At 51.1% G+C, this 67,899-nt stretch overlaps 5 protein-coding genes across 24 annotated transcripts in view; 2 read left to right on the top strand and 3 right to left on the bottom strand.

The window, feature by feature from the left end:
• Positions 1 to 1,539, bottom strand: part of ECE2 (endothelin converting enzyme 2) — a 28,397-nt gene extending 26,858 nt beyond the window's left edge. For 3 of the 10 annotated variants that reach the window (XR_009209312.1, XR_009209314.1, XR_009209313.1), the window contains exons 1-4: positions 1,081 to 1,539; positions 568 to 792; positions 246 to 381; positions 1 to 20 (exon numbers count right to left, since the gene is read on the bottom strand). The exon at positions 1 to 20 is cut by the window's left edge and continues 196 nt beyond it. Coding sequence is in view for 4 of the 10 variants with exons in the window: in XM_032171785.2 (XP_032027676.1) it covers positions 1 to 20; positions 246 to 381; positions 568 to 792; positions 1,081 to 1,119 (420 nt within the window). In the remaining 6 variants the exon portion in view is untranslated. The remainder of the gene's footprint in view (positions 21 to 245; positions 382 to 567; positions 793 to 1,080) is intronic. The other 7 variants (XR_009209315.1, XM_032171785.2, XR_009209316.1 and 4 more) reach the window with 5 other exon arrangements.
• A 12,762-nt stretch (positions 1,540 to 14,301) lies between these two features.
• CAMK2N2 (calcium/calmodulin dependent protein kinase II inhibitor 2) lies at positions 14,302 to 17,116 on the top strand. Its single transcript, XM_032171796.3, has 2 exons — positions 14,302 to 16,134; positions 17,027 to 17,116. Exons 1-2 carry the CDS (start codon positions 15,966 to 15,968, stop codon positions 17,095 to 17,097), a joined length of 240 nt encoding a protein of 79 aa, XP_032027687.1. The 5' UTR covers positions 14,302 to 15,965; the 3' UTR covers positions 17,098 to 17,116.
• Positions 17,117 to 18,496: 1,380 nt separating this feature from the next.
• On the bottom strand, positions 18,497 to 27,563 carry EEF1AKMT4 (EEF1A lysine methyltransferase 4). Its single transcript, XM_032171789.2, has 3 exons — positions 27,328 to 27,563; positions 19,492 to 19,775; positions 18,497 to 18,962 (listed from the first exon to the last, which is right to left on the bottom strand). Exons 1-3 carry the CDS (start codon positions 27,521 to 27,523, stop codon positions 18,675 to 18,677), a joined length of 768 nt encoding a protein of 255 aa, XP_032027680.1. The 5' UTR covers positions 27,524 to 27,563; the 3' UTR covers positions 18,497 to 18,674.
• Positions 27,564 to 28,267: 704 nt separating this feature from the next.
• Positions 28,268 to 34,981, top strand: ALG3 (ALG3 alpha-1,3- mannosyltransferase). 3 transcript variants are annotated; one of them, XM_058426706.1, is made up of 9 exons: positions 28,268 to 28,435; positions 31,618 to 31,717; positions 31,815 to 31,962; positions 32,060 to 32,220; positions 32,695 to 32,815; positions 33,419 to 33,624; positions 33,785 to 33,862; positions 34,458 to 34,601; positions 34,738 to 34,981. In XM_058426706.1, the coding sequence occupies exons 1-9, from the start codon at positions 28,345 to 28,347 to the stop codon at positions 34,898 to 34,900; spliced, it is 1,212 nt and encodes a 403-aa protein (XP_058282689.1). In that variant the 5' UTR covers positions 28,268 to 28,344; the 3' UTR covers positions 34,901 to 34,981. The 3 variants fall into 3 exon arrangements, with proteins under 3 accessions (XP_058282689.1, XP_058282687.1, XP_058282688.1); XM_058426704.1 differs by having other exon boundaries at positions 28,268 to 28,472; XM_058426705.1 differs by lacking the exon at positions 28,268 to 28,435 and adding an exon at positions 29,423 to 29,531.
• Positions 34,982 to 35,020: 39 nt separating this feature from the next.
• Positions 35,021 to 47,724, bottom strand: VWA5B2 (von Willebrand factor A domain containing 5B2). Of its 9 annotated transcripts, none has more exons than XM_058426696.1 (20): positions 47,596 to 47,724; positions 46,642 to 46,929; positions 46,392 to 46,562; positions 43,904 to 44,135; positions 43,584 to 43,741; positions 42,919 to 43,050; positions 42,561 to 42,685; positions 42,007 to 42,162; positions 41,140 to 41,250; positions 40,851 to 41,059; positions 40,653 to 40,764; positions 39,991 to 40,176; positions 38,924 to 39,095; positions 38,525 to 38,838; positions 37,812 to 38,001; positions 37,359 to 37,706; positions 36,474 to 36,611; positions 36,295 to 36,378; positions 35,998 to 36,215; positions 35,021 to 35,913 (listed from the first exon to the last, which is right to left on the bottom strand). In XM_058426696.1, exons 2-20 carry the CDS (start codon positions 46,778 to 46,780, stop codon positions 35,365 to 35,367), a joined length of 3,744 nt encoding a protein of 1,247 aa, XP_058282679.1. In that variant the 5' UTR covers positions 46,781 to 46,929; positions 47,596 to 47,724; the 3' UTR covers positions 35,021 to 35,364. The 9 variants fall into 9 exon arrangements, with proteins under 9 accessions (XP_058282679.1, XP_058282681.1, XP_058282683.1 ...); XM_058426698.1 differs by having other exon boundaries at positions 38,525 to 38,835; XM_058426700.1 differs by having other exon boundaries at positions 43,916 to 44,135.
• Positions 47,725 to 67,899: the final 20,175 nt, after the last annotated feature.

The raw sequence follows: 67,899 nt of genomic DNA, 5'->3' as shown, positions 1-67,899 counted from the left end.
GCAGGTGCTGTGGGATGGGTCTGTGGTAGGGAACATGGCCGGAGGGTAGGGGACTGTTAGTCTGTCTGTCTGGAAGGGGCAAACTCTTTGCAAGGGCCATAACAGCAGGAAGGTTGGGAAGAGAAAGCAAAGCGGGGGGCTTTTCTGCAGGGAAGTCTTGGTCCCCACAAGTGAAAATCTTAGAGGCCCTTAGGCCTCCAGAACCCCTAGTTATGAATACTGATGAAGAGTGTGGGCCCACCTACCTCTGTGGTACTGGACCCCTAGGGCCACAAGGCAGCCCAGAAGCAGTGCAGCCAGCAGTAGAGAGACACCTGCTAAGACCAGCTCCAGCTGCGTGCGTGAGCCTAACAGCTGTCTTGTCCCCTTCTGGAATCCCACCTGGGGAACATAGGGGGACAGAGAGTGACTGAGCTGCAGGGCAGGGGTCCAAGATCACCAGAGGGTGAAGCCACAGGCAGTTTTCAGAGCCACAGGGTTAACTTTGGGCCCGGGGGCAATGAGGCCAGCCGGTGAGTTGAGCCCTGAGTCTGTTTTGTGCAACATCATGGCTTAGCATCGCCTCACCATAGTCCTAGAGCAGAGGCCAGAGATGGAGCGGAGGTGGGGGCAGGTGACCCTCCAGAACAGCCCAGAGCTCCTGGGTGTGCCAGGCGTCATGCCAGGGCTGGGGCCTGGTGAGAAAGGGGAAGCCCCCTTGCCCACCTCCATGGCGTCCGGGGAGGCCCCGCCCTCTACGGGGGTCTCGGGTGCGTCTTCATCCCGAAGCGTGGCCCGTTTGTACTCCACCATCTGCCAGACAGTCGGGGTTGCCAACCGAGGTCAGGCAGAGAGGGCTATTTGCCCACGACCCTGCCCCAGTGCTCCCTGCCTCGCGGACCCCTCCCCCCTGCGAAGAGGGCCCTTCCCTTCCCACCTGCCCTGCTCTCCGGCCTGGGGTCTCTCAATCACCGCTCCACCAGGCCTGGGACGCAGCCCTACCTCCGCGAGCCGGGCACCGCTTGCCCCTCCGCGGCCGACCCCTCTGCCTCGTCCCCCTCCACCCGGTCCCCTCCCGTGGAGGCCAGGGCCCCCACTCACGTTGCTGCCAGCTCCCAGCTCCTGCAGCGCGACGTTCATGGTGGAGTCGGGCCAGGCGGTGATTCAGGGCTCCCGGCAGCTGGCCCTTTCCCGGGCCGCGGCCCCGGTCCCCTGCCGGGCCCCGCCGCCACCAGCCATCACGGCCGCCGCGCAGCACCCCCGCTCGGCCGCGGCCTCCGCTCGACCGCGGCCGCCCCCGCCCGCCCGAGTCCCCCGCCCCACGCGGCGCCCCGCCCGGGGTGGAGGGAGCGTGGGGGAGAGGGAGGAGCGCGCCGAGGCTCTCCGCAGGCTCCAGCTGCCCTCCAGCAACACCGGAGACCCCTCCACGCTTCATGATCCGCCCCCCATCTCAGCAGCACCCTCCTTCAAGCCACCCATAATTTACTTTCCTATGAAAAGTAATGAAATTCAACCAGGCCCAGACGTTGCTAATACTCCTTGGCCTACTTCCTCCAAATTTCAGGCTCTCTCCATCCCCTTTAAGCACTTTAGAGAAATTATGCCCTCCTGAGGAACGTCTTCCCCCAGTAGTCCACATAGCCCCTCTTCAGCCGGCAAATACAGAGCACACAGTCAGTTCACTCACATTCAGGGTGTGCACGTGGTACCTACCTATGGTACCTACCTATGTGCAGAGAGCACATAGACGCCAAGGACACGGGCAGGCACGACGCCCAGCATACAGTCCACACACGCACATGAGATGCCCACAGAATGTACACACACTGCATACTCACACACAGTGTACACAAGCACAACACACCCAGAGCCAACACACACGCACACTGTGTTTCTGTATGTACACACACCAAGTGCAGGGGGAGCATACACTCCACACACACACAGCCTACACTGACTCTACTCTTCCATGGCTCTTCAAGACCACACTTCTACTCTCCAAGATAACTGCTGTCATCAGATCGTCTCATAAAGGGAGGGTTACAGATGGTGACAAATTGGCAGGGAAAAAAACAGCCATGCACAGATATTTAAAGAAAAGACGTGCTAACACTTCTAACTTGGGGAAAGCAAACCGTTTTATCTGGGAGATTTACAAGGAGAAAAAAAACTAACACCAAGCAATATTTAACTGAAAAGCAATAGTGTGGCACCCATGCATCTGCCATCTGCCTTCCATATTGTCATTCCTTAATCAGGCCTGGTGTTATTGCAGGCTGCTGCACTGAAAAGTGCCTAGTGTTTTACAATTCAAAAAAAAAAAAAAGGAAAAGAGAGTGCGCTTCATCTTCCTCTCCCCATCCTCCACCCCCACTGAGAGAGTACAAGAATTTGACCTGAGAAGGCTTGAATGGGTAGCAAACACATAATCCATTTCTTTCTCTTTCTCTCTCTCTCTCTTTCCTTTCTTTCTTTTCTTTCTCTTTTTCTTTCTTTCTTTCTTTCTTTCTTTCTTTCTTTCTTTCTTTTTCTTTCTTTCTTTTTTCATCTTTCTCTCAAGAAGGGTGTCAGCCAGGTGCAGTGGCTCATGCCTGTAATTCCAGCACTTTGGGAGGCCGACGTGGGTGGATCATGAGGTCAGGAGTTCGAGACCAGCCTGGCCAACATGCTGAAACCCCGTCTCTACTCAAAATACAAAAATTAGCCAGGCATGGTGGCGGGCGCCTGTAATCCCAGATACTTGGGAGGCTGAGACGAGAATCGCTTGAACCCAGGCGGGTGGAGGTTGCAGTGAGCTGAGATCATGCCACTGCACTCCAGCCTGGGCAACAAAGACCGAAACTTGGTCTCAAAAAAAATAAATAAATAAGAGAAGGGTGTCTCACTTTGTTGCTCAGGCTAGAGTGCAGTGGCATGGTCATAACTCACTGCAGCCTCAAATTCCTAGGTTCAAGCAATCCTCCGACCTGAGCCGCCGTAGTAGCTGGGACTACAGACACGTGCTGCTGTGCCTGGCTAATTTTTTAAAATTTTTTATAGAAACGGGGTCTCACCATCTTGCCCAGGCTGGTCTTCAACTCCAGGCCTTAAGCAATCCTCCCACCCACCTCAGCATCCCAATGTGCTGGGATTACAGGCATGAGTCACCATGCCTGGCCCATAGTCCATTTATTGATGCTCACCTCAGTTCTCAGACAACTTGCTGCAGTGGATCTAATGCAGAATGTTCTTGCGGCTGAGAAAGAGTAGATGATGAATGAAGCAGGCTGAGAAGTGTTGCATTGCTTTTTTGGCATTTTTCACCCCAGAATGGCATGGTTCTCAAACAGGAGACAGTACAGTACAGTAAGGATAAAAGATTCTGGATCCAGATTCAGTTTCCTCATTTGTAAAATGGAAATGAGAATACCTACTTCAGGCCACACACCGTGGCTCACGCCTGTAATCCCAGCACTTTGGGAGGCCGAGACGGGTGGATCACCTGAGGTCAGGAGGTCAAGACCAGCCGGGCCAACATGATGAAACCCTGTCTCTACTAAAAATACAAAAAATTAGCTGGATGTGGTGGCACACACCTGTAATCCCAGCTACTCGGGAAGCTGAGACAGGAGAATCGCTTGAACCCAAGAGGTGGAGGTTACAGTGAGCCGAGATCGTGCCACTGCACTCCAGCCTGGTAACAAGAGCAAAACTCTGTCTCAAAAAAAAAAAAAAAAAGACTAATACCGACTTCAAAGGCTAGTTGTGAGAATTAAATGAAATAATACTTGTAAAGTATATGGGACAGTGCATGACACATAATGGGCAATGTGTTGTTTTTTTTGTTTTTGAGACGGAGTCTCCCTCTGTCGCCAAGCTGGAGTGCAGTGACGCGATCTCAGCTCACTGCAACCTCCGCCTCCTGGGTTCAAGCAATTCTCCTGCCTCAGCCTCCCGAGTAGCTGGGACTGCAGGCACACACCACCACACCCAGCTAATTTCTGTATTTTTAGTAGAGACGGGATTTCACCATGTTGGCCAGGCTGGTCTTGAATGCTTGACCTCAAGTGATCCACTTGCCTTGGCCTCCCAAAGTGCTGGGATTACAGATGTGAGCCACTGCGCCTGGCTTACAGCATTATAATCTTATGAAACAACTGTTATTATACATGCAGTCCATCATTGACATAAAGGTTGTTATGTAGTGCATGATTGCATAATGAAAGCTACTACGTATGGGCCACCTGGCAACAGGATCATTAGAAATATTCCCAGGGTCACTGCAACAGCATACTACAAATAGCAAGTTTAGACAGCACTTTACTATGTGGCAGCCACTGCTCTAAGTGGTTTACATCTTATGCACTCATGACACTTACGAAGCCATTCTACAGATGAGGAAACTGAGGCATAGAAACACTAAGAGTTATACAGCTTGTAAGTAGCAGAGCTGGGATTTAAACCCAGGGAGTATGGTTCCTTTCTGGAGAGCAGTTTAGCAATATGAATCAAAAGGTGGCTACACTTCCTCCTCGCATTAGTTGCTAGTGTTTTGCTACATCCCTTCTAGGAAGAATAAGTGGAAATACATAAATTTCCAAGACAGGCAGACTTGGGCTCAAATCTGGGCTCAATTCTTTATCAGCTGTATCATCTTTATCAAGTTACTTGAAAGCTCTGACTGTTAATTTTTCTCATCTATAAAATGGGAATAATCACCCCTGTCTCAGAGAGTTACTGTGAAAATTAAATGCAACCACATATGATAGAGCCTGTTACCTATTTTTTCATACCCAAATTATTTTAGACCCATAATATCCCCTCCCACCTCCCCTCCTCTTTTCTTCCTTTTTCTTCTTCTTCCTTTTTTCCTTCTTCCTTCCTTCCTTCCTTCTTCCTTCCTTCCAATTTTTAGAGACAGGGTCTGCTCTATCACCCAGGCTGGCATTATGAGCTCCCTGCAGCCTCAACCTCCTATGCTCAAGTGATCCTCCCACCTCAGCCTCCCAAGTAGCTGGGACTACAGGTGCATTCCATCACACCTGGCCTTTTTTTCTTCTTCTTTTTTTTTTTCATACAAATGAGGCCTCACTATGTTGCCCAGGTTGGTCTCAAACTCCTGAGCTCAAGTAATCCTCCTGCATTGGCCTCCCAAAGTGCTGTAGGCCTGAGCCACCACTTCCAGCCCCCCATAACTATTTCTGACTACATGTTAAATACCCTATGTATAAGAGTCTTGGAGTTTGCTCTATTTTATATTTCTATTTTCTTTCTCTGTATTTTTCATCTTTGACTCTGTTTCTCTCTTATTCTCCTATTTTCTCTCTCTCTTTTCTACTCTTCCTTCCCTACATGGATAATCTTTTTTTGATCTTTTTTCCTACAGAGATAATCTTTTTTTGGTCTTTTTTCCTACATGGATTATCTTTTTTTTTTTTTTTTTGGTCTACATTGATTGTGAATTGAGAGGGAATGGACAATGGCTTGTGTGTTAAATTTACAAACACAATGTAGTTATGAAGAGAACAAGAAACATCAATGAGGCCCAGTGTGGTGGCTCATGCCTGTAATCCCAGCACTTTGGGAGGCTAAGGTGAGCGGATCACCTGAGGTCAGGAGTTCGAGATGAGCCTGGCCAACATGGTGAAACCCAGTCTCTACTAAAAATACAAAAATTAGCCGGGCGTGGTGACAGGTGCCTGTAATCCCAGCTACGGCAGAGGCTAAGGCAGGAGAATTGCTTGAATCTGGGAGATGGAGGTTGCAGTGAGATAAGATGGCATCACTGCACTGCAGCCTGGGTGATAGAGCAAGACTCCATCTCAAATACAAAAGAAACATCAAAGCTCAGTATAGATAAAGATGGAAGGTATGAACACTCATACATTGCTGGTAGCTTCCAAGTTGATACAACCTTTTTGGCAATATGAATCAAAAGGTATAAAAGTGTGCACACTCTTTGACCCAGAAAATTTACTTCTAGGAAATTGTTCCAGGAAATAATCATTATCCACGGGATATTTTTATCAATTAGCTTTTGTTGTGTAACAAATCATCTCAAACTGGATTAAAATAACAAACATTGATTATTTCTCACGTTCTGTGATTCTTTGGGATTGGCCAGCTCAGCAGGAGCTGGATGGTTTAGCATGGTCTAGAATGGCTTCATTTACATTTCTGGGCTTCAGCTGGGATGCCTGAACAGTGTCTCTGTGTATTATCTCCTCTTCCAGTAGGCTTGCCCAGGCTTCTTCATATGGTGGCCTTAGGATTCTCAGCAACAAAGAAGGGGCAAGGCCCAGTACATAAACACTTTTTTTCCTTTTCCTTTTTTTTTGAGATGGAGTCTCGCTCTCTCGCCCAGGCTGGAGTGCAGTGGCGCGATCTTGGCTCACTGCAAGCTCCGCCTCCTGGGTTCACGCCATTCTCCTGCCTCAGCCTCCCGAGTAGCTAGGACTACAGGCACCCGCCACCACGCCAGGCTAATTTTTTGTATTTTTAGTAGAGATGGGGTTTCACCATGTTAGCCAGGATGGTCTTGATCTCCTGACCTCGTGATCCGCCTGCCTCGGCCTCCCAAAGTGCTGGGATTACAGGAGTGAGCCACTGCACCCGGCCATAAACATTTTTTTTTTTTTTTTTTGACACAGAGTTTCGCTCTTGTTGCCCAGGCTGGAGTGCAATGGTGCGATCTCGGCTCACCGCAACCTCTGCCTCCCGGGTTCAAGTGATTGTCCTGTGTCAGCCTCCCGAGTAGCTGGGATTACAGGCATGTGCTACCATGCCTAATTTTGTATTTTTAGTAGAGACGGGGTTTGTCCATGTTGGCCAGGCTGGTCTCGAACTCCTGACCTCAGGTGATCCACTCGCCTTGGCCTCCTAAAGTGCTGGGATTACAGGGGTGAGCCAACGTGCCTGGCTATAAACACTTTTTTCAAGGCTCTGCTTGCAACACGTTTACCAATGTCCAAATTGGGCAAAGCAAGTCACATGATCAAGCCCATTCAGGGTTGGAGAAATAAATGCTACTTCTTGATTGGAGGAGGTACAAAATAATGTGGCCATTTTTTTCCTACAACATTTGTTCATCACAGGACTATTTATAATAATAAACAAAAAATTAGGAGGGAATTCAATGTTCAAGAGTAGAGGGCTTGTTGAATCAAACATCCATACAATGAGAGGCTATGCAACATTTACAAATGATAGACAAGAAGAGTTTATGCTGTGGGAAAATGTCCCCCACATACAGTTAAGTGGAGGAGAAAAAGGCTTACAAAATCTCATTTTTGTTAAGCGGAAGGTATAAGAGCATAGGTTAAAAAAAAATTGGAATTGCCAGGCACAGTAGCTCATGCCTGTAATACCAGCACTTTGGGAGGCCAAGGCGGGAGGATTGCTTGAGCTCAGGAGCTCGAGACCTGGGCAACATAGTGAGACCTCATCTCTATTAAAAATAAAAAAAAAATTAGCCGGGCATGACTGGCATGCACCTGTAGTCCCAGCTACTCAGGGGGCTGAGGAGGGAGGATTGCTTTAGCCTGGAAAACCGAGGGTGCAGTGAGCTATGATTGTGCCACTGCACTCCAGAAGGGATGACAGAGTGAGACCCTATCTCAAAAATCGAACAAGGCCGGGCATGGTGGCTCATGCCTGTAATCTCAGCATTTGGGAAGCCGAGGTGGGTGGATCACGAGGTCAGGAGCTCGAGACCAGCCTCGCCCACATAGTGAAACCCCGTCTCTACTAAAAATACAAAAAATTAGCCAGGCGTGGTGGCAGGCACCTGTAATCCTAGCTACTCGGGAGGCTGAGGCAGGAGAATGGCGTGAACCCGGGAGGCAGAGGTTGCAGTGAGCCGAGATCACGCCACTGTACTTCAGCCTGGGCGACAGAGCGAGACTCCGTCTCAAAAAAGAAAACAAGAAAAACAAACAAAAAACAAACCAACCCAAACAAAAAAAACAACAAAGATTAGGAGTACATACAACAAAATATTAATAATAAATATATCTAGTGATGGCATTTTTTTCTTAATGTTTTTCTGTATAATAATAACATTTCTATAGTCCAACATTTACCTAAGCAGTTTATATATATGTTAACTTATTTAATCCTTGTGATAGCCCATAAGATAGGTTCTACCAATATCATTGTCCATATTTTAGAGACGAGGAACCTAAGACACAGAGAAGCTTAATAACTTGTCCATAGTTACAAGCAGGTAGAGGGCCGAGCCTGGATTTGAATCTAAGCTTCATGTTCTTAACTGCTACACTATTTTCCTTTTTTGTGTGTGAGACGGAGTTTCACTCTTTTCACCCAGGCTGGAGTGCAATGGCACAATCTTGGCTCACTACAACATCCGCCGCCTGGGCTCAAGCGATTCTTCTGCCTCAGCCTCTAGAGTAGCTGGGATTACAAGTGCCTGCCACCACACCTGGCTAATTTTTGTATTTTTAGTAGAGATGGGGTTTCGCCATGTTGGCCAGGCTGGTCTTGAACTCCTGACCTCAGGTGATCCACCAGCCTCGGCCTCCCAAAGTGCTGGGATTACAGGTGTGATCCACTGCACCTGGCCCACTATTTTCCTTTCAAAGGCAACTAATTTGTCTGGGGCTAGAGTATAATGTTTGATAAATGTGCTATATCACTGGTTTTAAGCCTTTAAAAAAATATATCAAGGCTGGGCTCAGTGGCTCATGCCTGTAATCCTAGCATTTTGGGAGGCCAAGACTGGAGGTTTGCTTGAGCCCAGGAGTTTAGGACCAGCCTGGGCAACATGGTGAAACCCTGTCTCTACTAAAAATACACAAAGATTAGCCAGGTGTGGTGGAGGATCACCTAAGCCATGGAAGTTGAGGCTGCGGTGAACCAAGATCATGCTACTGCACTCCAACTTGGGTGATGGAACGGAGACCCTGTCTCAAAAATAATAATAATAATAAAGAAAATTAAATAATAAAATGTAAAATATTTAAACCTTTTTATTGCAAATGTAATATACTCCAGAATTATATTGAATGAAAGATGAAATTCATTCTGTTGGGATCCTGGTACCATCCTCAGAGATAACTATCATTTGCAGTTTGGTATGTATCTTTCCAAATCTTTCTTTCTTTTCTTTTTTTTTTTTTTTTGAGACATGTTCTCACTCTGTCACCCATGCTAGAGTGCAGTGGCGCAATCTCAGCTCACTGCAACGTCTTCTACTTCCTGGGCTTAAGCAATCTTCCCGCCTCCTGAGTATCTGAAAATATATGTGCTCACCACCATGCCTGGCTAATTTTTGTATTTTTAATAAAGATGGGGTTTTGCCATGCTTCCCAGGCTGGTCTCAAACTCCTGAGCCCAAGCAATCTACCTGCCTCAGCCTCCCAAAGTGCTGGGATTAAAGGTGTGAGCTACTGAGCCTGCCCAGATCTTTCTTTTATGTGCATTTATGTTCCTACATATACTGTATGTATATATGTGAATGTAGGTGTGTATACATATGTGTGTGTATGTGTACTTTTCCCACATATGTAAAATTCTACTCTAAACTTGTTATTTGGTGACATTTTGGCAGGTCTTGAGGATTTTACCATGTCTGTTCACATAGATCTTTCTCATTCTTTTTTTGGTAATTGATATAGTTTGGCTGTGTCCCCACCCAAATCTCATCTTGAATTCCCATGTGTTGTGGGAGGGACCTGGTGGGAGGTGATTGAATCATGGGGGTAGGTCTTTCCTGTGCTGTTCTTGTGATAGTGGGTGGGTCTCATGACATCTGATGGTTTTATAAGAGAAAGTTTCCCTGCACAAGCTCTCTCGCTTTGCCTGCTGCCATCCGTGTAAGATATGACTTGCTCCTCCTTGCCCTCTGCCATGATTGTGAGGCCTCCCCAGTCACGTGGAACTGTAAGTCCATTAAACTCTTTTTCCTGTATAAATTACCCAGTCTCAGGTATGTATTTATCAGCAGTGTGAAAACAGACTGATATAGTAATTTATCAGTTTCTTTTAAATAGAATGGGCCCTGGAAATACCCTCATGGTGTGGGCTTCCATCAGGTGGATAGGGTAGGACCAAAGGGCCCAGAGAGAGTCTAAGGAAGGAGAAACATGATCATGAGAAATGATAGTAAAAATACTACCCCCCCCCAAAAAATATATACATACGTATTTTTTTTTGAGATGGAGTCTCACTCTGTCACCCAGGCTGGAGTGCAGTGGTGCAATCTCGGCTCACTGCAAGCTCTGCCTCCCAAGTCCGTGCCATTCTCCTGCCTCAGGCTCCTGAGTAGCTGGGACTACAGGAGCCTGCCACCATGCCCGGCTAATTTTTTGTATTTTTAGTAGAGACGGGATTTCACCGTGTTAGCCAGGATAGTCTCGATCTCCTGACCTCATGATCCGCTCACCTCGGCCTCCCAGAGTGCTGGGATTACAGGTGTAAGCCACCACGCCCGGCCTATATTTTTTGAGATGGAGTCTTGTTCTGCCACCCAGGCTGGAGTGCAGGGGCCGATCTCAGCTCACTGCTACCTCTGCCTCCCGGGTTCAAGCAATTCTCCTGCCTCAGCCTCCCCATAGCTGGGATTACAGGTGCCCACCACCATGCCCAGCTAATTTTTGTACTTTTAGTAGAGATAGGGTTTCGCCATGTTGGCCAGGCTGGTCTTGAACTCCTGACCTCAGGTGATCCACCCGCCTCGGCCTCCCAGAGTGCTGGGATTGCAGGTGTGAGCCACCACACCCGGCTTACCCCAAAATATTTCTAACAGCTTGTATTTGTTTCTTAGGGTTGCTGTAATAAAGTACTACAAACTGGGGACTTGAAACAACAGAAACTTACTCTCTCACAGTGCTGGAGGCCAGAAGCCCAAAATCAAGGTGTTGGTAGGGTCAAGCTCCTTTGGAAGAATTTTTCCTTGCCTCTTTCAGCTGCTGGTGGCTCCCAACAATTCTTGCTGTTCCTTACCTTGTAGTTCCTTCACTCCTATCTCTGCATCTTTCATGTGGCCTTTTTCCCTGTGTGTCTGTCCTCTTCTTATAAATACATGAGTGATTGGATTTAGGACCCACCATAATCCAGTATAACTCCATCTTAATTTATTTTTTATTTTTATTTTTTTCTTTCTATATAAGGCAGGGTCTCCCTATGTTGCCCAGGCTGGTCTCCAACTCCTGGGCTCATGGGATCTTCCTGCCTTGGCCTCCCAAAGTGCTAGGATTACAGGCATGAGCCACCACACCCGGCCTATATTTTATTTTATTTTATTTTATTTTATTTTATTTTATTTTATTTTATTTTATTTATTTTATTTTTTTGAGACAGGATCTCACTCTGTCACAGAGGCTGGAGTGCAGTGGCACAATCTGGGCTATTTTTAGTAGAGATGGGGTTTCTTCATCTTGTCCAGGCTGGTCTTGAACTCCTGACCTCAGGTGATCCACCCACCTGGGCCTCCCAAAGTGCTGGGATTACAGGCATGAGCCATCTAGCTTGACTGTACCTTATCTTAACTAATTGTATCTGCAAAAGCCCTATTTCCAAATAAGGTCACACTTTTTTTTTTTTTAGACAGGGTCTTGCTCTGTCACCCAGGCTAGAGTACAGCGTGGTACAATCATAGCTCACTGCCAACTAGCTCCTGTGCTCCAGTTATCCTCCTACCTCAGCCTCCCAAGTAGCTGGGACTACAGGCATGCACCACCATGCCTAACTACTTTTTTTTTTTTAGTAGAGATGGCGTCTCACTATATTGCCCAGGCTGGTTTTGAACTCCTAGGCTCAAGTCATTCTCCCGCCTTGGCCTCCCAAAGTGCTAGGATTACAGGCATGAGCCACTGCACCTGGCCCTGAGTCACACTTTGAGGTTACAGGTGAACATTGAATTGTTGTGGGAGTCCCTATTCAATCCACTACAGGGGTCTACAGTTTCCACTTGACTAAAAGTGTCACTAATACTCAATTGTCAAAAGGCATGTTATCTGTGTAGAGCACATGGAGCAAGTATACTAGGTTGGAGGGACTTCCAGTTGAGAGACTCAACGCACTGTCACGCACTCTATACAAGCTTTATTTCATTTTAGTGTGAAAATGTATTTTCCTCTCATGGGAAGGACGCAGAATATCAGAATTTTAAAGAGAGGAGCAGAATTGAAAGAAATCCCCACATTTTTACAACATAGCTGAAGCTTATATATTGTAATAGTCCACAGGTTTGTACTTGGGACTTTTGCTTTAACTATGATCCAGCAGGCACAGCAAGGATGGAATATAATTATTTAAGAAGGAGGTAACCAAGTGAATTCTGGATTAAACTGTCATTTCTCCAATCTCCCTCATTGTGCAGAGAGAAAGGAGAATTGTTTCAATTCCTCACACAATGCTCTTATCTCATCCTTGGCAAGAACCCTCATGCCTCTTCCTTGGCACTTTAGGTGAGGGGCAGCTCACTACCTCCTCAGACAACCCACTTTACCCCCGGGACAGTTTCATCTACAAAATTGTCCTTTTCTTTTTTGAGTCAGGGTCTTGCTCTGTCACCCAGGCCAGAGTGCAGCAGCACCATTATGGCTCACTGCAGCCTCAAACTCCTGTGCTCAAGTGATCCTTCTACCACAGCCTTGCAAGTAGCTGGGACCACAGGTGTGTACCACCATACCCGGCTTGCTTATTTATTTACTTATTTATTTAGAGATGGGGCCTAGTTATGTTGTCCAGCCTGGTCTCCAACTCCTGGCTTCAAGCGATCCTTCTGCTTCAGCCTTCTGAGTCGCGGAATTCACAGGTGTGAGCCATGAATGGTGCCCAGTAAAACTTTCCTTAATAAGTAGGTTTTATCATCCCCATGCTTCAGACTAGAACATGGGGCTTAGAGAGGTGTCATATCATGCAGAAACATGGTAAAAAGACTAGAAGGATATATATATATATATATATATATAGTTATAAGGCCGGGTATGGTGGCTCACGCCTATAATCCCAGCACTTTGGGAGGCCGAGGCGGGCAGATCACGAAGTCAGGAGTTTGAGACCAGCCTGGCCAACATAGTGAAACCCCATCTCTACTAAAAATACAAAGATTGGCAGGGCGCAGTGGCTCACTCCTGTAATCCCAACACTTTGGGAGGCCGAGCGGGCGGATCACAAGGTCAAGAGATTGAGACCATCCTGGCCAACATGGTGAAACCCTGTCTCTACTAAAAATACAAAAATTAGCTGGGAGTGGTGGCAAGCACCTGTAGTCCCAGCTACCCGGGAGGCTGAGGCAGGAGAATCGCTTGAACCCAGGGGGAGGAGGTTGCAGTGAGCTGAGGTGGTGCCACTGCACTCCAGCCTGGCGACAGAGTGAGACTCCGTCTCAAAAAAAAAAAAAAAAAAAGCTAAGCATGGTGGCATGTGCCTGTAGTCCCAGCTACTTGGGAGGCTGAGGCAGGAGAATCGCTTGAACCTGGGAGGTGGAGGTTATGGTAAGCCGAGATCGCGCCATTGCACTCCAGCCTGGGCAACAGAGAGAGACTCTATGTCAAAAAAAAAAAAAAAGATGTTACGTGATTTTCTTAATTTTCCTAAAATTTTTTTCCTTCCTTCCTTTCTCTCTCTCTCTTTCTCTCTTTTTCTTTCTTTCTTTTATTGAGACGGAGTCTCACCTCGCTCTGTCGCCCAGGCTGGAGTGCAACGGCCCAGTGTCTGCCAACTGCCACCTTTGCCACCCTAGGTCAAGCGGTTCTTGTGCCTCAGCCTCCCAAGTAGCTGGGACTGCAGGTGTGTGCCACACCTGGCTAATTTTTTTTGTATTTTTAGTAGAGACGGGATTTCGCCTTGTTGATCAGGCTGGTTTCGAACTCCTAACCTCAGGTGATCCACCCACCTCGGCCTCCCAAAGTGCTGGGATTGCAGGCGTGAGCCACTGCGCCCAGCCTCCTAAAATGTTTTAAGTACAAACGAATTAATTTTTTAAAACCATGATTATGGGTCCTTCAGTTCAAGGTCACTGAGAAAGTGGGAGTCAGGATTGGAACCCATTACTGGACAACCTCCAATGGATATGGAATTTTCTGGACTCTCTTCCAGTGACCCCAGTCTTCTGCCTTTATTGTCCTTCCAGTTTCAGGGCTCCTCTCACTCCAGGCTGGGGCTCCACCTCCAGCTGTGGCCCTCTGACTAGGACAGAGCAGAGGAGGGCTTCATAGTGATGGGCCCCCAGGCCTGGGCCCTTGAGTGAGGCTGGCATCAAGGCATCCTGTGGCATACCGCCCCGCCCCCCATCCAGTTCCCTGGGCAGCCACCACTGCGTTTGTCCCTGTGTCTCCGGTATTAACACCTGGCGAGGAAGTGTTGGAAGGAGACCCACTACAAGGCAGCCTCACCGGCTGTGTGATTTGGTGATTTGGCCAGATTAAGGAAGGAAAGCGCGTCCGCCTGGAGTGTGGAATGAACGTACAGGGTGATCATTACCCTTATCAGCACTGCCGTCACTGTCGCCGCATGTGAGACACCCCCTCCTCCCCAAGGCCAGTGATTGCGCCAGAGCTCCTGCGCGCTGGCAAGCAGGTGACGCCGCGGGTGACGGCCAGCCAGGGCGGGGGTTGTGGGGGCGGGAGGCAAGGGGAGAAGAGGGCATGTTCCCGTCGGTGAGGCGAGAACTCACCCGTGGTCCAAAGCAACGAGGGCGGGGGGCACCCTCCATCTCTACTGCACTCCCTCGGGGCACACACTGGCGCACTCCGCGTCCTCAGGTGCTCCGAGCTTCCCCGCGTCACCCGCAGCCAGGGCGCCCCCCGCGACGCCGCCATTCATTCCTCCTACACTGCGAGAGCACCACTCCAGACCTGGGGGAGCCGCAGGGAGCGACGGGCTCTTCCAGTCCGCATTTCGGCTCCAGCCACCGGACTAGGGCTGGGGGTGTCTGCCCTGGTGCGCGCGCGTCGGCCCAGTTACTATAGACCCCTCCCAGGAGAGACTGAAATAGCCAGATTCAGGAGACGGAGACACTGTGGCACATAGATACAGGAGTCAAGAATGGAGATAGATAGAGAAAGGCAAAGACACTTAAGGGGCAGGCATAGACAAAGGCCATAACACAGCGAAAGAGATACGGGGCACGGAGACAGAGAGATACAGACACTTAGAGATGGACTGACACATACAAAGGCGGAGACAGAGACACAGACGGGCAGTCAGAGACGCACGGACCCTGATGATCTACTTAAGACCAGCAGAGCAACTAGTACAAGAGCGCGTCAGCGGCGAGGGCACCATCCCACTGGCCCGAGCTCTTCCCGCGCTGTGGGTTCGTGCCTTCCCCAGTTACCCTGTACCCGAGTCTCCTCCCCGCGCATTTCCCGCTCCCCGCTTTCCATTGCCAGCCCTGCGGCCGCCTTCCCGCCCCAATGCGCCTGACCAGCTTTTGCCCCCCTGCTTCCAGTCCCCCTTGCACGCCTCTCCCAGCCTAGGGATCAGACCCTCCCCCAGGCTCCTCCAGTACCAGGCTCGATCCCACCCCCCCTTCGGTCCCGCCCCTCCCCGCGAGGTCCCGGCCGGGTTGGCTGGTACTATTCTCCAAGACCCACGTGCCGGCCATTCCCCGCCACAGTGCGGGAACCTCCCACTCCAGCTGCCTCGGTTCCCGGGGTAGCTGGGCGCGCTCCTGCCCCCGGCCCCGCCTCTTTCCCCTGGCCAGTACCCGCCCCGCCTCCACCGCGCCCCGCCCGCCGTGCTCTGCCGCAGTCGGGCGCTCATCGTCATTCCGCTCTTGCCGCCGCCGCCGCGGCCACCCCCGCCCCCCGCCCCCGCCCCCGCCCGGTCCCCGCCACCGCCGCCGCCGCCGCCTGCCCAGCGGCCCGGGAGGCGGAGGCGCGGGGGAGGAGGCCCCGCTTGGCTCCTCAGCCCCGGATGCTGCATGACTTCATCCTTCTGCCGGCTCCCCTGCTGAGGTAGGGCCGGTCCGGCAGCAAGCCCGCCGCCCGCGCCCCGCCGCAGTCCCGCTCCCGCCCCGCGCCCACCCCGCGCCCGCCATGTCCGAGATCCTGCCCTACAGCGAAGACAAGATGGGCCGCTTCGGCGCAGACCCCGAGGGCTCCGACCTCTCCTTCAGCTGCCGCCTGCAGGACACCAACTCCTTCTTCGCGGGCAACCAGGCCAAGCGACCCCCCAAGCTGGGCCAGATCGGCCGAGCCAAGCGAGGTACGCGGCCCGGGCCCGGAGTCGCCGCCTGACCCAGAAACCCTCCGCCGGGCGCCCCCCGGCTGCCGTTCCCCGCCGAGTGCCCGCAGCTTTTGCCGCAGACCAGCACACCAGCCGCTCTCCGGCCCGGGCTGGAGGGGGGGTCCCAGCTGCAGTGTGTGTCCCCCTCTTCCCTTCTCCCGGGAACACGGTGCCCCGGATTCGATGCTCGCCACCTCTGGAAGCAGAGCCCTGGCACCCGGGCGAGGGGGAGGGGCCGGTCGGGGCATTTGGGGCTGCACGGAAGTGGGAACACGGGTTAACGGGCTGATTCTTTGGGATCAAATACTGAGTCGGTGGACAATACGAATAACCTTCGGATCGAGAGGGGCGTCTAACAAGAGAGGGCAGGATGCCGGGGGTCCGCTTGTCTTGGTTGTTTGCATGGGGAGGGGAGCTCTGTTGGTGCCAGGATCGGAAGAGGGGTCCCAGCGGCGAGAGGGCTCAGGTGGAGGAGAGGGCTGGACCAGCTGGATACTCGGTTTGAGCCCCATTTGAGGAGGGGGATCTGTTGAAGTGCGGGTTGAAGAGGGGAATTCCGTGAGCAAAAGGTTTCTGATCAACTCGGAGGAAGGCTCAGGTGGCAGGAGGGCTCGCACTGGGAGGGAAAATAGCTGGAGCCTTTGAAGAGGGGCGTTCCGCCATCGGGAGGGGAGGGGGTCTGTGGGACCTAGGCTTGGCGGCGGGTTGGGTCTCCAGAAGAGTTCGGACGGGGAGGACACCGCGGCACAGGGTTCCGAGGGGCGTCGCTGGGCCACGGGCAGTAGCTGCGCGGGACGCTAGGACGCGGGGCTCATTCTCATCGCCGCCGCCCCCCGAGGCCGCGCGGCTGACGCGCTTTCTCCCTGCGCAGTGGTGATCGAGGATGACCGGATAGACGACGTGCTGAAGGGGATGGGGGAGAAGCCGCCGTCCGGAGTGTAGACGCGCCGGCTCAGGCGGCGGGCTCCGGGCCCAGCCTCGCAGCGGCCAGGAGCGCGGGCCGGAGATGCGGCTGCCGGCGCCCCCCGGCCCCGGCCCAGGCGCCCGCGGGCGGGGGCTGCAGGGCCGTGCCGCCGCCGCCGCCAGGCACTCCGGAGCTGTCCGCTTCAGCACCACGGCGGCCGCGGTAGCGGCGGCGCGGACCCGCCCGGAACCCGCCGCCGCGCTCATGCACTTTAAAACCTCGGGCCGCAGCCCCACCCCGCACACCGGAACGGACACGGAGACCCGCGGCCCCCAGCCCCCGGCCCGCCCCCTCCCGCACGGCTCCCCTGCCCCGCCCCCCTCCGGCCAGTCTGGTCTGCAGACCGGGCGGCCGCCGGTGTCGGACCGCGCGCGGCCAGGGATGTTTGGCTGCGTACTTGCATGAGCTTTCCACCCACCTGAGCCCAGTCCTCCGGGCCGTTCCTCACCCCCACCCCTGTCTGGCGTGACCCTAGCCTCAGCCTCTTTCTAAGGGACTTCCTCAGCACATTTGTATTTTTATATCCGACTCTTTGTTTACTGGCTCTGCTCATGGTTCCTGCCCTCCCCTCAGTCTCGGCCACGCTCTTCTGCGCCTGGCAGATAGGATGGGTGTTGAGGCTGGGGTGAGACAAGCCCCCGACACGGTTACCAACCACATGGCCAGTCTGCCCAGGCCTGACCCCAGGAGGCATTCTGGCAGACCCCTTCTCCCCAAGGTATCATCACCTTCCAAGGGCCCAGATCCGATTTTACCTTGGACCCCTGCGTCTTACCCCTGGGAACCCAAATGGGGACTGCTCTGCACCTTTGGATGACATCTGTGGCCCCGGAGATGTTCTCAACCCAGGGGTGCCCTTTGTAAATGTTCCTCCATCCTCACTGTACCAGGAGTGTGTGAATAAACACAGACCTCCCTGTGTGTGTGTGGCCGCTGCTTAGGTCTCAGGAGCCAGGCCAAAATGGGAGTGGGGGCAGGTACTTGGGAATCTCAGGTGCATGTTGCTGGTGAGGGATGGTTGCCAAGTAAGACAGACAGGCCAGCCTGGCCTGGGAACATCATTATGATGTGGCCTCCTCGGGTAGAGATACAACCCAGGCGTGACTGGTCACCAGTGTTGGGGATGGAGCTAGGGTGAGAAACATAAAGCGGTCTAGGTTCAAAGCCTGCAGTCTCCTGTGGATAAATCAAGGCTAGATGAGGATCAGTAACAGGCCCCAGGGACAACGGTCTCCAGGCTGGCTGGTGTGCAGAGGGGTTATGCTGAGCTTTGCCCCAGGGGATGCATCACTGGTGGTTTGGTGTGGTGGCAGAGGTTGGGGAATCCAGGAGAGAACTGAGGAACCCAAGAAAGAAGCAAGAAACCTGGAATCTGGATCTAGTTGGAGCTGGGCTGTATTGGTTCATGTGGGTTCGCTCCCACCCTCTATCTTAGGCATGAGGCCCCTGGGATGTAAGCACCTTGGACCCAACCCCAAGTCCTGAGTCAGGAATTCCAACTACCTGAGGAGCCCAGGGCAGAATGGCAGGAAGGGTGGAGAACCATGCTCTGGCCTCAGAGCTGAATGGCACTAAGGAAGTCCTCATGATCTGAGTCCTGAAGGAAGCAAGGTGAGGTGGGAGGTCTGGGGGGTGAGAGGATTTGGGCCCCCAGAGCCAGCTGGGCCACACTGAGCTCCCCACCCTTGTGCATGAGGTACAGATGGAAGTGGAAACCGCTGCCATAGGTAGCATGCCTCAGGGACCAGCCATAAGAGGCTTGGGCATAGTGTCTGGTCCGAAAGTGGGGGGCAGCAGAAGTCATTGAGATGAACCGGCCTCCAGGGACCAGCACGCGGCTCACCTGCAAGGCAGACAGAGAAGCCATTGGTGAGAAGTGGATCTTCAGGTTCTCAAAGGTCAGTACTGTTCTAGATGCCCTCCCAGTCAAACCTCAGGAACCATCCCATATCCGTAGCTCAGGCTTTCCATGGCAAAGAGTGAGCCACTTTCTCTGCCTCTGGCCATTCCTTGGGATTAGGGCTATATTCTATTCAGGGAGGGGTATAGACGTGATATCAGGTATAGGGGCACCACTTTCCTATAACTGCTCACCTTGGCAGTCTCTGTCACCTGTCAGGAACCTGGCTGCTACCTCATCCCTACGGCAACCCAGTAACCACACATCAGCCTTTGTGAGCCTGACTATTCCAGCCGCCTCTAAATCTCGACCCCGCTTAACCCTTCCCTTCCTTCAGAGAGCCACACTCCTGAGGGCGACCCACTACTTGCTCCAAAACATGCTTCTGGCTTCTGATTTCTTCCAGTCCCCTGAAACCTCAACGCTGCAGCCCCACCTATTGATCTGCCTTCCTCTCTTGTTGCTCTCTTACCTCACTCAACACTTGGTCCACAGTGTGGACACCTTCAGAGGACACGGTCCAGGGATCTCGTTCCCCAGCCAGCAGAGCATCCAGCGTGCCTTTCTCGAGCACCACATCAAAAGAAGCACTGGGGAAGTCCAGCTTCCGCACATCCATGGTCTCCCAGCGCAGCTGCGGCACATGGGCATAGCGAGCCTGCATGGCAGCCACCACGACTGACGAGTAGTCCACACTGGTCACATCAGGGAAGCCTCCGAGGAACAGCTCGTAGCTCAGGGCACTGTTCCCACAACCTGGGGTGGGAGGGGATGGGTGGCAAAAGAGCTACGTTAGCTTTGGTTCTCACCTCCCCCTGAATATCCATCCACTCTTGGCCCTGTTTTCTCTCAATCCAAACCCTCCAGTACTGAGAGGAGGTGGCAGAGTGCAGAAAAAGCACAAGCCTTGGAATCGCACAGGGCTGGGTGCAAACCCTGGCTCTATCACTCCTAGCTGTGTGGGCTGGGACAAGTTGTTTAAATACTAGAAACATAGAATTTTTTTTTTTTTTTTTTAGATGAAGTCTCACTCGGTCGCCCAGGCTGGAGTACAGTGGTGCAATCTCCGCTCACTGCAACCTCCGCCTCCCGGGTTCAAGCGATTCTCCTGCCTCAGCCTTCTGAGGAGCTGGGATTACAGGCACATGCCACCACGCCTGGCTAACACTTGGATTTCCTATTCAGAAAAATGAAGATAATAATACGTAGGCCATATACAGGATGTGATGCATTAAACTTAAGAACTAAGAGCTAGGGGCCGGGCGCGATGGTTCACGCCTGTAATCCCAGCACTTTGGGAGGCCGAGGAGGGTGGGTCACCTGAGGTCAGGAGTTCAAGACCAGCCTGACCAACATGGAGAAACCCCATCTCTACTAAAAATACAAAATTAGCCAGGCGTGGTGGCACATGCCTGTAATCCCAGCTACTGGGGAGGCTGAGGCAGGAGAATTGCTTGAACCCAGGAGGCGGAGGTTGCGGTGAGCCGAGATAGTGCCATTGCACTCTGGCCTGGGTGACAAGAGCGAAACTTCGTTTCAAAAAAAGAAAAGAAAAAGAACTAAGAACTGTAGAGTAGCTGAAGGAGCTCTAAAGTTAGGAGTTCAGAGATTTGGGTTCTGATATTCCTAGTCACACAGCCACGGCAAATCATTCAACTCTTTGAGCCTCAGTTTCCTCAAATTCAAAATGGGGATAATACTGGTATCATTAGGACCATAATATTATTAGTAGCATAATAATGATAAAAATTAGTATTATCCTAATCCCCAACCTCTTAGAAAACCTTAGAAGATATCAACCCTGGGAAGACCTCATGTTAGGGGTTATTCTACTTTGTTTTCCAAAACAGAATTAACAAGTGAACGGGAAACTAGGTGGGGACACACAGTGGAGCTGACTAATTCCTTGCAATTCTTTTTTTCTTTTCTTTCTTTTTCTTTTTTTTTTTTGAGATGGAGTTTCACTCCCGTTGCCCAGGCTGGAGTGCAGAGGCACGATCTTGGCTCACTGCAACCTCCGCCTCCCGGGTTCAAGTAATTCTCCTGCCTCAACCTCCTGAGTAGCTGGGACTACAGGCATGCACCACCACGCCCAGCTAATTTTGTATTTTAGTAGAGACGGGGTTTCACCATGTTGGTCAGGCTGGTCCTGACCTCAGGTGATCCACCTGCCTTGGCCTCCCAAAGTGCTAGAATTATAGGCATGAGCCACCACACCTGGCCGCAATTCTTAATATATGTATTGAGCACTACATATTAGGCTCTGCCCATGAATAAAAGTCCCTGCCCTCAAGGAGCTCATGCTCCAGTAGGAGGAAAAAATGTGTAATCAGACAGTTGTCGCAAAACATGATGAGTGTTTCGATAGAGACAGGCTGTGAGACCACACAGGAAGGTCTGGACCTCACCTCAGGTGAGTCAGCCAAGAGTTTCCGGAGAGCTGACAACCAAGCAAAGTCTTGAAAAACAGAGTCTTGACAACTTCCCAACACTCTGGTAGGAAGTGCCTGGAAAGAAGTCCCAAAGGGGGTAGGGTCAGGATGGAGAAGAGAGAGGAGTGGATGTGGATCTATAGTCCAATGGGCATGACTTCCTTAGAAGATCCAGTGGCCTCTTCCAGGCCCTCCTATGGCCAGTCCCAGCTTGAGAATGGGGCTGGGTGACAGCTCTTGACAGCCCCACTGGGGATCTTCAGCTCTTGGGATTAGATTTCCTTTAATCCCCACTTGCCTCCCTAAGAGGATCACGGGATCAGCAGTTGGGATAGCCCTAATCTATCAGGGTTTGGCACCTGGACAATGTACCCAGAGGCAGCTGGCTGCTTGCTCCCCAGCTGCCCCTTCCCATGTTTCTCTTCAAGCCCTAGGGCTCAAGGAAAACTATCTTGCCTAGGAAAACCCAACACGTGCTCCCCAAAGTTGAAGCCACAAAAAGCCACAATAGATACAGCACATGGGATGGGGGTAAGGATGGCAGAACCTGACTTAGTTCCAGGTTGAAATCCCACTGGGTTTGCTGACCCACAATCCCTTCATTACCCCCACACCTGACCTCATATACCTGTAGAGCTCTGCCAAACTGTGGACAAATCCAGATTTCCTTCCTTTGTTCTCCTTAGTACAAGATGGCATCTTCCAAGAGAACTTTACCAAAGGTGAAGGGGAAACAAAAGCTGGCCACTGGGGCAGTCATGCTTACAAGCAGTGACTTTTGATTCTGTTGACTCGGAGATTTGGGGCCAGCAACTAAGAAGGGGCTTGGGAAAGCCACTGCCTTCCAAAGTGGGGCCTGAGGGAAGTAGAGCCTTGGAGAATTGATCCATGTCCAAGAATACATCACATGAGGGCCTAGAGCTGAGTGGATCCTAACTCAACACCAAGATTGAAATATAAGCCAGAATGCTAATTTACTAATTTTTAACAAGAAAAATAGCCATCATGGGAACAGGAGTTGAATCCTCTGGTCAGTCCCTTTTCCCTTTATAGGAAATCTAAATTGGAAGTCAAATTGATTCCAAATTAATTTTTTTTTTTTTTTTGAGATAGAGTCTTGATCTTGGCTCACTGCAAGCTCCACCTCCCAGGTCCACGCCATTCTCCTGCCTCAGCCTCCCAAGTAGCTGGGACTACAGGCGCCCATCACCACGCCCGGCTAATTTCTTTTGTATTTTTTTTTTAGTAGAGACGGGGTTTCACCGTGTTAGCCAGGATGGTCTCAATCTCCTGACCTTGTGATCCGCCCGCCTTGGCCTCTCGAAGTGCTGGGATTACAGGCGTGAGCCACCGCGCCTGGCCACTTCCAGATTAATTTTTGATTATGATCAAAAGATTCCAAAGGAACACTTAAGCATAGGAGTTCAAGAGGCTGCAGTGGGCCAAGATCACACCACTGCACTCCAGCCTGGGGACAGAGCAACACCCTGTCTCTAAAAAAAACAAGAAGATTCCTACAGAGCATGAAGTCAAGCAAGCATAGCAAATTGGAGAAGCTCAATAACAGCAAAGTGGGGCCAGCCATCCATATACATTCATTTGCTTTGAGGATGTTTCAGCCATAGGGACCAGACACACGAGTCTTCCAACAGGGTACTCTGTTCTCTGAACAGTCCTGGATAAACTGCCTTTCTGATTCCCATTTTCAATAAAAATAATAATAGCTAATAGTTATTGAACACCAGGTACTATGTTACGCATTTATAAGAATTATTTCAGTTTACTTTCACAGTAGAGCCATATAAAGGATACTATTGGCTGGGCATGGTGGCTCATGCCTGTAATCCCAGCACTTCGGGAGGCCGAGACGGGCAGATCACTTGAGGTCAGAAGTTGGAGATCAGCCTGGCCAACATGGTGAAACCCCATTTCTACTAAAAATACAAAAATTAGCCAGGCGTGGTGGTGGGCGCCTGTAATCCCAGCTACTCGGGAGGCTGAGACAGGAGAATCGCTTGAACCCAGGAGGTGGAGTTTGCAGTGAGCTGAGATTGCACCACTGCACTCCAGCCTGGGCAACAGAACGAGACTCCATCTAAAAAAAAAAAAAAAGATACTATTATTACCATTCCTATTTTCTATATGGGAAAATTGAGGAAAGTGGTAAGAAACTTTCTCAAGGTCACATAGTCAGTGGAAGAGCCAGAATTTGGACCCAGGCCTCTATCGCTCCAGAGCCAGAGCTCTTAAACCACTGTGTTCAACTGCCTCCCAGTTTTCAAGAGGCCCACTCACCTTCAGTGGTGACATTCCATTGTTAGCTATATCAATATGGCCATTAGGCTATAATTCACAATGTAATCATTTTACCAGTTTTAAGAGTTCCAGATGCCTCCCTACTCCCATCTGTGTGGTGTCACAAAGCACCCTTACTTCACCACTTCCTTGCTGCATGACAGTAGTGGACACTGTCAGTGTTCTGACCAGATGCCCTGGGAGTCTTTTTACCGATTTTTAGTTTTATATCCCTGGGTTTTGGTGTGTGTTTGTTCTAATGGTGTACATCTGTGACTCTTCAGGCTGAAACTACCTTCAGGGAAACTTTGCTTCTTCCCTTTCTCTGTTCCCTCTAGCTCTTACCAATTCTCCTGGGAGCACATTCCTAACAAATAACTTGGACATGAATCCTCATCTCAGGATTTGCTTCTGGGGAACTCAATCTAAGACAATGAGTGGCAGGGGTTGCCAAATGCAGCTTGCCACCTGTTTTGGTAGATAAAGTTATATTGAAACATGGCTATTCTCATTCACTTTTTTTTTTTTTTTGAGATGGGCGTTTCACCCTGTCACCCAGGCTGGAGTGCAGTGGCGCAATCTCGGCTCACTGCAACCTCCGCCTCCCTGGTTCAAGCAATTAATTCTCTTGCCTCAGCCTCTGCAGTAGCTGGGATTACAGGTGCCTGTCACCATACCCGGCTGATTTTTATATTTTTAGTAGAGATGGGGTTTCACCATGCTGGCCAGGCTGCTCTCGAACTCCTGACCCCAGGTGACCTGCCCGCCTCGGCCTCCCAAAGTGGTGGGATTACAGGCATGAGCCACCCCGCCCAGCCTTCAGTCACTTTTGTATTGTCTGTAGCTGCTTTTCCACTACAATAGCAGAAGTGAGTCATTGTAAAAGAGACTATGTAGCCTGCAAAGCCTAAAATATTTACTTGTTTGGCCATTTTCAAAAAAAGTTTACAGACCCCTAACCTGGAGTAAGTCTCTTAATACTTTTGACTTGCCTTTAGGGGTTGTCATAAGGATTAAGTAAGTTAGAAAGGGCCCAGGACATTCTCTGGCTCTTATCAGGCACTCAAGTCTGTTGAGGTGGAATGTAACGTAGAGTATTCCCCAAGTTGTGGGTCTTGGTCTTACATCTTGGGGATTCTAGAAATTCCCCTTTTGATTTTTAGACTTCTTGCCCCTCCTATCCAGAAAAGGATAGTTCCCAGTCAAGCAGATTTTTTTTAAAGCATCAGTTTGGTGAAAAAACAGTCAAATAGATTTTAAGGCAGTGTTACTCTGCCAATCACCAGCATAAGAATCTGCTGTGAAGCTTGTTGAACATACAGATTCCTGAGACCCACATTAGACCATCCCTGGAATTAGAATCTCACAGTGCAGTCTAGCTCTCCAGGTAATTTTGATACACACTAAAGCTTGAGAAAACATAGATCTAAGGTAAATCTATAAATAAGTGCAATGGTTTAAAATCACAGATTCAAGAAAGTGTTTACTTGTGGGAAGAAGGGGTTTTAGGAGGACCACACAGAGAACCTTGAATATACTTTTCATTTTGCCAGGCATTGTTCTAGGTATCTTTCATGCTCATTTAATCATCTTAAAGCCCAATTAATAAATATGCTTATGTTTTTAAGGTTGAGAAAATGGAAGCACAGAAATTCAAGTATTTTGTCCAGGATTACACAGCCAGTATAAGCCGAGCCAAGATTCCAACATAATTCACTGCCTCTAGAGTCCAAGGTGGTTTTTTGTTTGTTTTTTGTTTTGCTTTGTTTTGAGACAGGGTCTCATTCTGTCGCCTAGGCTGGAGCCCAGTGGAGCCATCACAGCTCACTGCAGCCTGGATCTCCTGGCTCAAATGATCCTCCTGCCTCAGCCTCTTGAGTAGGTCGGACTATGGGCACAGGCCACCATGCCCAGCTAAGTTTTAATTTTTTTTTTTTTTTTCTGAGACAGGGTCTCACTCTGTCACCCAGGCTGGAGTGGAGTGGTACAATCTCGGCTCACCGCACCCTCCACCTCCCGGGCCCAAGTGATTCTCCTGCCTCAGCCTCCCAAGTACCTGGGATTACAGGCACGTGCCACCACACCTGGATGGTTTTTGTATTTTTAGTAGAGACAGGGTTTCACCATGTTGGCCAGGCTTGTCTTGAACTCCTGACCTCAAATGCTCCACCTGCCTTGGTCTCCCGAAGTGTTGTGATTACAAGCATAAGCCACTGCTCTGGCCTAAATTTTTTGTAGAAATGGGATCTCACTATATTGCCCAGGCTGGTCTTGAGCTCCTGCGATCAAGTGATCCTTCCACCTTGACCTCCCAAAGTGCTGGGATTATGAGCGTGAATCATGAGCCCAGCCGAGTCCAAGTTCTTTCTTTTTTTTTTTTTTTTTTGAGACAGAGTTTTGCTCTTCTTGCACAGGCTGGAGTGCAATGGCATGATCTTGGCTCACCGAAACTTCCGCCTCCCGGGTTCAAACGATTTTCCTGCCTCAGCCTCCCAAGTAGTTGGGATTATAGGCATGCGCCACCACACCCGACTAATTTTTTGTATTTTTAGTAGAGATGGGGTTTCTCCATGTTGGTCAGGCTGATCTCGAACTCCCGACCTCAGGTGATCCGCCCGCCTTGGCCTCCCAAAGTGCTGGGATTAATGGCGTGAGCCACCGCGCCCAGCCAAGTTATTAACCACTAAATTATACTTTTTTTCTATCCCTAGTAATGTTCTATTTCTCAAACTGAGGGGAATAGACACACACATTAGATTTGTCATTTATACCTTACATATATGTTACATATACCTTTTTTATTTATTAAAGACTTCACTTAAACATACAAAGGCTTTTACAAAGAGCAAAGTAAAAAAGACAATTGGAAGAAAACCTGTTGCTCATTCAAACTTTACTAGCGCCTCCAAGGTTGACAGTAGGAGAGAACCTCAAGAGGTCAGCCTAACACCCCAGAGACCTACCTTTCCTCCAGCACGTCTTCCCTTTGGGGAATCTCATCACCCTGGGCGGCAATCTCCCCTCCACCCTTAGAGGGTGCTGTTCTCACTCTCTAAGGCATAGGACCAAGTTTCAGATAGGACTCTCTCTAGGTGACTCTGGCTCCCAGTGCCCAGGGGCAAAAAGAAAACCGCTGGGCATTATTCTCGAGGTGCCTGCGCGTGCCGCCTCCGATGTGAACTCGCAGTCCCATTTCTAGAACTGAATCTAAAGCTCAGAACGAGTTCATGACTTGTCCTAAGTTATACAAGTCAATTAGCGCTAGAACTTGAACTAGGTCCTCTGAGCAATCCGGTCCCCAAGGCTGCCTGCCTCCCGAGGGTCCGGACAGGGTCTTGGGTACTCCCCACGCTCAAACCCTGAGGGACTGTCTTTCTCCAGAGGGCCCCGGGACCTACAATCTCTTACTCCTGTTTGCCTTGACTAAATACAGCCGGGACTCTGAAGGAGCTGGATCTCGCGTCCCAACTCAGGCGTCCTCCAAGACGGGTAGACAGGCGGGAGGAAAGCGGACCGGGCCAAGCCCACGCGGCGCCGGTCCTGCCAGCTCTACCTGGCGGGGCCGCGCGGGGATTACCCACCTAGCACAAGGATACGGTCCTCGGGCCGCAGCTCCGGCTCTAGGAGGGCATGGAAGGAGGAGAAGTCCCCGAACCAATCGTAGGGGGCAGAATCGGCTGCGCCTTGGTAGCGCTGATCCCAGTACTCGACTTCGCGGTACCCGCAGTTCCGCTCCGGTAACTCCGGCGGCGCCCTACCGGCCCCTGGAGAGGCCATGCTCTCAACCGCGGGGCCGCCAGAGCCGCCGGCCCTTCAGCCAATACGGAAGGCAGGATGCAGAAGGCGGGGTCCTGGTCTCTCCGCCCACCATCTGCAGTTGCTCAACACAAACACGTGGAACTTCCGTCCTTTACTAAGCGCTCTTCGAAGAATCCTCCGGCTGGGAAAACCATCGCCCAGACCCTGAATCCTCCGGCTGTACTGCCAGCTCATTTCCTAGGGCCGCACTCATGGTGTCAGACTCACGTGGGCTCATCACTGCGTCCTCTCATATTTTCAGTGTGAATGACTTTTATTAGGAAATCTGAAAATTAGTGAAAGGTTCATTTTTCTCAGCATCTGGAAGGCTCTAAGGGCAGGCAGGAGGGGCGCGAACAAGGGCTTTGCCCTCCTGGAGAGACAGCATGAACACAGATGTTCCCAGCGCAGGCGAAGTAGAATGCTGGCTTCAGGGGTTGTGGGGAGGTAGGCAGGAATGTTGCTTTTCTGGACATTCGTTCTGAATTAGCGCCTGTGTACCCAGGGCTGGGTATAAACTGAGGAGTAAGACATTGTCCCTGCTCCTATGGAGCGTGGAGTGCATCAGAGGAGACAAATGTAGAAAAATTACATTTTAGTGGAATAAATGAAGACTGGCTACTCGGATCGGCGCTTAGCCCGGTGGGACGCCAGGCGCGGGAAGCGGAACCTAAGTGTCGAAGGTTCGGGTTTCCGGGGGTGGTGGGCCCTCACAAGCGGCGCACCGTTAAGATGGCGGCTGGGCTGCGGAAACGCGGCCGGTCCGGTTCCGTGGCCCAGGCAGCGGGACTCTGCAAGCAATGGCTGCAGCGCGCCTGGCAAGAGCGGCGCCTGCTGCTGCGGGAGCCGCGCTACACGCTGCTGGTGGCCGCCTGCCTCTGCCTGGCGGAGGTGGGCATCACCTTCTGGGTCATTCACAGGGTGGCATGTGAGTGCGCCGAGGGGGAGGGGAGGGGAGGGAGGGAGACCTGAACCCGCGACCCAAACTGGATCTCAGACCTGGAACTCCAAACCAGACTCTGTATCCACTCACTCATCAATTGCGAACCCATCCATATGTCTTATCTGAGCGCCAAGCCTGCTCTACAGAAAACCGTATCTTAATCTGCCCGCATGGCAGAGGTGGATACCCTAGAGATTGGCCTTCTGCACTGAACTTACAGCCTGCAAACCAGCTTAGAAGTCAGATTTGAGCCAAAATTGTTGTACTGCTGCTGCTGCTGCTTTTCTCTGTGGCTTTGGATACCTCAGGTCTCTTTCTGGGTCACAGCTTTTTCCATGTGTTCAGTTCTGTGATCTTTGAACGCCCCTTCTCAATGATGGCATTTTGTGACCACTTGAGTCCATTAGGCATTATTGGCTACTCCTTTCCAGGCTGAAACTATACTCTAGGCTTAAGGCACTTGGCTTTTTTGCTAAAGACTCTTAATTCAACAAATATTTATTTAGTGCTTATTATATGCCTAGCATTATGCTGGTTACCAGAAAGAGGTACAGTGGTGAATAAGAGATGCATTTCTGCTGAGCGCGGTGGCTCACGCCTGTAATCCCAGCACTTTGGGAGGCCAAGGCGGGCGGATCACGAGGTCAGGAGATCGAGAACATCCTGGCTAAAAAGGTGAAACCCCGTCTCTACTAAAAAAAAAAAATACAAAAGAAATTAGCCGGGCGTGGTGGCGGGCACCTGTAGTCCCAGCTACTCGGGAGGCTGAGGCAGGAGAATGGCGTGAACCCGGGAGGCAGAGCTTGCAGTGAGCCGAGATCGCGCCACTGCACTCTAGCCTGGGCGACAGAGCGAGACTCCATCTCAAAAAAAAAAAAAGGGGGGGGATGCATTTCTAACTCGGGCCTGGACAGTAAGTTAGCAGGCAATTATAATGCATCACAATCATGGTAGTAGTAAGACAGGATGCCATAAAGGGCATAGGAAGTCACTTAAACCAAGTTGGAGGAGTCAGCAAAGGCTTCATAGAGCCACCCTCGGAAGGTAGGAACTAGCTACTTAAGGAAAGAAGAAAAAGGTGAGGGGATGGAGTGCTCTGGACAGAGGATCCTCTATTAAAAATCTCCAGCTAGGCCGGGCGCGGCGGCACACACCTGTAATCCCAGCACTTTGGTAGGCCTAGGCGGGTGGATATCTTGAGGTCAGGAGTTTGAGACTAGCCTGGCCAACATGGTGAAACTCCATCTGTACTAAAAATACAAAAATTAGCCTGGCGTGGTGGCACATGCCTGTAATCCCAGCTACTCGGGAGGCTGAGACAGGAGAATTGCTTGAACCCGGGAGGTGGAGGTTGCAGTGAGCCAAGATTGCGCCACTGTACTCCAGCCTGGGTGACAGAGCAAGACTCCATGTAAAAAAGAAAAAAAAAAATCTTCAGTTAGACTGGGCACGGTGGCTCATGCCTGTAATCCCAGCACTTTGGGAGGCTGAGGTGGGTGGATCACTTGGGGCCAGGAGTTAAAGACCAGCCTGGCTGGGCACGGTGGCTTACACCTGTAATCCTAGCACTTTGGGAGCCTGAGGCGGGCGGATCACCTGAGGTCAGGAGTTCAAGACCAGCCTGGCCAACATGTTGACACCCTGTCTCTACTAAAATAGAAAAATTAGCTGGGCATGATAGCAAGTGCCTCTAATCCCAGCTACTTGGGAAGCTGAGACAGGAGAATCGCTTGAACCGGGGAGACGGTGGTTGCAGTGAGCTGAGATCGCACCACTGCACTCCAGCCTGGGTGGCTGAGCAAGACCCTGTCTCAAAAGAAAAACAAACCCAGCCTGGCCAACATGGTGAAACCCCATCTCTACTAAAAATACAAAACTTAAAAATTAGCCAAGCATGGTGGCACACACCTGTAGTCCCAGCTACTCAGGAGACTGAGGCAGGAGAATCACTTGAACCCGGGAGGCGGAGGTTGCAGTGAGCTGAGATCGTGCCACTGCACTCCAGTCTGGGTGACAGAGTGAGACTCTGTCTCAAAAAAAAAAAAAAAAGCCTGGTTCCTTTGAGGAACTGAAATAATTTTTTTAGAGCTAGAGTGTAGAAATCAAGTGAAGGGAGTAGTAAGAGATGGGAATGCAGAAATTGAGGCCAGATCATGAAGGAATTTGAAAGTTTTGTTAAGAAGATAGCATGATAATTAAGAACTTGGGACCCTGCAAGCTTCAATCCCAACTCTACCATCCTAGCTCAATTATCTTAAGCCAGTCACTTAACCTAATTAATTCTTAGGCTCCCCTTCTAAAAATGGGAATAATACAGAGTTTTCTTTATCTTAAGGGTCTTGGGGAATCATTGAGAGGTTTTAAGCAGAGGCCTGTTACGATTTGTATTTTAGGAAGAGCTCTTTGGTGTATGAGGTGGAAAATATATTGTAGTAGGGTGAAAGTAGAAGTCAGGAGCCTAGGCTAACACAGTGAAACCCCGTCTCTACTAAAAAATACAAAAAATTAGCCGGGCGAGATGGCGGGCGCCTGTAGTCCCAGCTACTCGGGAGGCTGAGGCAGGAGAATGGCGTGAACCCGGGGGGCGGAGCCTGCAGTGAGCCGAGATCGCGCCACTGCACTCCAGCCTGGACGACAGCGAGACTCTGTCTCAAAAAAAAAAAAAAAAGAAGTCAGGAGCCTAATTAGCAGGCTATTGTATAATCATTGGGGCTAGAGATTATTTTAGGCTCAAATTTGAGTATGTAGTAGCAGAGAAGGATGAGAGAGATATTTACGGTGAGGAACAGGCAGAACTTGTTGACGAAGGGTTGCAAATGAGAGAGGAGGGAGTATCAGAGATGTTACTCAGGTTCGTGACCTGGTAGCTAAGAGGTCAGTGGTGCCATTTGTGGAACCCAGGAAAGGGAGTAGATTGGAATGGGAAGAAAGATCACAAGTTCACTTATAGAAATGTTGAGTTTGAGATGCCTGGGCTCACCCAGAGAATGTCAGATAAAGAGTTAGATTAAGAGGTAGTGAAGCCCTGGGAATTGGCTGAAGGTCTGTGTTTTGATGGTCTGGAGGCGTGGGGAGGGTGGCAGACAAGTTCTAGACTCAGAAGTAACCAGATCATCTTGTCTTCTTCCAGACACAGAGATTGACTGGAAGGCCTACATGGCCCAGGTAGAAGGCGTCATCAATGGTACCTATGACTATACCCAACTGCGGGGTGACACCGGACCACTTGTGTGAGTGGGGCCAGGAAGTTCAGGGAGGATGTGAGGGGCTGGTTAGGTACTAGTCTGTGTGACCTGACCCAGGCTTACATTTTCTCTCATCTTCCAGGTACCCAGCTGGTTTCGTGTACATCTTTATGGGGTTGTACTATGCCACCAGCCGAGGCACTGACATCCGCATGGCCCAGAACATCTTTGCTGTGCTCTACCTGGCTACCTTGCTGCTTGTCTTCTTGATCTATCACCAGACCTGCAAGGTGAGTGCAGAGAGGGCCCCAGCCTGGGAGGGCTGGGTGGTGGGGATGGCTCAGGCTTGCTGAGCTGACCTTGTACCTTACTGTGTTCTCCCTTTAGGTACCTCCTTTCGTCTTTTTCTTCATGTGCTGCGCCTCTTACCGTGTCCACTCCATCTTTGTGCTGCGGCTCTTCAATGACCCAGTGGCTATGGTGCTGCTCTTCCTCAGTATCAACCTCCTGCTGGCCCAGCGCTGGGGCTGGGGCTGCTGCTTTTTCAGGTCAACACCTCTTCTTTCTGGCCCCCTCTCGTTTTCTGCATTTCTATCTCTTCCCAATTTCCTGCAGCAGAGGGAGTAAAGGAGTAGCCAAGACAGCATGGGTCACTCAGGGCTCCACAAAGGGAGTCCAGGATCTATACAAAGTTTCTGCCCTGCCATCCCCCAACATACACACATGCCCTCTTTCCACCCTGTCTTCCTCCCAGACAGTATTCATTGTTGGAATTAGTCCTTCACATTCTAAATACTCAGTATATGCTCATTCGAATATAGTAGGCATAGAGACTATGTATCTGCCTCCTGCCTACTCCAGGCTCTTCCCTCCAATAGTTGTGAGTGTAGGTCCCATCCTGGAGTTTGCTGGCATGGCGGCAGGGGGAGGTTGCTGTGGTGATGGTGGGAGGTATGTCTTTGGGTGTTGTGTGCACGGCCCTGGAGCTGATCTCCACCCTTCCTGTCCCCTGCTCACCCCAGCCTGGCAGTCTCTGTGAAGATGAATGTGCTGCTCTTCGCCCCTGGGTTACTGTTTCTTCTCCTCACACAGTTTGGCTTCCGTGGGGCCCTTCCCAAGCTGGGCATCTGTGCTGGCCTTCAGGTACCCCCACCTCACCCTTCCTTTTTCTAATCAAGGAGAAGCCACTTGTCTTGATTGAGGGGCTCTATCCCTGAGACTCCCTCAAAGCCAAGAGACAGGGTTTTGGAGTTGATTCTGAGCTAGGAAGCCGCTATCTCTAGGCTGTAGTTTCCATAGCTGTAAAATAGGGTATTAAATTTGATGGTCTCTGAGAGCCTTTTTATTTTTTTTTAATTTTAAGTTTTGAGATGGGCTTTTGCTGGGTTGCCCAGGCTGGTCTCAAACTCCTGGGCTCAAGCAATCCTCCTGCCTTGGCCTCCCAAAGTGCTAGGATTTCGGGCATGAGCCACGCTGCTTGGCTTCTGAGAACCTTCCTTGCTCTGCCCATTTATGACTTGGTGAATCCACACCTTAAAGCATTGTTGTGACCTGCCTCCTGAGCTTCTTTGGCTCCAGGCACTGGCCTGGGGTGGGGGTGGGGGCGTGGTTTTCCTGCTATTTCTAGTGGGAATTGGGGAACCTCTGAGGCCTACATCCCAGTCCCACACCCCTCAATGAGTAGCATGAAGGCTGGTCATTGGGAATGAGCCTTGGCAGCTCTGCTGACATCACACCAATCCTCAGGTGGTGCTGGGGCTGCCCTTCCTGCTGGAGAACCCCATTGGCTACCTGTCCCGCTCCTTTGACCTTGGCCGCCAGTTTCTATTCCGCTGGACAGTGAACTGGCGCTTCCTCCCAGAGGCTCTCTTCCTGCATCGAGCCTTCCACCTGGCCCTGTTGACTGCCCACCTCACCCTGCTCCTGCTGTTTGCCCTCTGCAGGTGGCACAGGTGAGAAAAGGTGGTAGTGCTATGGGCAGAGTTGGGGGAAGGAGTGAAGGGCCTAAGCCTTAGGGGCTGCTTGGGGGAAGTGTCAGTTAAGCTCATGGGGTGGTTCTAGAGTTTGACTCACAAAAGGGGCTTGATAACTGTCTGAATGGCTTTTCCCCAGGACAGGGGAAAGTATCTTGTCGCTGCTGAGGGATCCCTCCAAAAGGAAGGTTCCACCCCAGCCCCTTACACCCAACCATATCCTTTAAATTGTGGGAAGGTAAGTCTTGCCCTCTCTAGGTGCTGACAGAGTCCTGGTCAGGTATCCCCTGACAGCTGGTGACTTGGGCGAGGAAAGGGGACCCCAATCATACAAGTCCTATTCTGCACCACTGTGCTGAGCACTTCACATATTGAAGTTTATTTGATTCTTAATTCTAAATATGAGCTACTCTTATGAGTACCTCTCCCTGGTACTATCATAAGAGATTTACATATGTTCTAATATTGAAAGCTTACAAGAAACCCCGAGACAGGTAGGTACACTTACATTTACTATTCTCATTTTACAGATGGAAAAATTAAGACTTCATGAGGTTAAGTAACTTACCAAGGTCACACAGCCAGTAAGTTAGGGGTTCAAACCCACAAGGCCTTATGGCCCTAGGTATTACTCTTTCCATATTCCATATTCGATTGAGGAGCAGGTCCAGAGAGGTTAATAAACTTGCCCAAAGGCATGCATCAAGGAATGGCCGAGCCAGGGGGTTATGTGACCTAAAAACTATTGCCCTTCTGTTTTGGGATAGCCCCCCCACACACACTCCTGCCCTTGGCCTTGACCACCACATACAGATCGTTTCTACCCTCTTCACCTCCAACTTCATTGGCATCTGCTTCAGCCGCTCCCTCCACTACCAGTTCTACGTGTGGTATTTCCACACACTGCCCTACCTCCTGTGGGCCACGCCTGCACGCTGGCTCACACACCTGCTCAGGTACCAGCCGGGACAACCTGGGGGAGTGGGAAGGGATAGGGAGTTCCTGTTGGGGGCTTATGTCTAGGGCATGAGGAGCTGCAGGTCTGCAGGCCTTGAAACTGGATGAAACGTGGAACCTGTTTCTCATCTCCAGGTTGTTGGTGCTGGGGCTCATCGAGCTCTCCTGGAACACATACCCTTCCACATCCTGCAGCTCTGCTGCCCTGCACATATGCCATGCCATCATCCTGCTGCAGCTCTGGCTGGGCCCGCAGCTTTTCCCCAAGAGCACCCAACACAGCAAGAAAGCCCACTGAAGTCCCTTTCCCTCCAGTCCACCCTCAGGACCTGGGGTGGGATGGACTCTGTGCCCTTCCAAATAAACCTTGCTAAGTCCACCTCTGTGCAACCTACATGGAGGTGGGGGCAGCCGATGCCTGGTCCAGGCTGTGAGGGACACGTATGGAGCAGATAAAGAATCCACTCAAGCAGTCCTAAGAGGCACTTTATTGCATAGGATTTGGGGACTGTGGCTCTCTACCCTTCCACTGTGCTGCAGGGAGCTCAGAGGATGGAGGGGAGTGTGAGTGGGGTGGGAGGAGCGGGAGAGAGCACAGGCAGGCACTTTTTGTGGGGGCAAGAGGGCTCTAGGGAGGGAGTAAGAAGCAGTGGGGGACAGGCTGGCACCAGCCTACACTTTCCCAGCACCAAGAGGCCAGCCTTGGGCGGCAGTGATGAGTGTGTTGGGTGGGGCGTCGGCCCAAGCAGCAGCGGGCAGCCTTCACACGTTCGCTGGGCTGTAGCACAGCAGGTGTAGCTGCAGGTTTTGGTCCCAGTGGCGCAGTAGCAGGAAGAGCCCCCGGGCTGCCGCCTTGAGGGCGGCCAGGTCAAGGCCGTCAGGCAAGTGCTGGGCCCGCAGCCAGCAATCAGCCTTGGCCGCTGTCAGTTCCCACTCGCCGAAGGCAGCGGCGCATCGGTGCTCCAGCCAGGCGAGTGCCACGGCAGTGGCCCAGGTCCGGCCCCGCAGGTCGGTGCCGCCCAGCCCTTCCGCCCCCTCGGAAGCCTCGGTGTCTGAGCCCCGCCCACTGTCCACCTGGCCTGGCCCCTCGGAGCCCGAGCTGGGGGATGGGCTGCAGGAGGCCGTAGCACTGTCACCCTGGCCAACACCAGGGCCCAGAAGTGCCCAGGGCAATGAGGCCGAGGTGGGGCTGAGGCTGGCGCGGTGCACGGCAAAGGGCGAGGCGCGGCAGAGGCGTTCCTGCGAGATGCGCACAGCGGCACAGAAGGGCGCGTCCAGGCGGAAGGAGCCTGGTGCCTCCTGCAGCCGCACCTGAGGAGAGAGGAGGTGGGGGGAGAAGCGAGCTGAGACAGCGCCCGCCCCGGCGGCGCCACCCTCCACCTCCCGAGTCCTCACCAAGGGCAGGTAGTCATGGTCGCTGCCTTCACTGTTGTTGGCCTGGCCCGGGTCAGGGCTACAGAGTTTGTGACGGCGGCCCATGCTGAGCCGACAGGGAGGACGGGGAGGTGAGCGGCGAGGACCTTCCGTGGGAGTGGCAGGGTCCCCCAAAGCACACTTGGAGTTGTCATTTTGGTCTGAGTCCCAGGCGCCTGCTGGAGAGCCTCTCTGAAGTCCTGCAGTGGGGATCATCAGTGCCAGGGGGCGGTCTCTAAGCCCAGGTGCCCCTACCCTTTCTCTACCTTTGGGTGTTACCTTTAGAGTAGACAACAGTGGGCAGAGGAGCTGCATCTAGATAGCTGTGAGAGGCAGGAGGGGTTCCTGGGGGCTCAGCGGGCTCTGCAGGAGCACAGGGGACAGGAGTCAGGTTTGTCCAGGAGAGTGGCCAGTGAGGTGAGAGCTGTACCTGAGAGGTCACCAGAAGAGGCCCCTACCTGAGCTGCACACCTGCAGGGCCCCAGGCAGGACCTCCCTAGTAGTAGCATCCACAGCTACAGGGCAAGTGAAGCAGGAGGGGGCAGAGCTGACCTTACTTGTCTGAAGGGCTCGAAGCCAGCACCTCCGGGCATGGCCTGTGGAACCAAGGAGCGGTCTGTGGAGGCCCCGCCACCCACACTCTACAGAGGGCTCATAGAAAAAATGGCAGTATTCTCCCCAGCTTCTCCCTCTATCGACTTTAACAGAGTAGATTGCCTTGCTAGGCCCAGAACCAGCTCAGACTCCCCAACTTTGACAAGAAGTGATCAGGCTGAATCTTCAACCCATAGCAGAGCAAGGGCCCCCTGGCTGCCCAGAAATTCAGCACTCTGGGCACCACCCAGAGGAAGCATTAACTGGCACATTTTCCTCCACCTATTTCTGCACTAATAAAACTTGGAAATGTTCTCGCTCTTCATGATCCAATGTGGTAGCCACATGTGACTACTGAGTACTTCAGCTGTGGCTAGTGCAACTGAGGAAATGAACTTTAAGTATTTTCCTAAATGACAAAGATTTGTTTTCTGTTGTGGGTGCTGTGAATCATTACAGGATCACATTGCCCTCTGTGCTGGCTGCTAGGAATCTTGTCAGTTCTGGATCTGATCCTTGCAAGAGTATATAACCTCACAGCATGCACCTTTAATATAACCTCATTCTCAGTTTCCTTTTATTTTTACTTTTTCCCATTGTCCCGCTTAATTTTTTATCTTGTCTGTGATGAGCCTCAAATCCTTTGTTATCAAAGCGAGGTATAGAGAGTGATCAAACACACAGACCTCTACCTTTGCTGTTTTTAAGCCCATGCCTTTGGGCCCTGACTGGACCCATGAGCAACTCACCCCGGTCAGCTGTGGTCTCTGCCCCTCCTCGGAGGGCCAGCTGCTCATTGTCCCGGACTACAGAGGCTGCTGTCAATCGATGGAGTGCTTGGTCCCAAGCAGCTTCTCTTACAGGAGGTGAGGGAGGCTGTGAGCCATCTCCAGGTCCCCACAGTGTCTCCAGCCCAACACCCACCTCCCAGCACATAGGCTGCTCCCCACACAGGCCCCGGATCACCACATGGCAGCGTGGAGCCTGGGGAGGCACTGCCGGAGGGGCCGACTCCCCACTAGGAGGCACAGCCATGAATAAGAAGGGTGGTTCCATCAGCATGTCCCAGTCCATGGGGGCTGGGGAGAGCAGGTTTCCTGGGGAGGCAAGACAGCAGGTGCATGGGCAGAGTGGTCCTCTGGGCTTTACCTCCCCAAGGCTGCCTTGGTGTCAGGGAAACCAGCTCCCCATCCAACACTTACCTGAGTCATCCAGGCCTTGTCCCAATTGTTGGCCTGGCTCAGGACTTGGGCCATCCAGTATTGCACCCAGAGAGGGTTTCCGGGGTCGGCCGGGGACTTGGTTTGCCCGGCCTGGAGGGGATGAGAGGCTTCGGCCAGCCAGAGCAGCTCTGTGCTGACGACCCAGCACCTCAGTACTCAAGGCCCCCACCTGCATGTGAGATATGGGGGCCACTGGTCAAGGAATGCAGAACCCCTGACCATCATACATGGGTGCACAGCTGGCCCATGCCCCTTGTCTGAAACCCTGGGTGGCCGCTCACCAGCTTGAGGAGGAAGGCCAAGTTCCTTTTGGCCTACAATGACCTCTGGCCTTGGCCCCTTCCCAGCATCATCCCACTCCACTCCCTATTTCCCACTTGTGGTTGTTGCTTGTCTCTGTGTTTTCATTTATGTCTTTTCCCTCTCTGCATGGCTAACTCGTGCTTATTCTTCCAGATATGGCTCTGACTTTCCTGACTCCGTCAGGCAGAATTAGTCACCCTGACTTTAAGCCCCCATAATACATGTCCTTGTGCTCATCACTGGTTGTTACATGGTGTTATCGTTGGGGATTTCTTCACCTTTCTCTCTAGCTAGACTTAATAGTAAACTCTACATAATGTCTGGCACACAGCAGGTGGTAAATTAATATTTGCTGGATACAAGGCGAATGAACGTGGGTTGGATCTCACCTTGAATGGAGCTGGTGTGGGTGCAGGCAGGGGACAGGAGCGGGAGCCTGCAGGTTCTCCCCAGGCCAGACTGCGGCAGCCCTGCTGAGAAGGGGGCTCCAGGGGAGCACTACCTTCGGGGGAGCCAGGGCCCTGGGACCCTGGGGACTCACTGCTGCCTGTGGAGCCTGGGCCTGGCTCGGGGCTGGCAGAGCAGTGGGTGAGCACATACTGCTCCCGAATGTACGAGGACTGGAAGATGCGGCGCCATATGGCTGTGTCAGAGGGGTTGGGTCCAGGATCCGTGACTGGGTCTGTCAGAGCATCAGTACCTGCTGGGAGGCAGTAGAATGGACCCCAGCCCTGACCCCTCCCAGTGCCCACTCCAGTCCAGCCACACACATACACCTGGGCACTCACTCCGCTCCGAGTCCTTGGCAGCCCATGGGCTGGACAGTTCTGCTGATACAGTGCCTGTTCCCAGTGGCTCTGAGGTGCCAGTGGGCTCAGTGCCAGGGCTGGCAGCAGATCGGGCCTCTTCTGGGGATGGAAACACGGACCCACCCAAGCTCTGCCAGCCAGGCTCTTGGCCCTAGATAGAATATTATTGGGAAAAAAATTAACTGCAGTTATGTGCTACCTCTTTCCAAACATTTTTAGATGGCTCACAGCAAGAGGCAACAAAGCCAATAAACCAGAAACAAAAGACAAGTACTAAAGAAGGAGGACGCAAACATGTTCACCGTAAGGGTTAATAGAGCTGCTGGGAAGCTGAGCTTTAAGTTTGGCCCTGAGTTCCCTGGCAGCCAGGCAAAAAAAAAAAAAGTCTGTTATACAGCTCTCATGATCAAAAGGGAGGAAGCATGCGTAGTTCTTCTAAAGAGATAAGGCTTTTCATTAAAGAATAACTACCATGTCCCCAGCTCCTACTGTGTCAAGTATTCTGCCAAGAGTACTCACTTTATGACCCCTGATGACAACCACCTGTGAAAAACATCATTTCCATATGAGGAAATGGGTCAGTGAGGTGAAGTGACTTGCTCAAATCAAATGGCTGGTAAGTGACAGAGCTGGGATTAGAGATTGTGCCTAGATTATGCTCGTCCATCACTGTGCATCGCAGAAAATATGTTGGCTGGTGCTTTCTATAGGGAACTATGTGAAGCCATGAGCAAGCCTTGACAGAAACGTCATAGCAAATGCGGGTGCTGTTTTCTGTGGCTGTGTGCTTTAGTGACCTTGGGTAAAAACTCAGGGGTAACACTTTGCAGGACAACTCAGTGGAAGACTCCATGAAGGGGGCAGTGTGTGGTCACCTTGGGGGGCCCAGTGTGATCTCTGTGGAGCCCTGGGGGATAGTAGAGGAGCTTGGTAGAGAGAGGCACAGAGAATGGAGAAAGGGTTTGGAAGAGATGCGGGGATTTCAGCCATCCCAGGCCCCCCTGCCTCACCCTAGCCTCCCCTGCCACACCCCAGCCCAGGCCTACCCCTGGTGGGCGGGGCCGGAAGCCATCCACCCTGAAGAGTGAGCAGTAACCGAGCAGCTGGTCCCCAGGGTAGAGTGCTGGGATCTCCCGGGGGGTCAGCAGTGCCTCCACGGTGTCGGGCACAAACCAGTCCACAGAGATGTCACTCAAAGCAGGCTCCAGTGCCTTCCGCAGAGCCTGCACCAGCTGTGGGGAGTGGCCACAGGGAAGACATGGGAGGGAAAGAGGTGTCATACGGCCAGACAGAGCAGGAAGGCTGCCCTTCCCCTGATGCCATCTGCCTAACCCCTGAGCTGATGGGGCACAGGGCCAGGCTGGGGTCAGGAGAAGGAATGAGCATAGGAGCAAGCAGGGGGCTGAGTGCTCAGCCCTCAGGATTTGGTCTGTCTCCTGGCCTGAGCTTTGCCACGTGGATGGGGCAAGACTGTGAGGATGAGGCTCCCTTCCAGGACTAAATGAGATTCAGAGGGTGGTCAGAGACAGTGTCCCGACACCTTTGGCCTTCACAGCACCAACAGCTCTTCCCCTGGTTGGAGTGGGGAGAAGGCCTGGTAAGGGCGCCAGGAGCCCCCATGGCCTGCCTGAGTTCTGTTTCAGACTTGATGTGTAACTTGGGAGAAAAACTTCCAGGTGTAGGGAACAGGGCCCAGGCTCAAGCTCACCATGGGCTGCAGCCTCTGCCCAGGCCTCAGGAAGTAGGCCTGGCCTCTGCTGAGGGCAGATAAACCCTGGAGCAGCTGGTGGCAGGTGGGCCCCAGCCCAAAGGAGAAGCATCTGATGAAGGAAAGGAAGCAGCTGTGATCATCAGGAGCCCCTTGTGGGGGCTCACTCTTAGGCATCTGGCTCTGCCCATCCCATACCTGGCTGTCCCCCTGTGCCACCTCATGAGCTCCAGGGTTCGGTGGGTAGTGGCGGCCATGGGTGAGGCAGCAGTGAGCAGGAACAGCTGCCGAGGGTAGGCCCTGTGCTGGGGCTGCCCCATGGCCCAGTCCAGAGCAGCCAGCACGTCTGGGGGCCCACTCGGAACCTGCAGGGTCTCAATGCTCTCGCAGATCAGCTGCACAGCATCCTGGAGCGAGAAGGCACAGGCTGGGATGCACTGGGCTGAAACCTCTCTGTAAGGCCCCCAAATCCCTGGACCACACTCACATCACTGCAAGGCCGGCTCTCTGGGAAGAGTGGCTGCACCAATGTCCCAAACACGGCCAGGTTGATAAGCGTCTGGGGCGGGAGGGACTTCACAGCCAAAACAATGGCATCCTGTGGAGGGCCAGGGAGGGTGGTGTGAGGCCGGCCCCATGGGCCCTGATAGAGAGCAAGGGAAGCCAGATCGCTGCCTTATCCAGGCTGTGATTCAAGTGAAAGGCTGTGGTAACCTGGGAGAGGCCCTAGGTGTGAGAGAAAGACTGTGCCAGTGAGCCCCCAAGTGTGTGTGAGAGACTGTGTGGGACTCTGGAGGTATACATGACTGTGTGTGGGACTCTGGAGGTATACATGACTATGTGTGGGACTCTGGAGGTATACGTGACTATGTGGGACTCTGGAGGTATACGTGACTGTGTGTGGGACTCTGGAGTTATACGTGACTGTGTGTGGGACTCTGGAGGTATACATGACTGTGTGGGACTCTGGACGTATACATGACTGTGTGGGACTCTGGAGGTATACGTGACTGTGTGGGACTCTGGACGTATACATGAAACTTGAGTCTCCCTGTGATTGGAGTGACTCCCTGTGACTGAGTGCGAGTCTATGTGTGAGAGGCTCTTGGAATCCTGGAGAGACATGTGTGTGCGTGAATATGAGCAAGAGAGCATGACAGTGTGTGTTTGGCGGTTGGAGCAGGGCTGCTGTCTAAGGGAATCCCTTGAGGAGTTGCCATCTGCTTCCTCTTTGGAAGATGATGGTGTTTGAAGCAACAAGGTAACTCCTGGCTTCAAGAGGCTGCCCCCAGCCCACCTCAGACCCACTGCCCCACCCAATCCCCAGGCCTGCCCACACCACACCCCCACGGGCCTTGTGTGCCACGCTGCTGCCATCCAAAAGGAAGAGTAGCTCCCGTGTAGCTGTCCCCAGGTGTCCGGGCTTGGAGCTCAGGTCCGGGCAGAAGCTCAGCACCAGCACGGGGTTCAGCAGTATGTCCTTGTGGAAGCGTCGCTGCAGGAACCACACCTGAGCAGGGGAGTCCCAAGTCAGCCTGGGCAAGGCTTAGTGCTACTTTGTTGAGGGTGGGCAGTGGGACTGGCTCTGGGGCCTTTTTCTATCTGATTCACCCAGAGGGGACATCTTTTGGTAGTAATTCGAACAAAGGCAGGGGCAAAGGCAGGTGGCTGTCTTCTGTTTATATCAGACCTAGCCTCCATCCTCTGAGACACACCCCAGAGAGATTCACATCGGCCCTCCAATGACAATACTCATCTGTCCTCTGTGATGGTTGGTGGCAGCTGTGGAAAGATCTTGCTGAGAAAAGATCCCTCCCCGCTCCCAATCCCGATGCAAGCCTGCTTGCCTGCTCCTTGTGCACAAATGCAGCCAAGGCCGGGGGCCAGGCCAGGCTCCTATGGCAGTACCTGCCGGTCCCCATCACTGTCCCTTCGCTGTAGCCTCTGGAAATCTCGGCGGGCCCTTACCCGGGCCTCATATTCTGCTGAGCTCAGGCTGCCGCCCTCCAGCATCAGGTGTGGCTGATGGGGCTCTGAGAGGAGAGGACAGAATTCTGTCAAGGAAGTCCCTGCCTCTGGACCCCAAGTGCCCAGTTTCACTGTCCAGGAGGAGCCTGCGGGTCCAGCCTTCCTGCACCACAGGCTCTGCCCTCACAGATGACTCAGTCCATCTGGCTGGGGCCCAGAAACCTGCACTTAAGAAATGCTTCCCCCATTCATACAGAAGCAGGTCAGAGCCGGCCCACGGTGTGTCCCAGTCTCTCACCACTGGGGTGCAGCAGGATCTCCAAGGCCCGGTCACAGTGGTGGCCCTCTGCCAGTGTGACACAGATGGTGGCTGCAGAGCTGGCATGAGGGGGGGCATCTGCCCGCAGAGCATGAGAGGGGCTCTCCAGGCCTGAGGGACACAGAGACAGGAAGGGGAGATGCAGCCATCACACCTTCCCAGGGACAGCAACTGTTGGCAGGGGTCATGGCTGATTCAGTCAGCTCTCAGAGTCTGATCTATAGGGGGTCAGATGGGAGAGGAAGGATGTGCCTGCTTTCCTGGAGTGGGAAGTAGATTCCAGCGGGGTTTCTGGCTGGTCGAAGAGTCATGCATCAGCCAGGTGCTGATTTAGCATCCACCCCCAACCTTCTGCGTAAGGAAAACCTACTTCATCACAGGTACTGGTCCCATTGTAAGTATCTCTCTTCCCACTGGTGGGTGGGATGAGATATAAATAAATTACCTTGATAAAATTAGGGGTGTGTGTGTTGGGTAGAGGTGACCAGGGGATGCTCCCACCGCTAACCCGGATGTTCCAGAGGCTTGGGTCCCTGTCTTTTTGTCCTGTGTCCCTCCTATGCCCGAGCCTTATTTCCCTTCCAGTCACTACACTGGGAGGAGTGGGAATCTGAAAAGAGGGCAGGCCAGCCAGATGCACCCACCTGCAAGCAGGCATGGCCCAGTCACCAGCATCTCGAAGGAGAAGGTATATGGGGCAGGGCAGCGGGCAGGGCCTGAGAACACGTCCCGAGGGGCAGCCGGCTCCTCCCAGGCCAGCCCTTCCTCCTGAGGGCTGCCCACCCCGAAGCAGCTGGTGGGGCTGGAAGGGAGCATGAGGAGGGTCACTGGGCCACTGTGAAGGCCCCTAACCCCTCCGGCTGACTGGCCCCAGCCCTTCCTCACCCTTCCTCTGGGTACCCTGCCAGTGCCCCCTCACCCGCACTAGACCCAGAGAAGCCGAGGGAGGGACGAAGAGAATCACCATAGGCCCAACCTGTCGTCACAGAGCCCCGGAGGCCTAGGGGGCCCCGGCGGGCCTGGCGGGGCCAGCGGGGTGAGCACAGTGGGCAGGGCCACATGCAGCACCCCGTCAGGCCTTGAGGGCAGCTCCCGGCTGCTGTGCAGGGTCACCGTCATGGTGCCAGCCGCGGCGATAAGGCCTGTGGGCAGCACCAACGTGGACCGGGCCTGGGCCAGATCCAAGACAAGATGACCTACGATGGGTGAGAAATGGAGTCAGAGCACGCTGGAAGCAGAGGAGAGGGAGGAAGCTAGAGGTGGGAGCAGGCATTGGGTCAGGGAGCCTGGGCAAGGGGGACTTTGCGTGTTGGCACTAGGCTAATGCATTGGTGACGCAGGATGGAGGCATGAGATGAATGATGGCAGGAGAGGCAGACTAACTGTGAACAGATCTGGCTGTCATCAGGCAAGAGCACAGTGACATCCTTGCTAATGGAAGGCTGAGGAGAAGGGGCCATGTCCACTCTCAAGGCCCTGGGAATACCCACACCCTCCGCCCCTCTCCCCCTGCCTGCCTCTTTCCATTCAACCCTTGGCCACCATCCCTTGTGGATAGACATCTCCCTGTGGCCTGGGACCCCACTCTGCTCATAAATTTCCTGCTCCTGAACCATCAGGAGCTCCCCCATTGCCCACTAAGGTGGCTCCAGAATTCTGTACTCCTCCCGGGCAGGAGGAATAGAGAAGCAGGAAGCAGGCTAGATGACATAAAGCTTCATTCGCACACTGCACACACTGTTTTATTTAGCTCCTAGGTTTGTCTGGGGACTGGTGGGGCTGCTAAAGGAATAATGACCAGCCATGTACAGTGGCAGCTGTGTACACCACCGATGTGGTCTGGCCCCAGCCCACCTTCACAGCCCTACCGTACCTCACTTCCTCACAATGACCAATTGTTCATCCTTTCTATAAATACTTGCTGAATAACTGAAGGGAAGAGAAAGATGGAAGGAAAGAAAGAAAGGGGCTTCCATCCCAGCCAACTGACACAGTGGAGACAGCACAGCATCAAGTTTTAAATATCAGCTCTGTGACCTCTAATTGAGTCCTTTGGCAGCTCTCTTGTTCTGAGGAGCCTGTTTCCTCATCCATAAAGTGGAGATCATAGTAACTCTGTGATTGTGGTGAGGAACAAATAAGGCAATGTATGCAATGCACCCAACATATAAGTCAGTGACCCCTGCTATGACTTTCATCCCCCATAACAGGAGGAAGGGGGATTATCCCCCTTCCATCCCCCATAACAGGAAGAAGCCTGCATTACCCACTACTTGGGATTCAAATGAGGTGATACTAGCGATTGTAAACTGTAAATCACTATAAACACGAGGCATTTTATTGTCATTACCCACTATAACCTACTTATAAGCATTTGCTTATACTGTTGCCCCTACCTTCCACTTAACTGAGTCCTACCCTTTCTTGCAGTCAAATGCTGGCTCTACCTCCTTCTGGAACATTCCTGGGGCCTCAGCCCAGAGCTCACTCTAGCCTCTAACCATAAGCCTCTAACCCGCTGGGCTTATGCCAGCTCTCAACACCACTGGCTTCTGTTCGTCTTCTTCTTACCTGGATTGTAAATCCCCTGGGCAGGAATCAAAGGCATGTATGAATGAATCAATGAAAGAACCAGGTGCAAGCACAGCACACAGCACAGGGCTGGGCTTCTGTCCCTTCCCCAGGCACTTGCTGGACCTCATAGTGCCAGGTTCTGTGTGAGGTGCTGGGATTTGGAGATGCTCCAGCGGGGAGACAGACAGGCAGATCTGTGACAATGACTCCCCCTGTAAGTGCCATAACGAGGGGGCATAAAAGGCTGGGGAGCCGGGAAACAGTGCAGCTATTTGTGGGGGAGTCAGGGAGGGTTTCCCTAGGAGTGACGTTTAGTGGATCTTAAAGGACAAGTATGAATTTGCTCAATAGAAGATGGGAAGACAGAGCAGAGAGGTGGGAAAGGACCTGTCAGTCAGTGTGGCCAGTGGCAATGGTACCTGGTGTGTGGGGTCGCGGGGAGAGGGATGGAATGGGGTGAGAGCGAGGGCCTTGGCTGCTAGGCACAGGAGTCTACACTTGATTCACTGGCCCACGGGGGGCCCGGGCTGAGGTGTGCAGCCTAAAAAAGTAAGGGGCCGGAGGGGACCACCTGGGGAGAAGGCTGCCTTTGCAGCCCCTTAGACAGGTCTCCTGGGCTGTAAGGGCTGCTGGCGCCCCCGCAAGCCCTGTGCTGCCTGCTGTGTCTGTCTCCTAGGCTGTGAACCTCCGGGCCATGTTCTCCCAGCACCTGGCGCAGGTCAGGTGCCCAGCCCACGACTGTTGAATACCAGGATGAGCCAATGAATGCACAAGGCAGTGCCCGGAGGAAGGCGGGGGACGGGCGGAGGCCGAGCGGGTGCGGGAGCCTGAGCTGCGCCCGGCCTTCAGGAGTGCGGGTGCGGGTGCGCTGGACTCACCCTGCGCGCAGCGGCGGGGCGTCGGGGTCCCCAACCCGGGGCCCAGAGCGCGGCAGCAGGCGGCCTGCGAGCGGCGCCGGCTCTGCAGCTGGAAGGAGACGCGCCGTCCGGCGGCCTCGGCCTCGAAGCCGGACACCACCTCGGCCTCGGCCAGAGGGTACACGAACACGCCTGGGGAGGGCGGCGGGAGGCGGCGTCGGACCCTGCCCGGCTCACCCCCCGCCCCGCCCGCGCCCCACCCGGGCCTCACCGTCCACCGGCTGCGGCTGCGGGTTGCGGTAGGTAAGCCGGGCCCGCACGCTGAGGCAGGGGCCGTTGGCGCAGGCCCGGACCCAGGAGTCCGTGAGCGGCAGCGGCGTCCAGCTGGAGGGGCAGTACAGGCCGGGCATGGCGCCCGGAGGCCGGCCCTGCGGGAACCGGCCGGGGAAGCTGGGTGCAGGGTGACGGGGCGCCCACCCCGCGCTCCAGAGGCCAGCGCGAGAGTCTCACTCCAGCACCCGGACGGGGCCTGCCGGGGCGCGAGGCCGAGCGGGAGCTCCTGAGGGTGACAGGTGGCGGGGGAGATAAGGGGGCGGCAGGCGTGGTGGCGAGGAGGGCATCCTCACGCGTTACCTGGGCAGCCGGGCCGCGGAGGGTTAATGATTAACGCGCGCTTCGGCGCCCAGCAGTCCCGCCGCGGCTCCCCCGGGGCTGGGGGCGGTCACAGCTGTTCCACCGCCCACTCCCAACCTCGCAGCCACCCCCGTACCTGTCGGCCCCCCGGGGCTCCCCGCGGCCGCCAGCTGTCGGAAGCGGCGCGGATGGAGATGGAAGATGCTTTGGGAAGGCGGAGGTTTAAAGGGCCCGAATCCCCCCGGAGGCCCCCGGTCCGGCGAGGGATCGCGGGGGCAGGGTGGAGGGGGCGCCGAAAGGGCCTCGGTCTTTCTCTCCCTGGTGCCTCATCCGACGGGGGTGCTGGCCGGAGTGGAGGGGTTAAGGGTGGGAAGAACGAGCTGGGAAAGCGAAAAGAGGGGGTCTTTGGGAGGCAAGCCCGGGAGAGGTGTCGGGCCAGAGAGAGTCCGTGGGAGCCGCCAGGGCACCGCTCCCCACCCCGGCAGAGCTGATGTGGGAGGAGGGGGCACCTGCAGTCGCCGCGGCCCGCGCAAGGGATGCCGCGGGCTGGCTCTGGGGATCGCCCCCCTCCCTGTGGCAGTCTCAGCCTCACCGTCGCGTCCTCCGCGGAGTTCTAGGTGCCCACGGGATCCGTGTGGGTGGTGCCGCCTCTGCGCCCCAGGTGGCCCTCGGTACCGGCACCTGCCGGCCGCCAGCTCGCGACTGTGGCTGCAGCGGCTCTGAGTTCCCGCAGGGGCGCGGGCCCTGCCGGCGGTGGTCCCGCCCCCGTTCCGAGAGGCCGCCCCTCCAGCCTGCCGTGGCCCCGCCTGCTGCTGCTGCGGCGGGGCTGGCGCTCCCCCCTCCTTCGGGCGCGGTACCGCCTCCGCGCCAGCCGCGGCAGCCCGAGCCAGACTGGGCACCGCAGTGCAGGGACCGCGTCCCCGCCGCCGCACGGATCCCCGTCACTGCAGGACCGAGGCCTCAGAGACCCCACCCTTTCCATTCTTCAGGAATCAGGCGTCCTGCAAGTGCCACCGACACTGCCGCGACCCCAGCTATCCCATTACCACGACCGCATCCCATTCCCCAGCCCACCCCACCCCCTGCCCTGGGTGGCTGCCCATCGCTGCAGAGACCCTCCCTCCTGACTGCAGCGAACCCCAGCCCCCATCACCGTCACCGCAGGACTCTTCCCCTAAGAAGCTGACCCCTTTCCTTTGCAAAGTGCTCTTCATCACCGCAGAAAACCTCCCCCCATCCCTGCAGGTACTTTAGTTCATGCAGCCACTTCAGTGACCACTCACTCCAAGCAGGGATTCCTCGTCACTGCAGTGACCTCCTCCCACCCCCAAGCAGCCGGCCTTGGCATCGCTGCACTGCCAACCCCCCACTTCTGCTGGGGTGGGAGGGTGGGCACGATAGCTCCCTCAGCCTATAACCCTTTGGTCTCTTCAGCTGTGCGGGCCTTGGGAGTGAAGGCTTCCAGCCTGAAGAGCCTTCTCATGGCTGCAGACTGCCCCCTCATAGCAGTGACCCCCACCCATCACCGCAGCCCTGAAGAGAAAACATCTCTGCTTGTCAGGAGGGCCCCTTGTTACTGGCAGACTTTGCATGTGCTTGACAGTGTTATGCTGTCAAAAAGTAGGAGGGTCCGGAAAGCCTCTCCCAGGACCCTCAAGGAAGAGTCTGAGAGCCCTGAGGAAGTGAGAGGAGATGACCATGTTTGGGGATCATCCATATAAGCTTTTTGGCAGACGCCATACTGAGATTCTGCAGAGAGAGCTTGAGGAGAGCTGGGGATGGAGGACAGCCAGTAGGAAGTGAGCTTTCGAGTCGGACCCATGGTTCTCACTCCTCCGCATTAACTCTCTCCTTCTGATTTCAATCACTATCACCAGTGATCGTCCCCCTGGGGGATCCCTGCCTCCTTGAGCATCTGAGCCCTCAACCCCAACCATCTCCTTTGCTCACCCCACTTAGCATGGTGGAGAGAGCTTGACCTTTTCCCAGGGAATTTCATGGGTGGAAATGCACAGGAATGATACAGGGAGCACAGACACAGTCACACGTACCCAACACACAGGGAGCTCCAGCTGGGTCCTAGCCCTCTTTCCATACTGCCTGGGTCATGGTTCCATTCACCTCTCTCCCCCTTTCTCTACTGAGTCTGTTCTCAGCTTCATCCTGAACAAGGGTCCCTCTTTCAGGCCTAGGGAGAAACAGTGGATGGGCTGATGGTCCCTCCAGGTGATCCAGGGCCTCAGGTAGGACCAACCCTGGTTCTGAGGGTCTCACATATGTCCAGGCAGTGGCCACCTTTCCACAAGCACCTTGTGCTCTGCCCCCTCTACAAATGAACCAAAAGCTACATGTAGCCCTTGGACAAACATGAGGTTGCAAATAGCAGTCATTAGGGAGGTCTCCGACACATGGAAATGGAAAAAGAGGTCCTTCTGTTTGGTCCTGAGGAGAGCTTGGATGTAAGACAGCCTCCCAGGAAGATAGTATCCCTATCAGAGACCAGACACACACATTGGCAGAAGCCAAATTTTGCTGCAAAGCTGGACCAGCCCTGAGATCTTGCTAGGAAGGCCACCTTAGCTGAGGCAAATGGAGGGTGAGACAGGTGAATGGCTCCACAAAAAGCATAGGGCACCCTGCAGGATGAGGGGCAGGGGGTGGGGAGCCAGTGCTGGCTGCCTGGCATCTTGGGTGGGGTAGTAAGAAGGGTCTCTGAGGTCCAGCTGGAAGGCCCTCTGGTGGTGAGGCAGCAGCATGACAGCCAAGGGTAGAAGGGGACAGCACAGGAACCAGGTTCCAGGAGGAGATCCCAGGCCGGGCTGAGGGATAGCATGGGGTGGGCTACGTGGTAGTCATAGGAGAATAGATGATATAGATGATATACATATAGATATAGATATATAGATATATTTTTTGAGACAGAGTTTCGCCCTGTCGTCCAGGCTGGAGTGTAGTGGAGCGATCTCGGCTCACTGCATGCAACCTCTGCCTCCCAGGTTCAAGTGATTCTCCTGCCTCAGCCTCCTGAGAAGCTGGGATTACAGGTGAGCACCACCATGCCTGGGTAATTTTTTGGATTTTTAGTAGAGACAGGGTTTCACCATTTTGTCCAGGCTGGTCTTGAACTCCGAGCTCAGGCAATCTGCCTGCTTAGCCTCCCAAAGTGCTAGGATTATAGGCGTGAGCCACCACGCCTGGCCCATAGGAGGATATTGAGCTGAAAAGACTTAGCCTCTGCCTAGGAGAGTCTCACACTTTAGTGAAAAGGGCAGACAAATATACAGTTACAGTGGCTTGAGATAAGTGCTGCATTACAAGAGTAATGGATGTTATAAAAGCTTTAACTGGCTGGCGGTGGCTCACACCTGTAATGTCAGCACTTCGGGAGCCTAAGGCAGGAGAATCCCTTGAGGCCAGGAGTTCAAGACCAGCCCAGGCAACATAGTGAGACCCCCATCTCTAAAATAATAAATAAAGAAAGAAAAAGAAAATAAAAAACTAGCCAGATGTGGTGGTGTGTGCCTGTAGTCCTAGCTACTTGGGAGGCTGGGACAAGAGGATCCCTTGAGTTTAGGAGTTCAAGGTTACAATGACCTATGATTGTACTTCATCGCACTCCAGCCTGGGCAACAAAGCCAGACTCTGTCGCTAAAAAAATTAATTAAGGCTTGGCATAGTGGCTCATGCCTATAATCCCAACAACTTGGGAGGCTGAGGCAAGAGGATCACTTGAGCCCAGGAGTTCAAGACCAGCCTGGGAAACATGGCAAAATCCCATCTCTACAAAAAATTTAAAACTTAGCTGGGTGTGGTGGCACATGCCTGTAGCCCCAGCTGCTTGGAAGGCTGAGGTGGGATGATTGATTGAGCCCAGGAGGTTGAGGCTGCAGTGAGCTGTGATTGAGCCACTGCACTCCAGCCTGAGTGACAGAGCAAGACCCTGTCTCAAAAACAAAAAAAAAGTGTTAAAAAATTTTTTAAATTTATGATTATTATTTTTTTGAGACAGAGTCTCACTCTTGTTGCCCAGGCTGGAGTGCAATAGTGCGATCTCGGCTCACTGCAACCTCTGCCTCCCAGGTTTAAGCGATTCTCCTGCCTCAGCCTCCCAAGTAGCTGGGATTACAGGCATCTGCCACCATGCCCAGATAATTTTGTATTTTTAGTAGATACGGGGTTTCACCATGTTGGTCAGGCTAGTCTCAAACTCCTGACCTCATGTGATCTGCCCACCTCGGCCTCCCAAAGTGTTGGGATTACAGGTGTGAGCCACCATGCCTGGCATTTTAATTTTTAAGTAGACAAATATTGTATATATTTATAACGTATTGTGGCCACCAGGGTCCCTGTCCAGACGTCTGCTCACCTCAGCCACCACCATGCTGGCCTGCAGAGTGCTGCTTTTCCTCTGATCTGGCCCAAGAGGGAAGATTCAGATTCGGCCCCCAGGATGCCACTGCCCAGACTGGGGATAGAACATATCAGTAAATCTTTTTTTTTTTTTTTTTTTTTGAGACGGAGTCTCGCTCTGTCGCCCAGGCTGGAGTGCAGTGGCGCAATCTCGGCTCACTGCAAGCTCCGCCTCCCGGGTTCACGCCATTCTCCTGCCTCAACCTCTCCGAGTAGCTGGGACTACAGGCGCCCGCCACCACGCCCGGCTAATTTTTCGTATTTTTTAGTAGGGATGGGGTTTCACCGTGGTCTCGATCTCCTGACCTCGTGATCTGCCCGCTTCGGCCTCCCAAAGTGCTGGGATTACAAGCGTGAGCCACGGCGCCCGGCCTGTTTGTTTGTTTTGAAACACAGTCTCACTGTTTCGCCCAGGCTGGAGTGCAGTGGCTCAATCTCAGCTCACTGCAACCTCTGCCTCCCGGGTTCAAGTGATTCTCATGCCTCAACCTCCAGAGTAGCTGGGACTACATGTGCACGCCAGAATGCCTGGCTAATATTTGTGTTTTTGTTTTTATTTTTATTTTTTGAGATGGAATCTCACTCCGTCGTCCAGGCTGGAGTGCAGTGGTGCGTGCGCAATCTCAGCTCACTGCGACCTCCACCTCTCAGTTCAAGTGATTCTCCTGCCTCAGCCTCCTGAGTAGCTGAGAATACAGGCGCCCACCACCATGCCCAGCTAATTTTTGTATTTTTAGTAGAGACGGGGTTTCATCAAGTTGGTGAGGCTGGTCTCAAACTCCTGACCTCAAGTGATCTGCCTGCCTCAGCCTCCCAAAGTGTTGGGATTATAGGCGTGAGCTACCGCTCCCAGCCTTTAAGGGTCTTCTACTGGGAGTAGTTTCTCCTTTTTGTGATACTGACACATTTGAAGAGTACTGGCCAGTTGTCTTGTAGAATGTCCCTCAGTTTGAGTTTGTCTGTTGTTTCCTCATAATTAGATTCAGGATATGCACTTTCCATAGGAACACCACATAAGTGATGTTGTATCCTTTTCACTGTCTCATTGGGAGGATGTACATGTCAGTTACTGTTACTGGCGATTTTAACTTTGATACTTTCAATAAGTGGCGTGTTAGTGTGCTCCAGAGAAAACAGAACCAACAGAGAGAGAGAGAGACAGAGAGAGAGAGAGAGAGAACACGTATATATAAAATAAGGAATTGGTTCATGTGCTTGTACAGGCAAGTCCAGTGCGGGCTGGCAGGCTAAAGACCCAGGAGACCAGATGGTGCAGATGAAATTTGGAGGCAGCCTGCTGGAGAATTTCCTCTTTCTCATGGAGGTCCATCTTTTTGTTCTGTTCAGGCCCTCAAGTGATTAGATGAGGAACATTATGAAGGTTAACTCTGGGTCTTAGCTTGACTAAATTAAGGAAGACCTATTCAGAAGCCGGGGCCGGGCACGGTGGCTCACACCTGTAATCCCAGCACTTTGGGAGGCTGAGGTAGGCCGATCACCTGAGGTCAGGAGTTTGAGACCAGCCTGGCAAACATGGCAAAACCCTTTCTCTATTAAAAATGCAAAAATTAGCTGGATGTGGTGGTGGACAACTGTAATCCCCGCTGAGGTGGGAGAATTGCTTGAGTCTGGGAGGCGGAGGTTGCCGTGAGCTGAGATCACGCCGCTGCACTCCAGCCTGGGTGACAGAATGAAACTCCATTTCAAAAAAAAAAAAAAAAAAAGAAGAAGGCTGACTGTAGTCTGGAAAAAAAAAGAAGACTAGAGAAGTGGTAAAGCATTCCTTCTGGGTGCATCTGTGAGGGTGTTTCTAGAAGAGATTGGCATGTGAGTAAGTGGACTGAGTAGGGAAGATCTGCCCTCAATGTGGGAGGGCACCATCCAATCTGCTGGTGGCCCAGAGAGAAGAAAAAAGGAGAGAAAAGAATTTCCTCTGTCTCCTTCTCCTGGAGCTGGGACACTCCTTTTCCTGCCCTTGGACATCAGAACTCTAGGCTCTCTGGCCTTGGGACTTACACCAGAGGGCTCCCAGGTTCTCAGGTTGTCGATGGCCTCAAACTGAGAGTTATGCCATTGGCTTCCCTGGCTCTGGGTCTTCGGACTTGGACTTGGACTTGGACTTGGACTGCCACATCCCGGGGTCTCTAGCTTGCAGAGAGCTGGTTGTGGGATTTCTCAGCCTCCATAGTCATGTGAGCTAATTCGCCTAATAAATCCCCTCTCATCCATTTATCTGTTTATCTGTCCATCCATCCATCCATCCATCCACCCATTCATCCATCATCTATCTCCTATTGGTTCTGTCTCTCTGGAGAATTGTGACTCATACACCCACCCACATTCTGGAGGGCAATGTGCTTACTCAAAATTCACTAATTTCAGTGTTAATCTCATTCAAAAACACTCCAAGTTGACACATAAAATTAACCATCACGGGTGTTGCTTGCCAGATTTCTCCACTATAATGCTACTATTTTTCTTTTTATAATTAAATAAGTACATTTGTAGGGAGACAATTTGATTGTATGTAACTATTCTAATCGTCATCAAAATTTCACCCACCAGTTTTAGCATCCATTAATTACCTAAATAATATTTTACATCAGTTTTATTGAGGTATAATTTACATGTAGTAAAATGCACTATTTTTTATTGTGGTAAAATATACACAACATAAAATTTGCCATTAGTGATATTTAGCACATTTGCAATAGTGATTGATTGATTTTTTTTTTTTTTTTTTTGAAATGGAGTCTCACTCTGTCGCCCAGGCTGGAGTGCAATGGAGCCATCTGGGCTCACTGCAACCTCTGCCTCCCAGGTTCAAGCGATTCTCCAGCCTCAGCCTCCCAAGTAGCTGGGATTATAGGCACCCACCACCACACCTGGCCAATTTTGTATTTTTATTAGAAGTGGGGTTTCAGCAGCCGGGCGCGGTGGCTCACGCTTGTAATCCCAGCACTTTGGGAGGCCGAGGCGGGCGGATCACAAGGTCAGGAGATCGAGACCACGGTGAAACCCTGTCTCTACTAAAAAATACAAAAAATTAGCCGGGCGTGGTGGCGGGCGCCTGTAGTCCCAGCTACTCGGAGAGACTGAGGCAGGAGAATGGCGTGAACCCGGGAGGCGGAGTTTGCAGTGAGCCAAGATTAAGCCACTGCACTCCAGCCTGGGCGACAGAGCGAGACTCCGTCTCAAAAAAAAAAAAAAAAAAAAAAAATGAGGTTTCACCATGTTAGCCAGGCTTGTCTTGAACTCCTGAGCTCAGGCGACCTGCCCGCTTCGGCCTCCCAAAGTGCTGGGATTACAGACGTGAGCCACCACTCCTGTCCCCATTCACAATATTATGCACTCATTCACCACTATCTAGCTCCAGAACATTTTCCTCACCCCAAAAGGAAGCCTTGTATCCATTAAGCAGTCACTCTCTATTTCCCCTCTTCCCAGTCCCTAAAAACCACCAATATGGCTGTCTCTGTAGCTTTGCCTATTCTGTATATTTCATATTAATGGAATCCTATATGACTTTTTGTGTCTGGTTTCCTTCATTTAGTATAGTGTTTTCAACATTCATCCACACTGTAGTATGAATCAGTTTATTCCTTTTTTTTTTGAGATGAAGTTTCATTCTTGTTGCCCAGGTTGGAATGCAGTGGCACGATCTTGGCTCACCGCAACCTCTTCCTCCCAGGTTCAAGCAATTCACCTACCTCAGCCTCCCGAGTAGCTGAGATTACAGGCATGTGCCACTACACCCAGCTGATTTTTTTGTATTTTTAGTAGAGACGGGGTTTCTCCATGTTGGTCAGGCTGGTCTCAAACTCCCCACCTCAGGTGATCCGCCTGCTTTGGCCTCCCAAATTGCTGGAATGACAGACGTGAGTCATCGCACCTGGCCATTTCATTCCTTTTTATGGCTAAATAATATTCCATGTATGGATAGCCCACATTTTATTTATCCATCTATCTGTAAATAGAAGTTTGGGTTGTTTCCACCTTTTGGCTATTGTGAATAATGCTGCTATGAACACTGGTGTGTAAGTTTTTGTTTGAACAACTGTTTTCAGTTATTTTGGGTGTACACCCAGGAACAGAATTGCTAGGTCAGAGAATAATTTTGTGTTTAACTTGTTGAAGTTTTCCACACCAGTTGGACAATTTTACATTTCCATCAGCAATGTGTAAGGGTTTCTATTTCCCCACAGCCTCACCAACACAAATCCAAACCTCAGTTTATTTATTTATTTATTTTTTGAGATGGAGTTTCGTTCTTTTTGCCGAGGCTGGAGTACAATGGCATGATCTCGGCTCACTGCAGCCTCCGCCTCCCAGGTTCAAGTGATTATCTCCCACCTCAGCCTCCCGAGGAGCTGGGATTACAGGTGCCTGTCACCATGCCTGGCTACTTTTGTATTTTTAGTAGAGACAGAGTTTCACCATGTTGGCCAGGCTGGTCTCGAACTCCCAACCTCAGGTGATCCGCCTGCTTCAGCCTTTCCAAATGCTGGGATTACAGGTGTGAGCCACCACACCCGGCCAAAACCTTGGTTTATTGTTTTGTTCTTTTATAGATCATACTTTTGGTATCATGTCTAATAGCTTTTCACTAAGCCCTACATCCCAGATATTTTCTTCTAGTTAGCTTATAAAAGTTTTATAGTTTTACATTTAAATCTTCGACCCATTTGAAATAACTTTTGTATAAGGTACGAGGTTTAGGTCAAGTTTTTGTTTGTTAGTTTTGTCTGTGGATATCCAATAGCTCCAGCACCACTTGTTGAAAAGACAAGGGCACAGTGGCTCACTCCTGTAATCCCAGCACTTTGGGAGGCTGAGGAGGGGGGACCACCTGAGGTCAGGAGTTCGAGACCAGCCTGACCAACATGGAGAAACCCCATCTCTACTAAAAATACAAAATTATCTGGGCGTGGTGGCACATGCCTGTAATCCCAGCTACTCGGGAGGCTGAGGCAGGAGAATCGCTTGAACCCAAGAGGCAGAGGTTGCGGTGAGCTGAGATCGCGCCATTGGACTCCAGTCTGGGCAACAAGAGCGGAATTCTGTCTCAAAAAAAAGAAAAGGCCAGGCACGGTGGCTCACACCTGTAATTTCAGCACTTTGAGAGGCCGCAGCAGGAGGAATGCTTGAGACCAGAAGTTTGAGACCAGCCTGGGCAACATGGTATATAAAAACATCTCATGTGCCCCCATAAATATATACACCTACTATTTACGCACAATAATTAAAAAAGGAAAATTAGTGAGCTGGCCAGGTGTGGCGGCTCATGCCTGTAATCCCAGCGCTTTGGGAGGCTTAGGTGGGCAGATTACTTGAGGCCAGGAGTTTGAGGCCAGCCTGGGCAACATGGTGAAACCCCATCTCTACAAAAAATACAAAAATCAGCTGGATGTGGTGGTGCACACTGAAGTGGGAGGATTGCTTGAGCCTGGGAAGTTGAGGCTGCAGTGAGCCATGATCATGCCACTGCACTCCAGCTTGGGCAACAGAGTGAGATCCCGTCTCAAAAAAAAAAAAAAAAAAAATGGCCACACGCGGTGGCTCACGCCTGTAATCCCAGCACTTTGGGAGGCTGAGGCGGGCGGATCACGAGGTCAGGAGGTCGAGACCATCCTGGCTAACACGGTGAAACCCCATCTCTGCTAAAAATACAAAAAATTAGCCGGGCGTGGTGGCGGGCGCCTGTAGTCCCAGCTACTCGGGAGGCTGAGGCAGGAGAATGGCGTGAACCCAGGAGGTGGAGCTTGCAGTGAGCCGAGATCGCGCCACTGCACTCCAGCCTGGGCGACAGAGCGAGACTCCGTCTCAAAAAAAAAAAAAAAATTAGTAAAGCAAATAAGATGAAGGATAAGTTTTCAGGCAAAGGACCTGTGTGTGCAGAAGCCATGAGTTGAGAGAAAGCTTGGAGCCTGACAGGGGATGAAGGGAAGCTTGTGTGAAAGCAAGCGAAGAGTGAGGCCAGACAATCTGGGAAGTCAGGAGGTGCTGGATTACTCAGGGCCTTAGAACCTTGATAAGGATTTTCACATTTGTCTGAAAACAAGTGGAGGGTTATTTTTGTTTTGTTTTGTTTTTTTAGACAGACCCTCACTCTGTCACCCAACCTGGCACAATCACAGCACACTGCAACCTCGAACTCCTGGGTTCAAGTGATCCTCCTGCCTCAGTCTCCTGAGTAGCTGGCAACTACAGGTGTGCACCTGTGTGTGTATATATATGTGTGTGTGTTTGTGTGTATATATATACATATATATATTTTTTTGAGACAGAGTCTTGCTCTGTTGCCCAGGCTAGAATGCAGTGGTATGATCTCTGTTTGCTGTAGCCTCAACCTCCAGGGCTCAAGATATCTTCCTGCCTCAGCCTCCTGAGTAACTGGGACTACAGGTGTGTGCCACTGTGCCCAGCTAACTTTCTTGTATTTCTTTTTTTTTTTTTTTTGGTTTTGCCATGTTGTCTAGGCTGGTCTCGAACTCCTGCGTTCAAGTGATCCACTCACCTCAGCCTCCCAAAGTGCTGGGACTACAGGCATGAGCCACTGCACCTGGCTATATTTATATTTTTTAAATGGTAAAATATACATAATATAAAATTTACTGTTCTCACCATTTTTAAGTACACACCTCTGTGGCACTAATTACATTCACATTGTTGTGCTTTAATTATTTTTAATATTGTAAAATTAGTTCACATTCCAGATATAAAGTCTTAATGGGTATTCAGTGGAAAGTAAAAAGTACCCCCCTTTCCCTTCTCTGTCCCACTCCTAGAAGTAATTAGTGTTATCAGTATCTCTTACGTATCCTTCCATAATACACTGGGAAGCTGTCTTACAGAAATGAGCACGCTATTGTGTAAGGGAATATAGTCACGGATACAAACCTGTCTGAAGGGGCAAAAAAAGAGGGCAACAACTTGAATGTTCACCAGAGAGAGAACCATTGAATAAATGATGGTGCATCCATACCAGAAAATACTGTGCAGTTTTGTGCTGCTGTTAAAAAGAATGGGTTCTGGCCGGGCGTGATTGCCCATGCCTGTAATCCCAGCACTTTGGAAGGCCAAGGTGGGCGGATCACCAGGTCAGGAGTTCGAGACCAGCCTAGCAAACATAATTAAACCCCATCTCTACTAAAAATACAAAAAATTAGCCAGGTGTAGTGGTGGGCACCTGTAATCCCAGCTACTCAGGAGGCTGAAGCAGGAGAATTGCTTGAACCCGGGAGGCACAGGTTGCAGTGAGCCAAGATTATGCCATTGCACTCCAGCCTGGGCAACAGTGGGAGACTCCGTCTCAAAAAAAAAAAAAAAAAAAAAAAAAGAAATGGGTTCTATTTATGTATATCGATAAAATAAAAAAAAGCTGAGTGCAGAATGATTTTATAGTCTGATTCCATTTTTATAAAAACAAATAATTGTCAATGTCTTCTAGATCACTTTTATCACTTTTATGACCTGTTTTATAAAAAAATAATTACCACTATCTCTAATATCAGGAGAGTGCAGAAGTCCTGCCAGAAGAGGATCTGATGAGAACAGAAGGGGACTGAATCACCTTGGCACCACTCTGCCATTTCCTCTTTCCAAAACCCCAGGGCTGGGAGATTACCTCCTCCCCACCTGCTTCTCCCTATGAGTTTAAAGGGCTTAAATGTCTTGGTGGGTGGCAGCAAATGGGAGTGATTAGTTGTGTAGTGTGCTGCTCTCTGCCGTAGGGTTCTTTCCTGGAACTCACCAGGACTACCATAGACTGGGTGACACAGCCTTCAGAGCTTTCCCAACACCCTCTACCAGATGGAATGGCTGAGACCCCCCAGCAGAATATAAGCTCCCAGGCCAAAATCATCAGGCACCTAGGGAGTCCAGGTGAAGGACAACAAACTGAACAACATGTACATTCTAAAGTGAAGTATTATTAGCCGGGCATGGTGGCTCATGCCTGTAATCCCAGAATTTAGGGAGGCCGAGGTGGGCAGATCACTTGAGGACAGGAATTTGAGACCAGCCTGGACAACGTGGTGAAACCCTGTCTCCACTAAAAATGCAAAAATTAGCCGGATGTGGTGGCTCACACCTGTAATCCCAGCTACTCGGGAGGCTGAAGCAGGAGAATTGCTCGAACCTGGGAAGCAGAGGTTGCAGTGAGCCGAGATCACACCATTGCACTCCAGCCTGGGCAACAGAGTAAGACTCCGTCTCAAAATAATAATAACAATAATAATTTTGAGGACAATACTCATTGGGTAGCAAAATCTGAACCAACAAGGGGCTGTTTATATAATAATAGTAGTTATCCCATTCAGGGTGAATATTCATATGTTTTGCTTCAGAAGTACGAATGTGTCTGATTACAGAGTACTGTTCCAGACCCCACTGGGGATGTTACCTAACAGGCAGTATTGCATTAGATGGTGGTCCCCAACCTATTTGGCACCAGGGACCAGTTTCGCTGAAGACAGTTTTTCCATGGATGCAAGGGACTGTTTCCTGTTGAAACTGCTCCGCCTCAGATCATTAGGCATTAGTTAGATTCTCATGAGGAGCAGGCAACCTAGATCCCTCACACACAAAATTTACAATAGGGTTTATGCTCCTATGAGAATCTCATGCGGCGCTGATCTGAGCTCAGGTGATAATGCTCCCTGGCCCATGGCTTACCTCCTGCTGTTCGGCAGGTTCCTAATAGGCCACCCTAATAGGGTACTGATGTGCAGCCCAGGGGTTGTGGACTCCTGTGTTAAAGTATTATTGTATTAACTTTCTAAAATTTCAAATATTCTGAATTCTGAAAAATATGTGTTCCTATGGATTTTCTTTCCTTGTTTTTTTAGACAGAGTCTCGCTCTGTCGCTCAGGCTGGAGTGCAATAGCACAATCTCAGCTCACTGCAACCTTCACCTCCCGAGCTCGAGCAATTCTCCTGCCTCAGCCTCCCAAGTAGCTGGGATTACAAGCGCATGCCACCACGCCCAGCTAATTTTTGTATTTTTTTTTTTAATAGAGACGGGGTTGCACCATATTGACCAGGCTGGTCTCAAACTCCTGACCTCAGGTGATCCACCCGCCTTGGCCTCCCAAGGTGCTGGGATTATAAGCATGAGCCACTGGGCCTGGACCCATGGATTTTCAGTAAATGATTGTGGACCTCTTAGATATGAAAACTACAATTAAGGCCGGGCATGTTTGCCCATGCCTGTAAACCCAGAACTTTGGGAGGCCAAGGTGGGCAGATCACTTGAGGTCAGGAGTTCAAGACCAGCCTGGCCAACATGGTGAAACCCCGTCTCTACTAAAAATACAAAAATTAGCCAGGCATGGTGGTGCACGCCTGTAATCCCAGCTACTGGGGAGGCTGAGGCAAGAGAATTGCTTGAACCTGGGAGGCGGAGGTTGCAGTGAGCCGAGATTGTGCCATTGCACTCCAGCCTGAGTGACAAGATCGAAGCTCTGTCTCAAAAAAAAAAAAAAAAAAAAGGAAAAATGAAAAACATAGGCCAGGTGAAGTGGCTCACACCTGTAATTCAAGCACATTGGGAGGCTGAGACAGGAGGATCACTTGAGGCCAAGAGGTTGAGACTAGCTTAGGCAACATAGCAAGACCCCTGTCTGTAAGAAATAAAATAAATAAATAAAAATTTGCTGGATGTGATGGTGCACGCCTGTAGTCTTAGCTACTCAGGAGGCTGAGACGGGAGTTCGAGGCTGCAGTGAGCTATGATCGTGCCACTAAACTCAAGCCTGGGTGACAGAGTGAGACCCTCTCCCTAAAAAAATAAAAAGAGGCTGGGCACAGTGGCTCACACCTGTAATCCCAGCACTTTGGGAGGCCAAGGCGGGCAGATCACTTGAGGTCAGGAGTTTGAGACCAGCTGGCCAACATGGTGAAACTCTGACTTCTACTAAAAATACAAAAATTAGCTGGGCATCGTGGCACGCGCCTGTAATCCCAGCTACTCGGGAGGCTGAGGCAAAAGAATCGCTTGAACCTGGGAGTCGGAAGTTGCCGTGAGCTGAGATTGCACCACTGCACTCCAGCCTGGGTGACAGAGCGAGACTCTGTCTCAAAAAATAAAATAAAATAAAATAAAAATAAAAAATAAATAGAAAGAAAATAGTAAAAGACTTAAAATATACAATAAGTTTAGATACATTACTTTATTTTACAATATGCTTACCACAGTGCCAGGCACAGTTCTAGGTACTTTACAGATAGCAGCTGTTTTAATCCTTACGATAACTCTAAAAGGTAGATACTATTGTTATTATTTCCATTTATTGAAGGATCTGAGGCATAGGGAATAAAGCTTGCCTGAGCTCATATTGCTACTGACCGTAGAGCAGGATGGGAAACTATGCAGGCTGACTCCAGAGCTTATGCTCTGAACTCCTGTGTTCTGCTGGATTGCACAAACAGGAAATACTCTTTTCATGTACACTCAGAAGATTTACAAAAATAAGCCATGCGTTGGGTCACAAAGAAAGACCAAAATTCATTCCACCGTTAGATCCACATCAATATCACATAGACTTATTTCCCTAACCATTATGCAGTACAACTAAAAATAAATAACGAAAAGAACACTTTGAAAATACCACAAATAACCACTACACACCTTTTAGAATGACAAAAATCCAGAAAACTGACAATACCAATTGCTGACAAGGAGGTGAAGACACAGGAATGCTCATTCACTGCTGGCAGGGATGTAAAATGATACAGCCACTTCGGTTTTTGCTGTTGTTGTTGTTTTGGAGACAGTCTCGCTCTGTCGCCCAGGCTGGAGTGCAATGGCGCTAGCTATCTTGGCTCACTGCAACCTCCGCCTCCCAGGTTCAAGCGATTCTCCTGCCTCAGCCTCCTGAGTAGTTGGGATTACAGGCACCCACCACCACGCCCGGCTAATTTTTGTATTTTTAGCAGAGACAGGGTTTTGCTATGTTGGTCAGGCTGGTGGTCTTGAACTCGTGACCTCAGGTGATCCGCCCGCCTCGGCCCCCCAAAGTACTGGGATTATAGGCGTCGGCCCAATACAGCCACTTTGGAAGATAGTTTGGCAGTTTCTTACAAAGCCGAACATAGTTTTACCGAACGTAGTTTTACCCACAATGCAGCAATCACACTCTTAGGTATTTACCCAGCTGATGAGAAAACTTGTGTTCACACAAAAACTAGCAAACTAGCACATAAATGTTTATGGCACTTTTGTTCAAAATTGCTGAAAAGTAGAAGCAACCAAAATATCCTTCAATAGGTTAATGGGTAAACAAACTGTGATACATCTCCAATGAAATACTATTCAGCAATAAAATGCAATGAACTATCAAACCACACAAATACACAGATGAATTTTCAATGCACGGTGCTAAGCAAAAGAAGTCAGTCTGAAAAGGCTACCGAGTGTATAATTTCACTTATATGACATTCTGGAATAGGAAAAACTATAGAAATAATAAACAAATTAGTGGTTGCCAGGGTTTGGGAGGGAGGAGGCAGTGAGGGTTAAATGAAGAAACAGGAAATTTCAGAGGGGGGCATTGGAGCTTTTATGTATGATACTGTAATTGTAGATACATGACACTATGTGTTTGTCAAAACCCATAGATCTTTACAGCTCAAAGAGTAAAACATCATGTATGCAAATTTTAAAAAATCATTTAGGAGATTGAGAGATCCCAGGATGGAGTGAAGAATGGAATAAAAGAATCTACCTGTATTACAAACATATGAAATAACTTCACTGAAGAAGAGTAGTGGGGAGAATGGTGCTGACCTAAGTCGATTGGAAATGTGTAGAGTCTGTAAGACTAAAGGTAAAAGGAACTGTACACAAGTACTGTACTCTTGTGGATACAGCTGTTTCCTTGAGGAAAACAATGTTGAGATCACTCCACGTGTATCCTGGATTTGAACAATTAAGTTCCAATGGTGCATGGTGGGAGGTAGATTTTTTTTTTTTTTTTTTTTTTTTTTTGAGACGGAGTCTTGCTCTGTCACCCAGGTGGAGTGCAGTGACGAGGTCTCAGCTCATTGCAACCTCCACTTCCCGGTTTCAAGTGATTCTCCTGCCTCAGCCTCCTGAGTAGCTGGAACTACAGGCGCCTGCCACCATGCCTGGCTAATTTTTTGTATTTTTAGTAGAGTAGTGATCTGCTCGCCTTGGCCTCTCAAAGTGCTGGGATTACAGGCGTGAGACACCGTGCCCAGCCAGGAGGCAGGTCTTTGCTGTTAGAATGAGAGCATATGCCAGGCGCAGTAGCTCACGCCTGTAATCCCAGCACTTTGGGAGGCCGAGGTGGGTGGATCACGAGATCAGGAGATCGAGACCATCCTGGCTAACACAGTGAAACCCCATCTCTACTAAAAATACAAAAAATTAGCCAGGCGTGGTGGTGGGCGCCTATAGTCCCAGCTACTCAGGAGGCTGAGGCAGGAGAATGGTGTGAACCCAGGAGGCGGAGCTTGCAGTGAGCCAAGATCAGACCACTGCACTCCAGCCTGGGCGACAGAGCAAGACTCCATCTCAAAAAAAAAAAAAAAGAATAAGAACATATAGGTGAGCAAGGGGGAAAGGCCAGAATGATCCATGCAGTAATGGATTGGAGTTGGAGCCATCAGTATGAATCCATGTGTAGCTTACTGTAGATATAGATAGTTACATGTAAAAATATTTATAGGTATGTATTCATATACATAACACCATAATTATTTATAAGTGATATACTTCAAAATACCAGTAGAGTCAAGAAGCTGTTGTAATTAGTAAGAGAATTCACCAAGGTAGCCAGATAGAAGATTTACAAAAATCAATAGTGTACCTTTTTTTTTTTTTTGAGATGGAGTCTTGCTCTCTTGCCCAGGCTGGAGTGCAGTGGTCTCATCTTGGCTTGCTGCAACCTCCGCCTCCTTGGTTCAAGCAATTCGCCTGTCTCAGTCTCCCAAGTAGCTGGGATTATAGGCGCCCACCATCACACCTTGCTAATTTTTGTATTTTTAGTAGAGACAGAGTTTCACCATGTTAGTCAGGCTGGTCTTGGACTCCTGGCCTCAAGTAATCCACCCGCCTTGGCCTTCCAAAGTGCTGGGATTACAGGTGTGAGCCATTGCACCCGGCCTCAATAGCCTATCTCTATACCAGGTGTAACCAACTAGAAAATGACAATCAAAGAAGCCATTCACAATAATGACAAAAACTATAAAGTATCTAGGAACTTAATTAATATAAGACCTCTGTAGCCAGGCATGGTGGCTCACGTCTGTAATCCCAGCACTTCGGGAGGCCAAGGCGGGTGGATCACCTGAGGTTAGGAGTTCAAAACCAGCCTGACCAATATGGTGAAACCCCATCTCTACTAAAAACTACAAACACTAGCCAGGTGTGGTGGTGGTGCCTGTAATCCCAGCTGCTTGGGAGGCTGAGACAGGAGAATTGCTTGAACCTGGGAGGCGGAGGCTGCAGTGAGCCAAGATCACACCACTGCACTCCAGCCTGGGCAACAGAGCGAGACTCCATCTCAAACAAAACAAAACACAACAAACTCTGAAGAAAACATTAAAACTCAAAGTCCAATAGAAGTGTTATGGGGGAAAAAAACTCAAAGGGCACAGAAGATGATCCAAATAAAATAGAGAGATATTTCATCATCTTGGACAGAATGGCTTAATAACAAATGATATTAGTGTTCTCACCAGTTAATGTGTATATTCAATGCAATTCCAACTAAAATCCATGGGAATTTTCTGAAAAGCTTAAACTTTAGTATTTATTTGCGGAAGCACATTTTCAAAATTAGCAAAGTCAATATATAAAAAGAAGAATAAAGAGTGGGGCTTGGGCAGGGTGTGGTGGCTCACACCTGTAATCCCAGCACTTTGGGAGGCCGAGGTGGGTGGATCACCTGAGGTCAGGAGTTCAAGACCAGCCTGGCCAACATGGTGAAACCCCATCTATACTAAAAATACAAAAAATTAGCCGAGCATGGTGGCACAGGTGGCATGTGCCTGTAGTCCCAGCTACTCAGAATGCTGAGGCAGGAGGATCACTTGAATATGGGAGGCAGAGGTTGCAGTGAGCCGAGATTGTGCCACTGCACTGCAGCCTGGGCAACAGAGTAAGACTCCAACTCCAAAAAAAAAAAAAAAAAAAAAAGAATGAGGCTTGCTCTACCAGATATCAAGACATACTACAAGACTAAAGACTACAGTAATCAGTCCATGCACAGTGACTCAGACCTGTAATCCCAGCACTTTGGGACGCCGAGGTGGGTGGATTGCTTGAGGTCAGGAGTTCAAGACCAGCCTAGCTAACATAGTGAAACCCCATCTCTACTAAAAATGCAAAAAAATTTAGCCGAGTGTGGCAGCGCTCACCTGTATCCCAGCTACTCAGGAGGCTGAGGCAGAATTGCTTGAACCTGGGAGGCAGAAGTTGCCATGAGCTGAGATCGTGTAACTGCACTCCAGCCTGGGAGATGAGTGAAACTCTGTCCTAAAAAAAAAAAAAAAAAAAAAAAAAAAAGATTCTAATCTACAGTAATCAAAACAGTATGGTATGGGTGTAAGAACAAAGAGACCAAAAGAGAACCTGACCCACAATGTAATATAAATGAGAACATCGTGTGCGTAAATGTGGCATCACCATCACTGAAGAGAGGACAGACTGTCTCATAGGTAATGTTGGAAAAATTGGCTCATTCTATGGAGAGAAATGAAAACCATGTTCCTATACAACAGTACGTACAGGGTGAATTCTGGATGGATTAAAGACCTAAATAAAAATAAAATGATACTATCAATAGAAAACAATGGTGTAGAAAATCTCAAGGACTCAAAGCTTCAAAAGAACAAATTATTCTTGCAAAACATCAATAATTTGTATTAGATAAAAATTACGTATTTCTTCTCTACAGGAAACTTGTTAATTACAAAGGGAAAAATAGTAATTTACAGCGTAGAAACCTGGCAGACACCACGTTAACCAAGTAATCGAAGTTAACATCAGCAGTAATGGGACAAATTGGCATCACATGCCTCCTGATAAGATGCACTGAGAAGGAACAGCATCATTTCCATGGTGTTCCTGCCAAAAATGCATAGCCCCAATCTAATCATGAGAAAACACCAGACTAGCCCAAATTAATAAATGCCCTGCACTCTTCCAAAATGTCAAGGTCATGAAAGATAAAGAAAGACTAAAGAATTGTTCCAAATAAAAGGACGCCTAAATAGATGTAACGACTAAATGCAATATGGGATCCTGAATTGGATCCTGAATCAAAAAAACATTGATTTTTGTTTTTTTGTTTTGTTTGTTTGTTTGTTTTGAGACAAGAGCCTCATTCTACCCCCTAGGCCCCAGTGCAGTGGCAGGATCTGGGCTCACTGCAATCTCCGTCTCCCCAGTTCAAGTGATTCTCCTGCTTCTGCCTCCTGAGCAGCTAGGATTACAGGCGTGTGCCACTACGCCCAGCTAATTTTTCTATTTTTAGTGGAGACTGGGTTTCACCCTGTTGGCCAGGCTGGTCTCAAACTCCTGATCTCAGGTGATCCGCCTGCCTTGGCCTCCTGAAGTGTTGGGATTACAGGTGTGAGCCACCACGCCCAGCTGTTTGTATTTTTCTATAAAGAAAATTGGGCTGGATACAGTGGCTCATGCCTATAATCCCAGCACTTTGAAAGGCTGAGATGGGAGGATTGCTTGAGTCCAGAAGTTCAAGGCTGCAATGAGCTATAATCAATCTTGAGCATACAGAAAAATGGAAGTACAGAACAAATAGCTTTTTTTTTCTTTTTTTTCTTTTTGAGATGGAGCCTCACTTTGTTGCCCAGGCTGGAGTGCAGTGGCATGATCTCGGCTCACTGCAAGTTCTGCCTCCCGGGTTCATGCCATTCTCCTGCCTCAGCAGTAGCTGGGCGTGGTGGCAGGTGCCTGTAGTCCCAGAACAAATAGCGTTTTTACCCCATGAACCATTTACAAGTAAGTAGCCAATCTGACGCCCTGTCACTCTTGAATACTTCAGTATATTTCCTGCAAACATTCTCCTACATAACCACAGCACAACCATCAAAATCAAGAAATTACCCTAGATATATCTCTACCATCTAATCCTCAAATTTCACTCCAGTTTTGTTTAGTGTCTCAATAAATTAAGTTAAATTTAAAAAAATTGGCTGGGCGCAGTGGCTCATGCCTATAATTCCAGCACTTTGGGAGGCCGAGGCGGGCAGATCACGAAGTCAAGAGATTGAGACCATCCTGGCCAACATGATGAAACCCCGTCTCTATTAAAAATACAAAAATTAGCTGGGCATGGTGGCAGGCGCCTGTAGTCCCAGCTGCTTGGGAGGCTGAGGCAGGAGAATCGCTTGAACCTGGGAGTCGGAGGTTGCAGTGAGCTGAGATCCCACCACTCCACTTCAGCCTGGCGACAGAGTGAGACTAAAAACAACAAACAAAAAAACAAAAAAATC

This window comes from Hylobates moloch, unplaced genomic scaffold, assembly GCF_009828535.3.
Source record: "Hylobates moloch isolate HMO894 unplaced genomic scaffold, HMol_V3 SCAFFOLD_13, whole genome shotgun sequence".
In the NCBI taxonomy this organism is placed as follows: Eukaryota; Metazoa; Chordata; class Mammalia; order Primates; family Hylobatidae; genus Hylobates; species Hylobates moloch.
Note: the sequence above shows the minus strand (reverse complement) of the source record. Positions and strands in the feature narration are given on the sequence as shown.

What these genes read in the sequence shown, in the direction of transcription:
- CAMK2N2 (XM_032171796.3), top strand. Translation starts at nt 15,966, where the DNA reads ATGTCCGAGATCCTGCCCTACAGCGAAGACAAGATGGGCCGCTTCGGC. An exon ending in GATCGGCCGAGCCAAGCGAG is followed by an intron (nt 16,135 to 17,026) that starts GTACGCGGCCCG and finishes CTCCCTGCGCAG; the next exon opens with TGGTGATCGAGGATGACCGG.
- EEF1AKMT4 (XM_032171789.2), bottom strand. Translation starts at nt 27,523, where the DNA reads ATGGCCTCTCCAGGGGCCGGTAGGGCGCCGCCGGAGTTACCGGAGCGG. An exon ending in GGACCGTATCCTTGTGCTAG is followed by an intron (nt 19,776 to 27,327) that starts GTGGGTAATCCC and finishes CTCCCACCCCAG; the next exon opens with GTTGTGGGAACAGTGCCCTG. An exon ending in TGGACCAAGTGTTGAGTGAG is followed by an intron (nt 18,963 to 19,491) that starts GTAAGAGAGCAA and finishes TCTGCCTTGCAG; the next exon opens with GTGAGCCGCGTGCTGGTCCC.
- ALG3 (XM_058426704.1), top strand. Translation starts at nt 28,277, where the DNA reads ATGGCGGCTGGGCTGCGGAAACGCGGCCGGTCCGGTTCCGTGGCCCAG. An exon ending in GCCCTCTGCAGGTGGCACAG is followed by an intron (nt 33,625 to 33,784) that starts GTGAGAAAAGGT and finishes GCTTTTCCCCAG; the next exon opens with GACAGGGGAAAGTATCTTGT. An exon ending in TGGCTCACACACCTGCTCAG is followed by an intron (nt 34,602 to 34,737) that starts GTACCAGCCGGG and finishes TCTCATCTCCAG; the next exon opens with GTTGTTGGTGCTGGGGCTCA.
- VWA5B2 (XM_058426696.1), bottom strand. Translation starts at nt 46,780, where the DNA reads ATGCCCGGCCTGTACTGCCCCTCCAGCTGGACGCCGCTGCCGCTCACG. An exon ending in ACAAGGCCTGGATGACTCAG is followed by an intron (nt 37,707 to 37,811) that starts GTAAGTGTTGGA and finishes TTGCCTCCCCAG; the next exon opens with GAAACCTGCTCTCCCCAGCC. An exon ending in ACCATGACTACCTGCCCTTG is followed by an intron (nt 35,914 to 35,997) that starts GTGAGGACTCGG and finishes CTCTCTCCTCAG; the next exon opens with GTGCGGCTGCAGGAGGCACC.